General features: G+C 44.5%; 2 protein-coding genes, 3 long non-coding RNA genes and 1 pseudogene across 5 annotated transcripts; all 6 read left to right on the top strand.

Moving 5' to 3' along the window:
• The first annotated feature begins 6637 nt into the window (after window positions 1–6637).
• Window positions 6638–10105, top strand: LOC121559844 (SLAM family member 8-like). Its single transcript, XM_045216770.1, has 5 exons — window positions 6638–6710; window positions 8222–8527; window positions 8781–9050; window positions 9224–9331; window positions 9554–10105. The coding sequence occupies exons 1-5, from the start codon at window positions 6638–6640 to the stop codon at window positions 9610–9612; spliced, it is 816 nt and encodes a 271-aa protein (XP_045072705.1). The 3' UTR covers window positions 9613–10105.
• A 13149-nt stretch (window positions 10106–23254) lies between these two features.
• Window positions 23255–23659, top strand: LOC121559850. Its single transcript, XR_005998836.2, has 3 exons — window positions 23255–23317; window positions 23444–23503; window positions 23638–23659. It is a non-coding gene; the product is annotated as an uncharacterized LOC121559850 (long non-coding RNA).
• Window positions 23660–41927: 18268 nt separating this feature from the next.
• LOC123485671 (hemicentin-2-like) lies at window positions 41928–54078 on the top strand. Its single transcript, XM_045216767.1, has 6 exons — window positions 41928–42078; window positions 47493–47554; window positions 47943–48292; window positions 48386–48673; window positions 51088–51335; window positions 54050–54078. Exons 1-6 carry the CDS (start codon window positions 41928–41930, stop codon window positions 54076–54078), a joined length of 1128 nt encoding a protein of 375 aa, XP_045072702.1.
• A 60-nt stretch (window positions 54079–54138) lies between these two features.
• Window positions 54139–55353, top strand: LOC121556321. Its single transcript, XR_006659101.1, has 3 exons — window positions 54139–54197; window positions 55065–55109; window positions 55270–55353. It is a non-coding gene; the product is annotated as an uncharacterized LOC121556321 (long non-coding RNA).
• A 3634-nt stretch (window positions 55354–58987) lies between these two features.
• Window positions 58988–61471, top strand: LOC121562512 (annotated as a pseudogene).
• Window positions 61472–61529: 58 nt separating this feature from the next.
• LOC123481144 lies at window positions 61530–61928 on the top strand. Its single transcript, XR_006659102.1, has 3 exons — window positions 61530–61557; window positions 61690–61770; window positions 61892–61928. It is a non-coding gene; the product is annotated as an uncharacterized LOC123481144 (long non-coding RNA).
• Window positions 61929–72089: the final 10161 nt, after the last annotated feature.

Here is a 72089-nt window from a genome sequence, read left to right as displayed (position 1 = left end):
TACATGGTACAAAGACAACACTAAGAAAGTAGTGCCCCAGTCTGACAGACACACTACAACAGGATGAACCTTCACCATCAGTAGAGCTGCTGAGTCTGACCAGGGTCTCTACTGGTGTCAGGGAGAGATCCAGTCCAGAACCATATCATCAATCATCAGTGATCCTGTCACTATCACTGTGAAAGGTGAGTTACTTTGTTTTGTGTTTTTTATCATACAAATGGATACTATTTATATTGAGTATATCATGTAGACATGATCCATGTACAGTTGAAGTTGAAACTTTACGTACACCTTCGCCAAATACATTTAAACTCAGTTTTTCACAATTCCTGACATTTAATCCTAGTAAAAATTCCCTGTCTTAGGTCAGTTAGGATCACCACTTTATTTTAAGAATGTGAAATGTCAGAATAATAGTAGAGAGAAGGATTTATTTCAGCTTTTATTTCTTTCATCACATTCCCAGTGGGTCAGAAGTTTACATACACTCAATTAGTATTTGGTAGCATTGTTCTGTCCACAAATGTTCTATAGGATTGAGGTCAGGGCTTTGTGATGGCCACTCCAATACCTTGACTTTGTTGTCCTTAAGCCATTTTGCCACAACTTTGGAAGTATGCTTGGATTCATTGTCCATTTGGAAGACCCATTTGCGACCAAGCTTTAACTTCCTGACTGATGTCTTGAGATGTTGCTTCAATATATCCACATACTTTTCCTTCCTCATGATGCCATCTATTTTCAGAAGTGCACCAGTCCCTCCTGCAGCAAAGCACCCCCACAGCATGATGCTGCCACCCCCGTGCTTCACGGTTGGGATGGTGTTCTTCGGCTTGCAAGTGCCCCCATTTTCCTTGCAAACATAACAATGGTCATTATGGCCAAACAGTTCTATTTTTGTTTCATCAGACCTGAGGACATTTCTCCAAAAAGTATGATCTTTGTCCCCATGTGCAGTTGCAAACCGTAGTCTGGCTTTTTAATGGCGGTTTTGGAGCAGTGGCTTCTTCCTTGCTGAGCGGCCTTTCAGGTTATGTCGATATAGGACTCGTTTCACTGTGGATATAGATACTTTTGTACCTGTTTCCTCCAGCATCTTCACAAGGTACTTTGCTGTTGTTCTGGGATTGATTTGCACTTTTTGCACCAAAGTACATTAATCTCTAGGAGACAGAACGCGTCTCCTTCCTGAGCGGTATGACGGCTGCGTGGTCCCATGGTGTTTATACTTTGTACAGATGAACGTGGTACCTTCAGGCGTTTGCAAATTGCTCCCATGGATGAACCAGACTTGTGGAGGTCTACCATTTTTTTCTGACGTCTTGGCTCATTTCTTTTCATTTTCCCATGATGTCAAGCAAAGAGGCATTGAGTTTGAAGGTAGGCCTTGAAATACATCCACAGGTACACCTCCAATGTACTCAAATGATGTAAATTAACCAACATACATCCATAATGAACTTTTGTAGTATGAAAACGTTCCAACAACAGCTAAATCTTTGGATATTGCTAAGCATGTATCCAGATCTTTAAATTATGCTCTTTTCTCACAGCCCTGCCCAAAGCTACACTGACCATAAATCCAAACCCTGTGTACACCGGAGAGACAGTAACTCTGACGTGTTCAGTGGGGTTTGACAATGCCTGGAGCTATACATGGTACAAAGACAACACTAAGAAAGTAGTGCCCCAGTCTGACAGACTTTTACAGTTTTATTTATATATTATGTTACACAGCTGGTGCTGTGATCCTGGAGAGCCCCTGCCTATCCCATGACTGAGGGGAGACTCTGTGACTCTGCGCTGTACAAATAGAAATCAGGAAACAAACCCAAACCCCAAGGTTGATTTCTACAAAGATGGAGTACTCATCAGGAATGAGACCACAGGAGAGATGACCATTCCTGCAGTATCCAAGTCAGATGAAGGCTTCTATAAGTGTAAATCTACTGAAGGAGAATCACCAGAGAGCTGGGTGACAGTGAGAGGTGAGAAAATAATTATGATCACCTTACATTTGTATAATATCTGTGGTCATCTGTGATTTGTATTGTTAAAAAGCATACTGTAGGTTTGGAGTTGCAAGCTCAGGCTGGTCATCTGATCTCAAGTTAGATGTCAAATATATAATGTATCTACAGAATTGTTTCACTTTGTCCACTACTTTATTTATTTTCTATAACTACCTCAGAGTCTGATGGTGATTTGCTGTTCTCTCTCCAGGCATAACTCCTGGACCCTCTACATCAGTCCTAGTAGTAGTGGTTGTGGGCCTGGTTGTTGCTGGTGTTCTACTGGCCATTCTCCTGGTACTGGTACCAGGTGAGACTTTTATCCATTCTCATTTAACTTTTTAGTTCATGTTTAGGAGAAAAATGTCTGAACAACCTGGACCCCCAACAGGACCAAGGATCTACCCAGGGCCAGGCTCCTGATGCTGGGTACACACGTCTGCAGCATGGTCAGTCTCTCAGCCCGGACCACTATCACTCACCTCTCTCTGTAACTTCATCCACTGACCTTTCACCATCCACTTTGTGTGCAACATGTTACTGTGCTCTATGTCCCTAGGAAATCTGAGGGATAACCAACCAATTAATATTTATCTCTCTTCTTTGACCAACAGGTGGCGCTAACATCTATGATACAATCACTCCCTCAGACAATTATGACAATGGTACTGTATACTGTATGTTAAATTTAGCATGAACACAGTATAGAGTTGTTGTTGCAGTTGTTCTTCATATGTTTAATATGACTAGCATACTAAGACTAAGTAGAGATATTAGTGTATTACCTGTATGTTTCAGATGCTGCTGCTGCTACTGCTGGACCAAGTGATGTGATGTACGCCCAGATTCAACTCAAAAAGTTGGACAAGAAAAAGAAAAGTAATTCTCAACTGTCACATGAATTTATACAAAATGCAGCAGTGTTTTTTACTCATAAAAAAAGTCCTCCATGGGCCTCCCGAGTGGCTCAGCGGTCTAAGATACTGCATCGCAGTGCTTGAGGCGTTACTACAGATCCGGGTTCGATCCCGGGCTATTTCGCAGTCGGCCGCAACCGGAGACCCATGAGGCGGCACACAATTGGCCCAGAGTCGTCCGGGTTAAGGGAGGGTTTGGCCGGCAGCGATGTCCTTGTCCCATCGCGCTCTGACACAGTCGCCAGTTGTACAGTGTTTCCTCCAACACATTGGTGCAGCTGGCTTCTGGGTTAAGCGAGCATGTGTCAGGAAGCTGTGCGGCTTGGCATGGTCATGTTTCGGAGGACGCGTGGCTCTCATCCTTCGCCTCTCCCTAGTCCGTACGGGAGTTGCAGCGATGGGACAAGACTGTAACTACCAATTGGGGAGAAAAAGGGGTAAAAAAAATAAAACAAAAAAAGTCCTCCTCAGAAATGCCAAGACAGGGAAGGCTACAGGTAAGACCCATTCTACAGGTTGGCAATCAGTGAAATCTAAATGTGGGATTTTGGAGTTTCGATGAAAATGCAGAATAAGGAATAAGCTATTTCCATCATTTGTTGACTGGAAATTTCAATTTTCAGCATCAACTGGACCTGTTGATGTGACCTATGCTGAGGTTGACCTTAAACAGAAGGCCAAAGCCAAGAAGAAGAAAGGTCAGACTAGACATCCCTCCTTCCATATTCCCCCTATCATAACCTCACACCTCTTTGAACCCATATTGACTAGCTGTATATTATTATGTATGTAACTGTTCTATTATTCTGATGTTTATCCTCACCCCTTACAGAAACAGAAACCCCACCTGAGGCAGATTCGGTCTATTCTCAAGTGAAGCCAGTCACAGCCCCAGGTAAGACTAATAGCCATATGCTATTGATACTAATATGATACTAATATGGAACTAATGCTCTGATATCAAAGTATACTGTATCTATTTAAAGTATGTATCTTTGTTTGATTCTTAAGAGTTTGTTTGACTGCATGTCCTAAACAACTTTGTGTGTTGATATGTTGCAGGTCCTTGAGGGGGGCAGGGATGGACGGATGGAGGGATGGAGGGATGGAAGGATGGAGAGATGGAGGGACACACTATCAGAGGAGGAGCAGAAGGAACCCGGGAACATGGATTATGCACGCTCAACGAACGCACGCAAGCACACACACACACGCACAAACACACACAATAACAACTTTTACATTAAGGATTTTTTTCGTATTTTATTTACCAACAGATATATTGTATTTACGCATGGTTTAATTGTGTATTACTGTAACAGCTTTGTTTAATTATATGGTGTAATGATGATGGATCTTATCTGCAGCTACAGCAATTGTATCTGTTTTGTATTGTGTATTTTTTTATTTTTTTTATTTTTTTATTTCACCTTTATTTAACCAGGTAAGCCAGTTGAGAACAGGTTCTCATTTACAACTGCGACCTGGTATTGAATTGTATTGTTTGGTTGTTGATATAACATCTTTTAATACAGTATTTGTTCATGTCTTTAAACACATGAGCTGTACGTAGGAGAGAGGGTAAGGACACGCCATGTGTTTTGGATGTCACTGGGGGGTGACAGAAGGTCGGCGTGCCAAGATAGATTGGGGGCCACTGGTGCTTATCTTAGAAGGAGTATGTGACGGAATGGCCTGGCTAGGGTGCCACACGATACCATGTAGGGGGATCCTAATGTAGGAGATGAGTGACACTCAATAATGGTTGGCAACTATTGGATGGAAGAAGCTTGGAAAGCATTATATAAACTGAGAGATTTTTATATGTAAGTCATTCGGATGACAAGAGGCTACACCCGTACCGCTTGTCATGTTAAATAACTATGAATCAACTCTCCATCTAAGTGTTTAAATATTGTCTTACATCCTGAAGTACGAGATACCAGAGAAACTCGTCATAACAGTTGTAAATGTATTAAAATGTATTATCTTTGATTTATTATGTCTGTCATTCAGATGATAGAATAACATATTTGAATATGAATTTCCAAAATAGTGTAAGTATATATTTTTCTTCTAATGGCCTGTACTTTTACAATATCTTTGTATTGAGCTTTTTTTAATGAACTATTTTTATCCACCAGATGGAATGAGTGCTTTCTTACAGTAAATGGATATTCTCATCATCGTCAACTTTTCACTATAACCTTCTTTGGTCAAACTTCCTTTCAGCCTAGTATAGATCTTAGGCTTTGAACACACCGACTGCATCATTGCGGTTTGGTACACCAGAAGTACATTCATTTCCAATGGAACGCTGCGTTTGCCTTGCAGCATTGCGTTGCAGAGGCAGTCGCAGTGCGTTCTGTGTGGTGCATACGTTGGATTTATCGAACGTATGTGTCAAACTGTATGTGTAAACGGGTTGACAGCAATGGTAGCAGAAAATGAATGTTGAACTTTTGTTGCACACATATCTAGATGATGCTGCATACTATTATGCGGAATGATGCAGTTGGTGTGTTCAAAGTGTTAGGCTTCACAATGTGTGAATTAAAGGGGCAATCTGCTATTGCTACATCCATTGTTGGACTTAATTATATATACCCGTTGAATCTTGAAGAATATAACATAAATGCCTCATGAGCAAAGTTCAAATGTCATACCCCATCAGCTGAAGACCCATTGAGATTTTCAGAATGACTTGTTGGGGAAGGGTGTGCCTGAAAGAACAGTTCTTCTCAGTTTTATGATGTCATATACTCACTGCAAGAGTTCTGAGGAGCTGGTCAGTACTGGTACTGTGTATCACTTCCTCTTAATATTGAAATGTTGACATGCACATCTACGATGGCAAAGCGGTCTTCCAAGTAAGCAAAGGTCAGACTCATGAGCCAGGGTGTGGGATTTACATGGAAACTATATTGAATATTTCCATTACTGTGTTGAATTCCAAGTAGAAGACGGGCCTGTGTCAGTAACCTGGGACCCACTACCTTCCGATAAAGGTGGCAGGTGTTTCATATCCCTCAGCCACACTAACCTATGAGCATGCAAAAGAAGTCATGCAAACACTTCTCCAGGCATATGAAGCATAGATGAAAATGCACACACACACTGTTATGATATTTTCTCTCTCTCTCTCGCTCTCTCTAACACCCCCACTCTCTTTCTCTTCCTATCTTTCTCACGCTCTGTCTCTCTCTCTATCTCTCTATCACTTTCTCTCTTTCTCTCTCTGTCTCTCTCTCGCTCTCTCTCTCCTCCCCCGAACCCTCTCTCTCCCTCTATCTTTCTCTGCAACTTTGAGTGGTCTGCTCCTAAAGTAGCAACGCTACCGGTATCTGTGAAACATCATGACCATTAACCACACAACCACCAGCAGCTAGGAAACACACGCTCCAAAACCACCACCACCAGACTGATCAACACAGTGCCAGTCCCCAAACACACCCACACCTCATTGTCTAACTCTCAAGCTGAGCGAAGTGTTATTTTCAGAGAACAACTATAGAATGTGACTTCCTTTTCAACTAACATACAGGAATAATTTTACAGAACAGCAGCCCTCATCAAAAGGAAGTATCTGCTTTTTCTCTACTCTTTCTTCTCTGTGTGTTTTGATTAGTCAACTGCTAGCTACCAGTGACAGTGATAGATAAGGACATACAGCTAGAGGAAACAGTCATACAACGCCTTAAAGAGATGTCTGGTGGTCCCTTCTCCTGCTTCTCCAAACAGGGAATACTCCTTCTCCTACTCTCCAACCTCCACTTTGGTAGGATTTGTAAAAATAATAATATTTCTCCTGTTCATGCTTTGTATCTATTGCATGTGCTTTCTTGCATTATAAAGTTAGTAAAACCGTAAGCTTTCTCTAACTTCCTTGTTGGTCTTTGCATGGTGTGTGTTGACTGTAGAATGCCTAGTCATCAGTGATTGATTGGATATTTCAAATATTTTGCTTCATTACTGTGTGATAACACCTACATAATACCTATATTTAGCAAAATGTCATGATGTATTGATTCTGCAGTTTTGAATGAGTGCCAATGGTGTGGTTGAGTCAGCAGCTGTTGCAGTGCTTCTGGAACACAAAAGATCTTACGACCCTGTGCTAGATGCACGTCATTCATAGAATTTAAGGCCATATGAGACTGTATCGAATTATTGTTTCTATTACATAATAAGATACACCGTAGGACTAGGATAACTGCAGTTATGCCCTAAATACCACACTTCATTGAGCTGTAACTTTATTTTGTCTTAATTCATGACAGAGCTGTCTTTGTGTAAAGGTTTATCATACCTTGTTTCAGACTGACATGTATTTATAATGTCGCCCATGCAGTATATGATGCATTTCTGGTGAATAATTAAACAGTAAACACAGTGTGATTTGTACTTGTGAGCTGAGGAGGGGTTATCAGATCCACCCCCACTTCTCTTTTCCTGTCATCTCATACTGTTCTGCTGAATGTGGGGGAGGAGTGGACTTTAATGAAGTGAAATAAAACGCACACACTCAGATACGTAAAGATATAAAGTGCAAATATGTAAAGTGCCATTTACAGTATAAATGAAACCTGGAAAAGTGCTATATAAATCCAATCCATTATTATCTATGAATTGATTGGATAACAAATCAAATCAAATTTTATTGGCCACATGCGCCGAATACAACAGGTGCAGACATTACAGTGAAATGCTTACTTACAGCCCTTAACCAACAGTGCATTTATTTTTAATAAAAAAGTAAAATAAAACAACAACAAAAAAGTGTTGAGAAAAATAAAATAACAGTAGGGAAGCTATAAATACAGGGGGGTACCGGTGCAGAGTCAATGTGCGGGGGCACCGGCTAGTTGAGGTAGTTGAAGTAATATGTACATGTGGGTAGAGTTAAAGTGACTATGCATAAATAATTAACAGAGTAGCAGCAGCGTAAAAAGATGGGGTGGGGGGGCAGTGCAAATAGTCCGGGTAGCCATGATTAGCTGTTCAGGAGTCTTATGGCTTGGGGGTAGAAGCTGTCTCTAACTTCCTTGTTGGTCTTTGCATGGTGTGTATGCTATATAAATCCAATCCATCTATGAATTGATTGGGTAACACTTTGCATTGCAGTGTATTATTGTGTAATTATTCATGTAGGCACACTGTAACAAGTATTACAGTGTAACAATGAGTAATTACAATACTTGCTACACCATACTTACATGCATAATTACACAGCAGTAAGTGTAACCATTGATTGATGTCAGAATGCCAGTGTCAATTTTTGTGTTTCAGGTGTGGGTGTTTCTTCATACCTGTCATTCCACAAGACAGTAGGGGACTCTGTGACGATGCCTGCAGGCTTAGAGGGGCAGAATGTCACCCTAATTAAGTGGAGGTATAGCGAAATGGATATTGCAGAATTCAACTCAGAAGTTTTATATTTCCATGGATCACATTTCAAGGGGAGACTAGAAATGAATGCCAATGACTTCAGTTTAACAATTAGGAAACTGACTCTGCAAGACTCAGGGGAATATGTAGTTATTGCTGAAACAGACAAGCAGATTCCCAGTAAGGCTGTCACTCTGGAGGTTCACGGTAGGCAGCTATCACCTTCTTTGCATAGTTTACTTTTCTATGACTATTGTGTTAATGACATATTCCATCCTTTGTCTTACACTCTGGTAACATCTTGTTGACGACTGATTACGACTCTCTCTCTCTCTCTCTCGCTCTCTCTCTCTCTCTCTCTCTCTCTCTCTCTCTCTCTCTCTCTCTCTCTCTCTCTCTCTCTCTCTCTCTCTCTCTCTCTCTCTCTCTCTCTCTCTCTCTCTCTCTCTCTCTCTCTCAGAGCCTATATCCAAGGTGATGATCCAGACAGACATCAAGCTATTGGCCAAACACTCCTGTTCAGTGTGGCAGGTGTGCAACGCATCCAGTTACTCCAACCTCACCTACACTTGGAAGAGAGACAATGAGATGTACATGGACGTCCAGCAGATTCACTTCTCTCTCTCACCAGCAGAGGGAGACATCAGTGTAACGTGCAACGCCTCCAACATAATCAGTTGGAAAATTGCCTTAGCGACAGTAAAGTGTAGTAATGACACAACCGACCTAGGTACCTAGATATCATAATAATCCCTTCCAAACACTTTTCAGTGTGATTATACGCTTATGTTGTCAAATATAATATATAATGCTTGTGATTACATTGGAAGTGTATGATATAGAGCCATTTAATCTTTATCATATTGTACAGTCTAATCATGTGTGTTGTACAATATGTGACAGGGATGGTATGGTATACCAACTACATCAGAGCATCAGTAGGAGGCGCTGTGGTGCTGATCCTCACTGTAGTTGTGGCAGTGTGCTACTGCAGGAGCCGCCGTGACACAGGTATGTACAGCTTAGGGCCCTTAACTATACTTAAAGTTACATTTCAGGTGGTTCTAGAAATATTCTTCAGATGATATTATTGATTTGTATTTGAATATTGAATTTGAATGTCTGTGATTGAATGGAAGACTATGTAGTCTACTTTGATAATTGTCTATACCTTTCTTGATGCTGAAACAGTATTTTTTGGATTATCTGTCACATGTCACTCTGTATGACAAGATCGTATTTGGACGCCCAGAGCCCCCCACCTCTCCCTACCAGAAAGTACTGTGAGCTGAACAGGATGTGGTCAAAGGCTGGGCCTTTCATAGATATAGAACACTCTGCATCCTCTGCATCTTGCATGTGTATATTCTGTAGTTAGGCCAAGATGTTACTGGTTAATTTCATCACGACCTACACTATTTGCTTACTTTTTCTTGATTGTAATCTTCTCCCTTTACAGTGTATCATAAGGCCTTATGTATTTCTTTGAGGGCCTAGTTACAATTAGGAGATTCTGAAATGTGTAACATGCAGTTGTAGGAGTGGTGATCAAACAAGCTCATATGTCGAATTTCTATTTTCTTGATTAAAGAGAAGAGTTGTAGATAATAGTATGACATTGATTTGTGAGAATGATTTATGCCTGTGAGTAGAAAGTATACTATTTTGCATTAGGATTAAGTGCTTGCCAGGCATCAATGAGGTTGTAATCACAGAGTATATGCTGGAGAGTGGATTGTTGTTGGTCTTATTTGATTTGTCCGCATGTCCAAAATGGCATTCATGTCTGTCCCAATATCCAGATGGAATTCAGTTAATAAAAAAAAAAAAAAAATGCTGTTCACAGAATAAACAAATTATTCTACCTTTTTGCATAGCTTGAGTGCCTTGTATTTAGAGTGAATTGTAGTTACCTCCCATGACTGTATTTGTTAGCCACAGAGACATGGTTGTTGTATTGAATGGTTTTCAGTACTGTAGCCTTCACCAAGTGAGTGTCTAAGTGAATATGTTATCTTTAAAATTAAACTCATTATGACAACACATTACATATATCATAAAGCCTTTGAGGACCTAGTTAGACCCTAACACACTGGTCTGAAACTCCTGGTTTACAGGCCACATCAAGCCTGCAAGTCACATTATGCTGGCTTGGAAAGCGATGTGTAATTCTTATTGGAATCCAGCCAGAGTTAGGATATCCAACAATTTGAACTTTTAATCACACGCAACCTGCATTCAGAATGACTGTTGGGGTAGGGAAGATTGATTACTGAGCCTGCCTAAATTATATAAACTGGAACAGCCATATCAGTAATGTGTGAAATAAATCGAACTACTAACAGATTGGATTAGTTTGATTGGTTGATTAAACTTATGCTACACAAACATAGATAACATACATTTTTCTAAAGTACATGCAAATACACATGTATTGAAACAAACCATTCTAAAAATCAACCTGCAAGAGAGCATGCTTGAATAATGTTAATGATAATGATAGGCGTGGTTTTGAGTTGTTTTCAGCAAACATGAATTTGTAATTTAACTCAACAAGCTTGTTTAAATACAACTGATTTCCAGCAGAGTCTGTTGATTGAAGACACTAACACATTGGCTCAAATTCTTGTCCTTTTTAAGTCCACTCAACTTGCATAATAACGCTAATTAAGCAATTGGTTAAGTTCAAATATTTCCAGTGCACAGTGTATGAAATTAAAAGGCTGAGGAACTTTACATTAGGGCACTTGTTTGTCATAGTTGAGTGGTCATGGTTTACTCTCTTACTCTTCAGCAGTGTGGGTTTGTGAAGGAAGGCGCTGTGTGAAGCTGTCTTTTCCCACTGTGGTCAGAGAGAGACAAATAGAGAATGGTTGTAGTCATTAGCAAAAACCTGTGAAAACCTAGTTGCTGGGCTGATGAGTACACATGAAAAGGTGTGCAGGGATTTACGTCCTTTTCAGAGAGAAGAATGACAATGTTCTTTCAGCATACATATTCTGTAGTTCACATATTAATTTCTCTTTTACATTCAATCTATCACTGTGATCACCACTTTCCTGAATTATTACTTTGAACAGTTGACAAACCTACCTTGTTTGTGCTGTAACTCAAGAACATCTACATGCAGTTGACCTCCAAATAGCTACAACAGAAACCAAATTATAAATATACCATGAAGTCAAACCTTTGACACCTCTCCTAGTGACATTAAAGATTGGACTGAAAATGTCAACATGACCAGGTATGGTATATGCAATATTGGCGTCACTTCATAAGCAAAAAAGACTGTATGAAACAAATAATACAAAGACTGAGCTACATTGTATGACTTTCTTTTCTTCTCATAATTATTGGCACCCCTGTTTTCAATACCTTTCAATACCTCACCATGCGAGGGGGGATTATGAAATTACAGCCTGATGCACTCACATCGGTAAATTCAACATAAATTCTGCTGATTTAATGTGACCCGTTAAACTCACACAGCAGAGGGAAAGTGTACAGAGACATGCCACAGTCCTAGCTAGGCTACTAAAATGTTGCGGTCTGGCTTCGGTTTTTAAAGCTTAACAATGAATAACCCAAAAACTAAACCAGCAACAAAACACCATGAAAAGGAAAAACATGTAGGCCTGTTAAAGCAACATTTGAGCAGTAGCCTCGGCTACTCAACTACAAGACATTTTGAGTGCACAATGCAGCAATGCTGCGTTCAACTGCACAGGTGATCCATGTAGTGCAATAAAATGAAAAACATGTTTTAAGTTTAAATGTTAAAACCACCTAGCTGCGTTTTTGTTATTTGGAGTTATTAAATACTTTTTGATCAGGGTATCAGCATATTGTGCACATCTGCAAGCATAGCAGCAAAGGCTGGACAAATATTATTGAACTCTGATTTAAAATGTTAAAATGCAATATACAGCATCCTATGTACATAACTGGACATTATAAAAGCCCATTTTTTTCTAATAAAACAATAGACAGTTGGGTTGCAGTTTTATGCACGTTGATTTGTAAAAACAAATATAATAGCCCATGAATTCTTGGTGTTTTTTCAATATGGCCCTTTTATTGATTGAGTTTGACACCCCTGATGTAAAGCAACACCTTCTAACAAAATCTCTATGCACCATAGTGCTGTCAGTCGTCTGTAAACCACATTCAGATTTGACTTCTACTGATATGAACCCATACAGAAGTGGTCCATGTCTGTACTAATGTGATGACATAGAGAGAGGAAGGAATAAGAGGGCAGACCCAGTAGACTGAGGGGTTATGTTGTTGCTATGTGACCAATGACCATATTTGTTTCTATATTGTGATCCACAAGGATGTGGAGTAGTTACAGGCTGTCCTGAAGGGGGCGATAAGAAACCCCAGATGTTTACCTTGTTTCTTCACGCAGAGTGTCTCACTCTACACTCTACAACAAACCACTTAGATATTTTTAAAGGTAAATCGTTTAAAACAAAAATATTCATGTATTCAAAATGTAATTATTTGAAGCTCTACACTTTAACCTGGAAATCCAGTTACCCAGTTACAGCTTTGAAACTCCTCCCATCTCTGGTCAGGTGTAATAAATTCTGCACAGCTCTGCCTCTGATGTACACACACAAACAAACCACACAACATACACACACAAAAACACGATACAGTACATGAACAATAACCCTCAGGCACATCACATAAACATACTAATTGAAATACAATCATAAACAACACAATAACAAACATATATATGTAGAAAGTATCTAAGTAAACTTATTCCTCATAATTGAGGGGGAGGCAGAAGATGTCCATTTCCATTGTGGAACAACTGAGGTTAGCTGGCTAGGCTTGCCACCTGACAGCTGAGCAAAGGTTTGAGGGGAGGCCTACACTATCTATCTATCTATCTATCTATCTAGACCCCTTTACTTTTTCACATTTTGTTACGTTAAAGCCTTATTCTAAAATGTATTATATTGTTGTTTTTTCCTCATCAATACCCCATAATGACAAAGAAAAAACAGGTTTAGACATTTTCACACATTTATAAAAAAAAAATATGGAAATATCACATTTACATAAGTATTCAGACCCTTTACTCAGTACTTTGTTGAATCACCTTTGACAGCGATTACAGCCTCGAGTCTTCTTGGGTAAGATGCTACAAGCTTGGCACACCTGTATTTGGGGAGTTTTCCCATTTTTCTCTGCAGATCCTCTCAAGCTCTGTCAGGTTGGATGGGGAGCGTCGCTGCACAGCTATTTTCAGGTCTCTACAGATAAGTTTGATCGGGTTCAAGTCCGGGCTCTGACTGGGCCACTCAAGGACATTCAGAGACTTGTCCTAAAGCCTCTCCTGTGTTGTCTTGGTTGTGTGCTTAAGGTCGTTGTCCTGTTGGAAGGTGAACCTCCGATCTGGAGCGGGTTTTCATCAAGGATCTCTCAGTACTTTTCTCCAATCGTCTTTCACTCAATCCTGACTAGTCTCCCAGTCCCTGCCGCTGAAAAACATCCCCACAGCATGATGCTGCCACCACCATGCTTCACCGTAGGGATGGTGCCACATTTCCTCCAGACGTGACACTTGGCATTCAGGCCAAAAAGTTCAATCTTGGTTTCATCAGACCAGAGAATCTTGTTTCTCATGGTTTGAGAGTCTTTAGGTTCCTTTTGGCAAACTCTAAGCTGGCTGTCATGTGCCTTTTACTGAGGAGAGGCTTCTGTCTGGCCACTACCATAAAGGCCTGATTGGTGGAGTGCTGTCAGAGTGACCATTGGGTTCTTGGTCTCCTCCCTGACCAAGGCTTTTGTCTCCCGATTGCTCAGTTTGGCCGGGCGACCAGCGCTAGGAAGAGTCTTGGTGGCTCCAAACTTATTCCATTTAAGAATGATGGAGGCCACAGTGTTTTTGGGGACCTTCAATGCTGCAGAAATGTTTTGGTACCCTTCCACAGATCTGTGCCTCAACGCAATCCTGTCTTGGAGCTCTATGGACAATTCCTTCGACCTCATGGCTTGTTTTGCTCTGACATGCACTGTCAAATCTGGGACCTTATATAGACAGGTGTGTGCCTTTCCAAATCATGTCCAATCAATTGAATTACAACAGGTGGACTCCAATCAAGTTGTAGTAACATCTCAAGGATAATCAATGGAAACAGGATGCACCTGAGCTCAATTTCGAGTCTCATAGCAAAGGGTCTGAATACTTATGTAAATGAAGTATTCATGTTTTTTTGTTTTTTTTGTTTTTTTATATACATTTGCAAAAATGTATAAACCTGTTTTCTCTTTGTCATTATGGGGTATTGTGTGTAGATTGATGAGGAATTATTATTTTTTCATCAATTATAGAATAAATAAACTGAGTTAGTGTGTTTGTTTATGAACACTAATTACCTGATTTACTAAGCCTTTAAGAGAAAAAGGAATAAGACATTGTTTTCTGTCCCTTGTTGAGAAAACAGTGTAAAAGGAAGTTGCCGCAAGTATGGTTTAGATATGAAGTAAGAATGTGACCATCCTACATTGATGTTGTATCTCTGTGAGAACCTGAGCTTGTTTAGCCGATGCCATGCAGACATGGTTAGTGTGGTGGTGTGTATTTAACCAGGTTATCACTCAGTAACTAAAGACTGACGCTAACTCAGTGCTTGCAAAATGTGCTGTCAATGACAATGAATACAAAATGCAATATTTGTTGGCTATGTTGTAGTATCAAGTTGTGGTTATTGTAAATGGTTGAGGGTTCCTTTGCTACAGTTATAGTAAACTATGTTAAGAGATTAATTAGTGGTGTATTGATGTTTTTGGTCTCTGTACTCTCTCTGTGTGCAGAACATGGGAAGTCAGTGGCCATTTAAAGCTGCAGTCCTTAATTCAAACTACCACAAAAGCTCACAATGCCACTTGTTGTAGTATACGGCTGAGGGATGGTTCTAAGGAAATTCATTCATCTACATTGGGTTATAATGGAATAAGACTTGAATTTCTGTAATTTATTTAGTAGTGTAGAAATCTATGTAGAAAACGCAGATTGCACCTTTAAAATAAAGTACAGGATGGATTTGGTCATCAGTAACATTAATATGGCATGTTGTTATTTATTTCAAGCTAATATTGGAGAAATTTGACTTTTTTTGTTGTAGTGCTGAGTACACACATCTACTCTGGACACTCTGAAGATGATGATGGTAGATATTTGTACACTTGATCAAGCCTTCATTACATTTACATTTTAGTCATTTAGCAGACGCTCTTATCCAGAGCGACTTACAGTTAGTGAATACATTTTTTATTTATTTTTTATACTGGCCCCCCATGGGAAACAAACCCACAACCCTGGCGTTGCAAATGCCATGCTCTATCAACTGAGCTACATCCCTGCCGGCCATTCCCTCCCCTACCCTGGACGACGCTGGGCCAATTGTGCGCCGCCCATGAGTCTCCCGGTCGCGGCCGGCTGCGACAGAGCCTGGATTCGAACCAGGATCTCTAGTAGCACAGTTAGCACTGCGATGCAGTGCCTTAGACCACTGCGCCACTCAGGAGCTACTTCATCTCTTAATGCTTCATCATATTTCTTTGTTTGTGATTTTTAAAGCTGCTTTTGGATAGACATATTTTGTGTTTTGAGTGTCTCAAAATAACATGTGTAAAGCAATTGTATCATGCCAGTTTTTATTTTGTGCAGGACAGGCAAAGGCTGTTCTGACCATACACCCCAAATACTCCCAGATCTTCAGTAGAGTGTCACTCTCAGATGTAACATACAGAGAGGAGAAGTAACTGACTGGGAATACACATGGCGCAAGGATGGTGTAGACTCCCTCAGTAGGAAGCATGAATATGAGATCAGTGAGATTAAGATGTCAGACAGTGGTGACTACAGGTGTCTCGGTTTACATATTGATCAGAAGAAGCATTCTGAGTGGAGTGATGCAGTCAGACTGATGGTGACAGGTAAGTCATCTTATCTCTCGTTCAGAACAGTGCCTCCATGCCCATAAACACTTGACATTGGGCCCAATTTTAATGAGGCTATTTAGTCATTTTAAAAAGGTCTGTCTACCATTGTTGTTCAGATTCCTCCATTAATTAATTCTCATTTCATGTAATAAATCCCTGGTTGGCCCATCATGACCCCACTATTTTGTGGCAACAGAGGGCTCTGAAGGGATGGTCATGTTAGTGCTCAGGGGGGTGTGTAGGTGTTTCCATAGGTGCAACTACGGTGGAGAGTCCAAACCAGGTCTCCCCCATGCACATCCCCCCCGAATATGCCGATTTGGCTCTCGCCTTCTGTAAAAAGAAGGCGACTCAATTACCACCCCATCGACGGGGGGGATTGTACGATAAATCTCCAGGTAGACGCAGCACTTCCCAGGAGTCACGTGTATCCTCTGTCACAGGAGGAAACGGCTGCTATGGAAACATATGTCTCCGAATCTCTAGGACAGGGATACATTCGGCCTTCCACTTCACCTGCCTCCTCAAGTTTGTTTTATGTGAAGAAGAAGGATGGAGGTTTACGCCCGTGCATTGACTATCGGGGTATCAATCAGATCACGGTGAAGTACAGTTACCCGTTGCCTCTCATAGCCAGTGTGACCGAGTCATTGCACGGGGCGCGCTTCTTCACAAAATTGGATCTCAGGAGCGCGTACAACCTGGTGCGTATCCGGGAGGGGGATGAGTGGAAGACTGCATTTAGTACCACCTCTGGGCAGTATGAGTACCTCGTCATGCCGTACGGGTTGACGAATGCTCCATCAGTCTTCCAATCCTTTGTATACGAGACCTTCAGGGACCTGCACGGGCAGGGTGTAGTGGTGTATATAGATGACATTCTCATATACTCCGCAACACGTGCCGAGCATGTGTCCCTGGTGCGCAAGGTGCTTGGTCGACTGTTGGAGCATGACCTGTACGTCAAGGCTGAGAAATGTCTGTTCTTCCAACAGTCCGTCTCCTTCCTAGGGTACCGCCTGTCCGCGTCAGGGGTGGAGATGGAAAATGACCGCATTTCAGCCGTGCGTAATTGGCCGACTCCAACCACGGTAAAGGAAGTGCAGCGGTTCTTAGGGTTTGCATACTACTGCCGGAGGTTTATCCAGGGCTTTGGTCAGGTAGCGGCTCCCATTACCTCCTTGCTGAAGGGGGGACTGGTGCGACTGCAGTGGTCAGCTGGGGCGGACAGGGCTTTTGGTCACCTGAAGGCTTTGTTTACCTCGGCTCCCGTGCTGACTCATCCGGATCCCTCCTTAGCATTCATAGTAGAGGTGGACGCGTCCGAGGCTGGGATAGGAGCTGTGCTGTCTCAGCGCTCGGGTACGCCACCAAAGCTCCGTCCCTGTGCTTTCTTTTCGAAGAAGCTCAGCCCGGCGGAGCGAAACTATGATGTGGGGGACCGGGACCTGTTAGCTGTGGTCAAGGCTCTGAAGGCGTGGAGACATTGGCTTGAGGGGGCTAAACACCCTTTCCTCATTTGGACTGACCACCACAATCTGGAGTACATCCGGGCGGCGAGGAGACTGAACGCTCGTCAGGCAAGGTGGGCCATGTTTTTCACCAGTTTTGTTTTCACGCTGTCCTACAGACCAGGTTCCCAGAACGCTAAGGCAGATGCTCTGTCCCGGATGTATGACACAGAGGAGCGGTCCACGGATCCCACTCCCATACTTCCGGCTTCTTGCCTGGTGGCACCGGTGGTATGGGAGGTTGACGCGGACATCAGCCGGGCTTTATGTACGGAGCCCACTCCCACCCAGTGTCCAGTTGGGCATATATATACGTTCCGTCTGATATTCGCGATCGATTGATCTGTTGGGCTCACACGTCACCCTCCTCTGGTCATCCTGGCATCAGTCGGACAGTGCGCTGTCTTAGTGGGAAGTACTGGTGGCCCACTTTAGCTAAGGACGTGAGGGTTTATGTTTCCTCCTGCTCGGTGTGCGCTCAGTGCAAGGCACCTAGACACCTGCCCAGAGGGAAATTACAACCCCTACCCGTTCCACAACGGCCGCGGCAACACCTATCGGTGGATTTTGTGATGGATCTTCCTCCATCACAAGGTAACACCACGATCCTGGTCGTTGTGCATTGGTTTACTAAGTCCTGCCATCTCCTTCCTTTCCCTACAGACTGCGGAGGCTCTGTTTACACACGTCTTCCGGCCCTACGGGGTGCCTGAGGATATAGTGTCTGATCGGGGTCCCCAGTTCTCATCGAGGGTCTGGAGGGCGTTCAAGGAATATCTGGGTGTCTCGGTCAGCCTGACCTCAGGGTTTCACCCCGAGAGTAATGGGCAGGTGGAGAGAGTAAACCAGGATGTGGGTAGGTTTCTGCGGTCCTATTGCCAGGACGGGCTGGGGGAGTGGCCGGCTTTCATCCCCTGGGCAGAGATAGCCCAAAACTCCCTCCGCCACTCCTCCACTGACCTGTCTCCGTTTCAGTGTGTACTAGGTTATCAGCCGGTCCTGGCATCGTGGCATCAGAGCCAGATCGAGGCACCTGCGGTGGCGGAAAGGTTTTGGCGCTCGGAGGAGACATGGGACGCTGCCCACGTTTGCATGCAACGGGCCATCAGGCGACAGAAGGCGAGCACCAACCGCCACCGCAGTGAGGCCCCGGTGTATGCACCGGGGGACCGGGTCTGGCTCTCGACCCGAAACCTGCCCCTTCGCCTGCCCTGCCGGAAGCTGGGTCTGCGGTTTGTGGGGCCATTTAAAGTCCTGAGGAGACTGAACGAGGTATGTTATAGGTTACAACTCCCCCCTGATTACCGTATTAACCCCTCGTTCCATGTGTCTCTCCTCAGGCCGGTGGTGGCTGGTCCGCTCCAGCAGTCTGAGGTACGGGAGGTTCCTCCGCTCCCGCTGGACATCGAGTGGGCCCCGGCGTATACTGTGCGAGCCATCATGGACTCAAGACATCGGGCGAGGGGCCTTCAGTACCTCGTGGAGTGGGAGGGGTACGGTCCGGAGGAGAGATACTGGGTGCCGGTGGAGGACATCCTGGACCCTTCCTTACTGCAGGACTTTCACCGTCTCCACCCGGATCGTCCTGCGCCTCGTCCTCCGGGTCGTCCCCGAGGCAGTCAAGGGGGGGGGGGGTTACTGTCACGACTTCCGCCGAAGTTGGTGCCTCTCCTTGTGCAGGAGGCTATCAGCTGTTGTTGTCACCGGCTTTCTAGCTGCCACTGATCTACGTTTCTTTTTCTATGTTTTTGTCTTGATTGTACACACCTGGTTCCCATCACGTTATGGTTATTTCCCTATTTAAGCCTCTGCTTCCCTCATGGTTTTGTGCGTGATTGTTCTTTGTTTGGTGTTGTATAATGCTGTGAGCTTTTTTATTTCCCTGCGTGGAAATTAGATTTGTTGTTTTCCGAGTAAAGTTCATTATTTACTCAGTTCTGTGTCCTGCGCCTGACTGTCCTACCGCTGCACACTGACACCTGACACTTTTAACTGATTGGTACACTAATTTAATTAGTCTTCATTTAACTTAATAACTAAATTATATATATATATATATATATATAGATATATATATATATATATAAAGTTACCAAGCATGTATCCAGATGTTTTGATATTCTGCTTTCTGTTTTCTTAGCTGTTCCTGGAACTACACTGACCTTAATCCAAACCCTGTGTACACTGGAGAGACAGTAACTCTGAAGTGTTCATTCTGGCCTTACATTTACTGGAGCTATACGTGGTTCAAAGACAACACTGAAAAACTAGTGCCCCAGTCTGACAGACACACTACAACAGGAGCCACCTTCACCATCAGTAGAGCTGCTGAGTCTGACCAGGGTCTCTTCTGGTGTCAGGGAGAGATCCAGTCGAGATCCATATCATCAATCATCAGTGATCCTGTCACTATCACTGTGATTGGTGAATAATTGTGTGTGTGGACGTGTTTAACTATACTTGTGGGGACCAGAAGTTCATTTTGGTGGTCCACACATGGTCAAATGCTATTTCTAGGGGGTTTAGAGTTAAGGTTAGAATTAGTGTTATGGTTAGAATTAGGTTTAAGGTTAAGGTTAGGTTTTTTGGGTTAGGGTAATGGTACGGGTTAGGGTTAGGTTTAGGTTAGGGGTTAGGGAAAAAATGATTTTGAATGGGACTATATTGAATGTCGCCACAAAGTTAGCTGCGCAAGACTGTGTGTGTGTAGACATGACTGTATATGTCATTATTCTGATGACTATATCTTGGTAAGTCAGACAGTTCAGACTGCATACTGTATGTTCAGAAATGACAACTTATGATATGGTCATGTTGTGATAAATGCTGATCAACATTATTTTACATTCTAAGGTGTATGATTATATTTATTTACTGTGGTGTGTCTGTGCAGAGAGACCTGTGGATGTTCTGAACCTCCAACCCAACTGGCCCCAGGTATTCAGTGGAGAGACTGTCACTCTCAGATGTGACTTACAGGGAGGAGAAGAGATTGAGTTTTTAAAACAGTGTTCGGAAGTTGGTCTACGCGAATACAGAGCCTGAGTACAGAATCAGTCCTGCAAAGGTCTATATACCTGTGAAGGTCTTCAGAAAAACAATGGCTTAAAACACTCCGAGTCAACTAATGCTATACAATTGACCGTGTTAGGTAAGTCTGTTTTTATGGGATTGCAAGAGAAAGAGACAGAATAGTGAGGAAAAGACTAAATGGATGAGGTCAAATAGCAGACAGTGAGATCAATGATGGAACTAAACTTAGTTTGATTTTGGTGTAAGGTACAATACCATGATAACAAAATGGGTAAACATTTTATACTAAAATAATTTAATTAAAGAACAAACATTTTAATTGTGTCATTTCCTTTATAACAAATAAACCCCAAGCTGTCCTGAGGGTCTCTCCTCAGTGGCTGAACCCTGGAGACTCAGTTACTCTGAGCTGTGGGGTTAAAGAGTCATCTACAGGCTGGAGGTTCTTCTGGTACCGAACTGTTCCCTACAGAGCTGGGTTACCCTCCCTATTGGACAGATCCTACTCTGTAGAGCCTCTTTCTGGCAATGGGACTACTGAAGACACCTACACTCTGATCCCTGCTGGTCCTAATCACACAGGAGGATATGTGTGTAGAGCTGGGAGAGGAGATCCAGTCTATGACACACTCTACAGTGAACCTCAGTTTCTCTGGTCAGGAGGTAACTAACTGCATTGAAACTGCATTTAATCACATTTAAGTCATCCTCATGTGTATATATAACTATACGTTTGAGTCTTTCTCTTTGTGTCAGACCTGCATCCTTCAGTGTCTCTCAGAATAAGACCCAACAGAACTCAACACTTTACATCAAAGTCTTTCTCACTGAACTGTGAGGAGAAGGGGAACTCTACTGGATGGAGACTGAAGAGATACAGAGAGAGAGGAGTGGAGTCAGGGTGTGGCTCTAACTGGGGATCAATAGCAGGTTCCACATGTACCATCAGGTCCACACTTGAAAAGGACAGTGGAGTGTACTGGTGTGAGTCTGCATCAGGAGAGTACAGTAATGCTGTCAACATCACAGTGGATGGTACGTTGTCACGTTCGTTTAATGACGGGACAGACCAAGGTGCAGCGTGATATACGTACATGTTTATTAAACCAATAAACACTCGACAAAACAATAAACGAAACGAAACGTGAAGTCCAAGGTAGCACACACAACATACCTTACAAGGAACAAGATCCCACAACCCAGTGAGAGGTGAGAAATCGGTTTTGATCACATTACCTTTTCATAATATCTGTGGTCATCAGTGATTTGTATAGTTAAAAAGCATACTGTAGGTTTGGAGTTGCAAGCTCAGGCTGGTCATCTGATCTCAAGGAAGATGTCAAATATATAATGTATCTACAGAATTGTTTCACTTTGTCCACTACTTTATTTATTTTCTATAACTACCTCAGAGTCTGATGGTGATTTGCTGTTCTCTCTCCAGGCATAACTCCTGGACCCTCTACATCAGTCCTAGTAGTAGTGGTTGTGGGCCTGGTTGTTGCTGGTGTTCTACTGGCCATTCTGTTGGTACTGCTGTGTCGATATAAAAACGCCAAAGGTGAGACTTTTATCAATTCTCATTTAACTTGTTTAAGAGACAAATGTCTCATTTCAAAAGTTCAAAACAATAATGTCCTGATGTAATTATATGCATTTTTCATTACAGGTTCCTGTTGTAACAGGATATTCTTGTGAGTACACCTGTCTTTCAACTACGTTCCTTTTCATACAGTAAAATATCATCTGTGTGTTTCATGAGTATCTCTCTCCATGTAGGCCCCCCCAGCCACACAGCACCAACCTGGACCCCCAACAGGACCAAGGATCTACCCAGGGCCAGGCTCCTGATGCTGGGTATACACGTCTGCATAATGGTCAGTCTCTCAGCCCAGATCACTATCACTCTCCTCTCTCTGTAACTTCATCCACTGACTTTTCACCATCCACTTTGTGTTAAACATGTTAATGTACTCTGTCCCTAGGCAATCTGAGGGATAACTAACCAATTAATCTTTCTCTCTCTTCTTTGACCAATTGGTGGCGCTAACATCTACGGTACAATCACTCCCTCAGACAATAATGACAATGGTACTGTTAATGTATGTTACGTTTAGCATGAATACAGTATAGAGTTGTTGTTGCAGTTGTTCTTCATATGTTTAATATGACTAGCATACTAAGACTAAGTAGAGATATTAGTGTATTACCTGTATGTTTCAGATGCTGCTGCTGCTACTGCTGGACCAAGTGATGTGATGTACGCCCAAATTCAACTCAAAAAGTTGGACAAGAAAAAGAAAAGTAATTCTTAACTGTCACATAAATTAATACAAAATGTAGCAGTGTTTTTTACTCATCAAATTTGATACAAACTTACATATTCTCTCCTCCTCCTCCTCTTCCTCCTCCTCCTCCTCCTTAGAAAAGCCAGCTGATCCTAAAGAAAATCCAGTCTATTCTGAGGTCAAGACAGGGAAGGCCACAGGTAAGACCCATTCTACAGGTCGGCAGTCAGTGAAATCTAAATGTACAATTTTGGAATTTCAATGAAGATGCAGAATATGCAATAAGCTATTTCCTTAATTTGTTGACTGGATATTTCAATTTTCAGCAGCAACTGGACATGCTGAGGTTGACCTTAAACAGAAGGCCAAAGCCAAGAAGAAGAAAGGTAAGACTAGAAATCCCTCCTTCCATATTCCCCCTATCATAACCTCACACCTCTTTGACCCCTTATTGACTAGCTGTATATTATTATGTATATAACTGTTCTATTATTCTGATGTTTATCCTCACCCCTTACAGAAACAGAAACCCCACCTGAGGCAGATTCTGTCTATTCTCAAGTGAAGCCAGTCACAGCCCCAGGTAAGACTAATAGCCATATGCTATTGATACTTAATAAGATACTAATATGGAACTATTTCTCTGAAGTATAATGTATGTATTTAAAGTATGTATTTTTGTTTGATTCTTAAGAGTTTGTTTGACTGCATGTCATAAACAACTTTGTGTGGTGATATGTTGCAGGACCTTGAGTGGGGCAGGGATGGAGGAATGGAGGGATGGAGGGATTGAGGGATGGAGAGATTGAGGAATGGAGGGATGGAAGGATGGAAGGATGGAGGGATGGAAGGATGGAGGGATGGAAGGATGGAAGGATGGAAGGATGGAGTGATGGACGAATGGAGGGATGGATGGGTGGAAGGATGGAGGGATGGAAGAATGGAGGGACACACCATCAGAGGAGGAGCGGAAGGAAACGCGGGAACATGGATTATGCACGCTCAATGCACACAAGCAAACAGACACACACACAATAACACCTTGTACTTTAAGTTTTTTTTTTCGTATTTTATTTACCAATAGATATATTTTACTTAAGCATGGTTTAATTGTGTATTACTGTTACAGCTTTATATAAAATATAAGGTGTAATGATAACGGATCTTATCTGCAGCTACAGGAATTATCTGCCTTGTATTGTGTATTGAGTATTATTGTTTTGTTGTAAATGTGTTAAAATGTATTATCTTTAAAGTATTATATCTGTCATTCAGATGATACAATAACATATTTGTATATGAATTTCCAAAATATTATAGGTATTATTCAAATTTTCTAATATAGATCTTAGGCTCCTAAATGTGTGAGTTAAAGTAAAAATGCCGTACCCCATTGAGATTTTCAGAATGACTTTTTGGGGAAGTGTGCCTTCTCAGTTTTATGATGTCATATTCAAACAGACCACCATAGTCCCTGTGCCCAAGAAAGCGAAGGTAACCTTCCTAAATGATTAGTCCTCTCCTGTACTCCTTGTTCACCCACGACTGCGTGGCCAAGCACGACTCAACACCATCATTAAGTTTGCTGACGACACAACAGTGGTAGGCCTGATCACAGACAACGATGAGACAGCCTATAGGGAGGAGGTCAGAGACCTGGCAGTGTGGTGCCAGGACAACAACCTCTCCCTCAATGTGAGCAAGACAAAGGAGCTCATCGTGGACTGTAGGAAAAGGAGGGCCGAACAGGCCCCCATTAGCATCGACGGGGCTGTAGTGGAGTGGGTGAGTGTTTCAAATTCATTGGTGTCCACATCACCAACGAACTATCATGGTCCAAACACACTAAGACAGTCGTGAAGAGGGCACGACAACACCTTTTCCCCCTCAGGAGACTGAAAAGATTTGGCAGGGGTCCCCAGATCCTCAAAAGATTCTACAGCTGCACCATCGAGAGCATCCTGACCGGTTGCATCACCACCTGGTATGGCAACTGCTTGGCATCTAACCGTAAGGCGTTACAGAGGGTAGTGCGTACGTCCCAGTACATCACTGGGACCAACCTTCCTGCCATCCAGGACCTATATACTAGGCGGTGTCAGAGGAAGGCCCAAAGAATTTTCAAATACTCCAGTCATCCAAGTCATTGACTGTTCTCTCTGCTACTGCACGGCAAGCGGTACCAGAGCGCCAAGTCTAGGTCCTAAAGGCTCCTTAACAGCTTCTACCCCCAAGCCATAAGACCGCTGAACAATTAATCAAATGCCCACCTTGACTGTTTACATTGACCCCCCTTTTTTTTTTACACTGCTGCTACTCGCTGCTTATTATTTATGCATGTTCACAAAGTACAAATTATCTTGACTAACCTGTACCCCCGCACATTGACTCGGTACCAGTACCCCCTGTATATATCCTTGTTATTGTTATATAATTTTCTTGTGTTACTTTATTTTTTACTTTATTTTATTTAGTAAATATTTTCTTAACTCTATTTTTGAACTGCATTGTTGGTTAAGGGCTTGTAAGTAGGCATTTCACAGTAAGGTCTACACCTGTTGTATTTGCGCATGTGAAAATGTATGCACTCACTAACTGTAAGTTGCTCTGGATAAGAGCGCCTTCTAAATGACTAAAATGTAAAATTTAATGTGACAAATACAATTTGATTTGATATGATTTGATATCCTGTCTGCAGGAGTTCTGAGGAGCTGGTCAGTACTGGTACTGTGTATCACTTCCTTTTAATATTGAAATGTGGACATGCAAGTCTATGATGGCAAAGGGGTCTTCCAAGTAAGCAAAGCTCAGACTCATGGGCCAGGGTCTGGTATTTACATGGAAACAATATTGAATATTTATATTACTGTGTTGAATTCCAGGTAGTAACCTACATATGCATGATTACCAGTTCTCCCATATTGCCTCCTCATCCTAAAGATAGGTCATGCCGAATAATTACATTAGTGGTGTATGATTATTTTCAGTATCCCTGCATGGTCTGGAAGGTCACTGTTCCAGTTAGGGGGTTTCTGTGTCTGTGTTTATGTCTATGTGGTCAGACAGACAGCCAGTAGCCAGGTCATTGTCTCTGCTCCTGAGAAACAGAAACTGGAAATGACATCACCAAAATATGTTACCTGAAACGTAGAAGTGGGGCCTTTGTCAGAAACCTGGGACCCAACATCTTCTGAAAAAGTTGGCAGGTGTTTCATATCCCTCAGCCACACTGACCTATGAGCATGCAAAAGAGGTCATACAAACACTTCTCCAGACATATGAAGCCTAGATGAAAATGCACACACACATATTTTCTCTCTCTCTCGCTCTCTCTCTCTAACCCCCCTCTCTCGCTCGCTCTCTCTCCCCCTCTTTCTCTCGCTCTCTCTCTCTTTCTGTATCTTTCTTTCTCTTTCGAGAGAGAGCTTTTTCCAGCCATGCTCCTACAGTGCAGCAGTCTGATATTGGCAACATTAGCTCTGGTGTGATGGCTATGAGAGTCTACTGAAATTAAAATAACCAGACAGGTAACTGGGGGCAAGGTCATGTCTCACTTTAAAAACCATCAACAGTTTGATCTGCACAACCACCAGATCAACTGGAAGCCAGCTCAGTTCCCTGAAATGATTAGGACCAATGTGCGTCCCGGTGGCTGAGCTTCAGTATAATTCTCATTAGTTTGTTTTGGGTCGTTTTAAGTTTGTCCTTCAGATTTTGTGATACGCCACTGAACCATGAGATAGAAGCATAGCCATAGTGGCACCGTATCAGAGATGTTTCCAGGGTCCTCATACTCTCTGTATACAGGAACTTGGCTACCTTGCCAGGAACTTTGTCCTGGAGTGAACCTACCCAATGACCTTCAGTGCCATAAGTTCACATGTCATGTGTTGGTCCAGTTCACATCCCAGTGTATGTAACAGAGCATTTTTCCTTCACCGCTACACCATTAAACTTGACTGAGAAGTTGGAAGAGTTTCTCACTTTGTGTTTGGAACCAAAAAGGATACTTTCTGTCTTGCCTAAATGGATAACCACTTACTGACTTTAGTCAGTTGGCTGCTTAGGGTATTTTCAACGGTCTCCTTAGTCTAATGTGACACCAAAGGGTAGAATCATCCTCACACAGGATCTATTGCATGTGCTTTCTTACATGATAACTCTAGGAAAACCGTTAGCTTTCTCTAAATTCATTGTTGGTCTTTGCATGGTGTGTGTTGACTGTAGAATGCCTAGTCATCAGTGATTGGTTGGATATCTCGAAACATTTGCTTTATTACTGTGTGATAACACCTACATAATACCTATATTCAGCAACATATCATGATGTATTGATTCTGCAGTTTTGAATGTGCCAAAGGTGTGGTTGGTTCAGCAGCTGTTGTAGTGCTTCTAGAACGGAAAAGAAATTAAGACCCTGTGCTAGATGCATGTCACTCATTACATTTAAGGCAAAACGGGACTGTATGGAATGATTGTTTCTATTACATAATAAGATAAACTGCAGGACTAGGACAACTGCAGTTATGCCCTAAATACCACACTTCATTGAGCTGTAACTTTATTTTGTCTTAATTCATGACAGAGCTGTTTTTGTATAAGGGTATATAATACCTTATTTCAGACTGACATGTATTTATAATGTATTTATAATGTATTTATAATGTCGCCCATGCAGTATATGATGCATTGGTGGTGAGTAATTACACAGTAACCACAGTGTGATTTGTACTTGAGCTGAGGAGGAGTTATCAGATCCACCCCCCACTTCTCTTTTCCTGTCATCTCATCCTGTTCTGCTGAATGTGGGGGAGGAGCTGACTTTAATGAAGTAAAATAGGACCCACACACTCAGATACGTACAGATAGAAAGTGCAAATATGTGTAGTGCCATTTACAGTATAAATGACACCTGGAAAAGCACTATATAAATCCAATCCATTATTATCTATTAATTAATTAATTGTGTTACACTTTGCATTGCAGTGTATTATTGTGTAATTATTCATGTAGGCACACTGTAACAAATATTACAACTTAACAATGAGTAATTACAATACTTCCTACACAATACTTACATTAATAAATATACAGTGAAAAGATCATTGTAATATAGAATGCAACCATTGATTGATGTCAGAATAACATGTGTATTTGTTTGTTTCAGGTGTGGGTGTTCCTCTGTTCATCAACAAGACAGTGGGGGACTCCGTGGAGCTGCTGGCAGGCTTAGAGAGGGGACATTACAAATCATTGCAGTGGAAGTATAGAGGAAAGGATATTGTAGAAGTCAACTCAGAAGGTGTATATTCACCTGGATCCCAGTTTCTAGTTATAGGCGAAGGGGACAAAGGTCAGATTGGCGGTAGGACCATCACTCTGAAGGTCAACGGTAGGCTGTTATCACCTTTTTGCATCCTATTTTTATATCATTCTAATTTATATCCATGACCACGGCTGATGATCTTTAAACTATAATGAAGATTTGTTGGTTTTATACTGACCTTACTCACCATGCTTTGATACATTTCCATCACATTAACAAGTTTTATCCTCTGTCGTCTTTTTCCTGGTGGTATGGCTATGGTAGGGTTCATTTAGAAGACTGATTATGAGTCTCTATCTCTCTCCTGGTTGGTCAGAGCCTATATCCAAGGTGGTGATCCAGACAGACATCACGCTATTAGCCAACCACTCCTGTACGGTGCGGCTGGTGTGCAACGTGTCCTGCTACTCCAACCTTACATACACCTGGGAGAGAGACAACGAGATGTACGGGGACGCCCAGCAGATTCACCTCTCTCTCTCTCCTGCAGAGAGAGACATCATTGTAACATGCAACCTAGTCAGTTGGAAATCTGCCTTTGTGACAGTAAAGTGTAGTAATGACAAAAACCGCCCCAGGTACCTAGATATCATAATAATCCCTTCCATACACTTTTCAGTGTGCTTATATGCTTATGTTGTCAAATATAATATATAATGCTTGTGATTACATTGGAAGTGTATGATATAGAGCCATTTAGTCTTTATCATATTGTATCGTCTAATCATGTGTGTTGTACAATGTGCGACAGGGATGGCATGGTATACCAACTACATCAGAGTATCAGTAGGAGGCGCTGTGGTGCTTATCCTCACTGTAGGTGTGGCAGTGTGCTACTGCAGGGGCCGCAGTAACCCAGATATGTACTGCTTAGGGCCCTTAACTATACTTAAAGTTAAATTTCAGGTGGATCTAGAAATATTCTTCAGATGATATTATTGATTTTGTATTTGAATATTGAATTTGAATGTCTGTGATTTAATGGAAGACTATGTAGTCTATTTTGATAATAGTCTATACCTTTATTGATGCTGAAACAGACTCAAACAAGCCTATATGTCGAATTTCTATTTTCTTGATTAAACAGAAAAGTTGTAGATAATAGTATGAAATTGATTTGTGAGAATTATTTATGCCTGCGAGTAGAAAGTATACTCTTTTGCATTAGGATTAAGTGCTTGCCAGGCATCAATGAGGTTGTAATCACAGAGTATATGCTTGGTTGCCTGTGGATTGTTGTTGGTCTTATTTGATTTGTCCGCATGTCCAAAATGGTATGCATGTCTGTCCCAATATCCAGATGGAATTCAGTTAATTCTATAAAAAATATGCTGTTCACAGAATAAAACAATTATTCTACCTTTTTGCATCCCTTGATTGCCTTGTATTTAGAGTGAATTGTAGTTACCTCCCATGACTGTATTTGTTAGCCACAGAGACATGGTTGTTGTATTGAATCGTTTTCAGTACTGTAGCCTTCACGAAGTTAGTGTCTAAGTGAATATGTTATCTTTCAAATTAAACTCATTATGACAACACATTACATATATCATAAAGCCTTTGAGGACCTAGTTACACCCTGACACACTGGTCTGAAACTCCTGGTTTACAGGCCACATCAAGCCTAAAAGTCACATTATGCTGGCTTGGAATGTGATGTGTACTTCCTATTGGAATCCAGCCAGAGTTAGGATATCCAACAATTGGAACAGTTAATCACAAGCAACCTGCATTCATAATGACTGTTGGGGTAGGGAATATTGATTACTGAGCCTGCCTAAATTATATAAACTGGAACAGCCATATCAGTAATGGGTGCAATAAGTCCAACTACTAACAGATTGGATTAGTTTGATTGGTTGATTCATCTTATGCTACACAAACATAGATAACATACATTTTTCTAAAGTACATGCAAATACACAGGTATTGAAAAAAACATTCTGAAAATCAACCTGCAAGAGAGCATGCTGGAATAATGATCATGATAATGATTGGCGTGGTTTTGAGTTATTTTCAGCAAACAGGAATTTGTAATTTTACTCAACAAGCTTATTCAAATACAACTGACTTCAAGCAGTTTGTTGATTGAAGACACTAACACATTGGCTCAAATTCTTGTCCTTTTTAAGTCCACTCAACTTGCATAATAACGCTAATTAATCAGTTGGTTAAGTTAGATTTCATCTAGAGCGCAGTGAATGAAATGAAAAGGCTGAGGAACTTTACATTAGGTCACTTGTTTGTCATAGTTGAGTGGTCATGGTATGCTGTCTTCGTCTTTAGCAGTGTGGGTTTGTGAAGGAAGGCTCTGTGTGAAGCTGTCTTTTCCCTCTGTGATCAGAGAGAGACAAATAGAGAATGGTTGTAGTCATATGCAAAAACCGGTGAAAACCTAGTTGCTGGGATGATAAGTACACATGAAAAGGTGTGCAGGGATTTACGTCCTTTTCAGAGAGAAGAATGACAATATTCTTTCAGCATACATATTCTGTAGTTCACTTATTAATTTCTCTTTTACATTCAATCTATCACTGTGATCACTACTTTCCTGAGTTATTACTTTGAACAGTTGACAAACCTACCTTGTTTGTGCTGTAACTCAAGAACATCTACATGCAGTTGACCTCCAAATAGCTACAACATAAACCAAATGATAAATATGTCATGAAGTCAAACCTTTGACACCTCTCCTAGTGACATTAAAGATTGGACTGAAAATGTCAACATTACATTTACATTTACGTCATTTAGCAGACGCTCTTATCCAGAGCGACTTACAAATTGGTGCATTCACCCTATAGCCAGTGGGATAACCACTTTACAAATTATTATTATATATTTTTTTTTGGGGGGGGGGTAGAAGGATTACTTTATCCTATCCCAGGTATTCCTTAAAGAGGTGGGGTTTCAAATGTCTCCGGAAGGTGGTGAGTGACTCCGCTGTCCTGGCGTCGTGAGGGAGCTTGTTCCACCATTGGGGTGCCAGAGCAGCGAACAGTTTTGACTGGGCTGAGCGGGAACTATGCTTCTGCAGAGGAAGGGGTGCCAGCAGGCCAGAGGTGGATGAACGCAATGCCCTCGTTTGGGTGTAGGGACTGATCAGAGCCTGAAGGTACGGAGGTGCCGTTCCCCTCACTGCTCCATAGGCAAGCACCATGGTCTTGTAACGGATGCGAGCTTCAACTGGAAGCCAGTGGAGTGTGCGGAGGAGCGGGGGTGACGTGGAGAGAACTTGGGAAGGTTGAACACCAGACGGGCTGCGGCATTCTGGATGAGTTGTAGGGGTTTTAATGGCACAGGCAGGGAGCTCAGCCAACATCGAGTTGCAGTAATCCAGACGGGGAGATGACAAGTGCCTGGATTAGGACCTGTGCCGCTTCCTGTGTAAGGCAGGGTCGTACTCTCCGAATGTTGTAGAGCATGAACCTGCAGGATCGGGTCACCGCCTTGATGTTAGCGGAGAACGACAGGGTGTTGTCCAGGGTCACGCCAAGGCTCTTCGCACTCTGGGAGGAGGACACAACGGAATTGTCAACCGTGATGGCGAGATCATGGAACGGGCAGTCCTTCCCGGGAGGAAGAGCAGCTCCGTCTTGCCAGGGTTCAGCTTGAGGTGGTGATCCGTCATCCATACTGATATGTCTGCCAGACATGCAGAGATGCGATTCGCCACCTGGTTATCAGAAGGGGGAAAGGAGAAGATTAGGTGTGTATCGTCAGCGTAGCAATGATAGGAGAGGCCATGTGAGGATATGACAGAGCCAAGTGACTTGGTGTATAGGGAGAAAAGGAGAGGGCCTAGAACTGAGCCCTGGGGGACACCAGTGGTGAGAGCACGTGGTGCGGAGACAGCTTCTCGCCACGCCACTTGGTAGGAGCGACCGATCAGGTAGGACGCAATCCAGGAGTGAGCCGCGCCGGAGATGCCCAGCTCGGGGAGAGGGTGGAGAGGAGGATCTGATGGTTCACAGTATCAAAGGCAGCAGACAGGTCTAGAAGGACAAGAGCAGAGGAGAGAGAGTTAGCTTTAGCAGTGCGGAGAGCCTCCGTGACACAGAGAAGAGCAGTCTCAGTTGAATGACCAGTCCTGAAACCTGACTGGTTTGGATCAAGAAGGTCATTCTGAGAGAGATAGCAAGAGAGTTGGCTAAAGACGGCACACTCAATAGTTTTGTAAAGAAAAGAAAGAAGGGATACTGGTCTGTAGTTGTTGACATCAGTGGGATCGAGTGTTGGTTTTTTGAGAAGGGGTGCAACTCTCGCTCTCTTAAAGACGGAAGGGACATAGCCAGCGGTCAAGGATGAGTTGATCGGCGAGGTGAGGTAGGGGAGAAGGTCACCGGAGATGGTCTGGAGAAGAGAGGAGGGGATGGGGTCAAGCGGGCAGGTTGTTGGGCGGCCTGCAGTCACTAGTCGCAAGATTTTATCTGGAGAGAGAGGGGAGAAAGAAGTCAAAGCATAGGGTAGGGCAGTGTGAGCAGGACCAGCAGTGTCATTAGACTTAACAAACGAGGATCGGATGTCGTCAACCTTCTTTTCAAAGTGGTTGGACGAAGTCATCCACAGAGAGGGAGGAGGGGGGGGGGGGGGGAGGATTCAGCAGTGAGGAGAATGTGGCAAAGAGCTTCCTAGGGTTAGAGGCAGATGCTTGGAATTTAGAGTGGTAGAAAGTGGCCTTAGCAGCAGAAACAGATGAAGAAAATGTAGAGAGGAGGGAGTGAAAAGATGCCAGGTCGGCAGGGAGTTTAGTTTTCTTCCATTTCCGCTCAGCTGCCCGGAGCTCTGTTCTGTGAGCTCGCAATGAGTCATCAAGCCACAGAGCTGGAGGGGAGGACCGAGCCAGCCGGGAGGATAGGGGACACAGGGAGTCAAAGGATGCAGAAAGGGAGGAGAGGAGGGTTGAGGAGGCAGAATCAGGAGATAGGAGGGAGAAGGATTGAGCAGAGGGAAGAGATGATAGGATGGAAGAGGAGAGAGTAGTGGGAGAGAGAGAGCGAAGGTTGCGGCGGCGCGTTACCATCTGTGTAGGGGCAGAGTGAGTAGTGTTGGAGGAGAGCGAGAGAGAAAAGGATACAAAGTAGTGGTCGGAGACATGGAGGGGAGTTGCAGTGAGATTAGTAGAAGAGCAACATCTAGTAAAGATGAAGTCAAGCGTATTGCCTGCCTTGTGAGTAGGGGGGGACGGTGAGAGGGTGAGGTCAAAAGAGGAGAGGAGTGGAAAGAAGGAGGCAGAGAGAAATGAGTCAAATGTAGACGTAGGGAGGTTGAAATCCCCCAAAACTGTGAAGGGTGAGCCATCCTCAGGAAAGGAACTTATCAAGGCGTCAAGCTCAGTGATGAACTCTCCAAGGGAACCTGGATAGATGACAAGGATATTAAGCTTAAATGGGCTAGTGACTGTGACAGCGTGGAATTCAAATGAGGAGATAGACAGATGGGTTAGGGGAAAAATTGAGAATGACCACTTGGGAGGGATGAGGATTCCTGTGCCACCACCCCTCTGACCAGATGCTCTCGGGGTATGCGAGAACACATGGTCAGACGAGGAGAGAGCAGTAGGAGTAGCAGTGTTTTCAGTGGTAATCCATGTTTCCGTCAGCGCCAGGAAGTCGAGGGACTGGAGGGTAGCATAGGCTGGGATGAAGTCAGCCTTGTTGGCAGCAGAACGGCAGTTCCAGAGGCTGCCTGAGACCTGGAACTCCAGGTATGTGGTGCGTGCAGGGACCACCAGGTTAGAGAGGCAGCAGCCACGCGGTGTGAGGCGTTTGTGTAGCCTGTGCGGAGAGGAGAGAACAGGGATAGGCAGAGGCATAGTTGACAGGCTGTAGCAGATGGCTACAATAATGCAGAGGAGATCGGAATGAAATGAACTAAACATCTGGGAAAGGAGAGAGCAGGGCCTCCCTTACCAAAAAAATAAAACTCTCCCAACTTCCACCTCAGAAACTATAATTGTTTCACTGAACCACCCGAATAAAACTCTCCCAACTTCCACTTTAGAAATTAGAATTGTTGTAAACTACAGCGGTTCAATGTTTCAAGGAATAGACTCAACTTACTTTATTCAGCTAGCTAACTATGACGCCATAGCTAACTAGCATGCTAGCATCCAATAACACACAGTTTAGCACCAATACTTGGTTACAACAAACTACCAATAGTGTGTTAACACACTAAACAGATAATTTGTGTCCGTGTCTAGTTCTTTCATAACGCAGCAATAATTAAACGTTGGCTAGCTAGCACAAATATATTGTATTTAGCTACCACAGTACAGCTAGCTGGTAGTGTTGGCTAGCTAGCAATGGCTGCTGTGTTGACTTTGTTTGAAAAACGGCGTCGCTGCGAACGAATGTAGCTGGCTAAAAGGATATTGCATTTAGTTGCTACCGTTGCTAATAGCTACTCCAACTAGTCCAGGAGGTGAGTTAGCTAGCTAGCTTCGTGCTACACCCGGCACCGCCGCACCGCCGAATACAAAAGTAACCTACAATAACTACATACAACAACTACCCACAACAGCCCACGATGCCTACCTATAATACCTAGTAATATACAGCCCACGATGCCTACCTATAATACCTAACTACAATCTAAATACATAGTTTAAGCCTTACTCGACAAAGCCCAAGCTATGTATAAAGCCAAACTTACCCGACGCCAGCTGTCTGGGTGGCAGACTGCAATCAGTAGCTGTAATTAAGTACAGCAGCTACCAACCACCTAACGTTAATGCCTCGGATAATGAGGTTAGAAAAACAGCTGAATGGTAGGTAGCTAGCTGGCTCAATTACAGGTACTCTTAAGCGTGAAATAACATTGGAAACAACTAACCACAGTTGCTAAAAGTTACCAGTAGCTACCCGGAAGCTAGCTAGCTTTGTTGGTCCAAGTAGTGGGTTAGCTAGCCTCGTGCTTCGCGGGGGTCCGCCGAATACAATACTTACCTACAATAATTACCTACAATAACCTACAATAACTACCTAAGTAAACTACCTATAATACCTAACTACAATACCTACCTACAATCTAAATACATGGTTTAAGCTTTACTCAACACCATATAAGAAGCCAAGCTTACCTCCTGCTAGAGAAAACACAACCTCTCCCGACCACCGTCAGATCCGACATGACCAGGTATGGTATATGCAATATTGACTTCACTTTTTGCACAAATATGTTATTATCCACAAAATTCCTTCCTCAGATATATACTATAGTTCTCTCTTCCACTCACAGAAAGACCACAGTGTTGATGTGTCCATTTATTTTACAGTAAGAGGAAGTTGTGTAAAGATGAACATGACATCAGATTCTATTTTTTTCTGTTTCTCTTTAAGCATCTGTACCTTTCTAATTCGGTCAAAGCCCCATTAACAAAATATCTATGCACCATAGTGCTGTCAGTCTTCTGTAAAACACATACAGATTGGACTTCTACTGATATGAACCCATACAGAAGTGGTCCATGTCTGTACTAATATGATGACATAGAGAGAGGAAGGAATAAGAGGGCAGACCCAGTAGACTGAGGGGTTATGTTGTTGCTATGTGACACTTTAACCTGGAAATCCAGTTCCCCAGTTACAGCTTTGAAACTCCTCCCATCTCTGGTCAGTGGTAATAAATTCCGCTTAGCTCTGCCACTGATGTACACACACACAAACCACACAACACACACACACACAAAACACACACACACACACAAAAACACGATACAGTACATGAACAATAACCCTGAGGCACATCACATAAACAGACAAATTGAAATACAACCATAAACAACACAATAACAAACATATCTATGTAGACAGTATCTAACTAAACGTATTCCTCATAATTGAGGGGGTGGCAGAAGATGTCCATTTCCATTGTGGAACAACTGAGGTTAGCTGGCTAGGCTTGCCACCTGACAGCTGAGCAAAGGTTTGAGGGGAGGCCTACACTATCTATCTATCTATCTATCTATCCATCTATCTATCCATCTATCTATCTATCTATCTATCTATCTATCTATCTATCTATCTATCTATCTATCTATCTATCTATCTATCTATCTATCTATCTATCTATCTATCTATCTATCTATCTATCTATCTATCTATCTATCTATCTATCTATCTATCTATCTATCTATCTATCTATCTATCTATCTATCTATCTATCTATCTATCTATCTATCTATCTATCTATCTGTGCATGGTGCAGCATAAAACAAACATCTACACATTCTGATGTAAAACCATGTCACGATCGTCAGGGAGAGACCAATGCGCAGCGTGTTGAACGAACATGGTATTTATTATCTTCAGTGATAACATACACAACCAACAAAACAATAAACGACTCGTAACGTCCAACGGTAACAATGACCAACTGGAACAAGAACCCACAAACACAAAGGGAAAACAGACAGTTTAAATATGGCTCCCAATCAGAGACAACCAACGACAGCTGACACTCGTTGCCTCTGATTGGGAGTCACTCTGGCAAACCTAGAAATAAACACAACAGAACTACCAACATAGAAATAAACACATAGAATGAACACACCCTGGCTCAACATATAGAGTCCCAGAGCCAGGGTGTGACAGTACCCCCCCCTAAAGGCGCGGACTGCGACCGCGCCTCAACTTGAACAAAACAGGGGAGGGCTGGGTGGGCATACCTCCTCGGCGGTGGTTCTGGCTCCGGCCTTGACCACCACCCTCCAATAAACCCCCCATTGCGCCCCTGGTCCAGTCTGGCCCCGCTGGCTGGAGCTGAACTGGACGTAGCAGGAGCGGTTAGCTTCAGCTCCGTAGTGGAGCAGTTGACCTGTACCTTCCCAGGCACCGGTGGCCCAGGCACGGGTTGTGCTGGACTGACGACGCGCACCCCGGGCTTAGTGCGTGGAGGAGGAACAGGCCTTACCAGGCTGACGACGCGCACCCCTGGCCTGGTGCGTGGAGGAGGAACGGGCCTTACCAGGCTGACGACTCGCACCCCTGGCTTGGTGCGTGGAGGAGGAACGGGCCTTACCAGGCTGACGACTCGCACCCCTGGCTTGGTGCGTGGAGGAGGGACGGGCCTTACCAGGCTGACGACTCGCACCCCTGGCTTGGTGCGTGGAGGAGGAACGGGCCTTACCAGGCTGACGTCTCGCACCCCTGGCTTAGTGCGAGTGGCAGGAACAGGCCGGGCCGGGCTGGCGACGCGCACCGTAGACTTGGTGCGAGTGGCAGGAACAGGCCGGGCCGGGCTGGCGACGCGCACCGTATACTTGGTGCGAGTGGCAGGAACAGGCCGGGCCGGGCTGGCGACGCGCACCGTAGACTTGGTGCGAGTGGCAGGAACAGGCCGGGCCGGGCTGGCGACGCGCACCGTAGACTTGGTGCGAGTGGCAGGAACAGGCCGGGCCGGGCTGGCGACGCGCACCGTAGATTTGGTGCGTGGAGCAGGGACAGGCCGGGCCGGGCTGGCGACGCACACCGTAGGCTTGGTGCGTGGAGCAGGGACAGGCCGGGCCGGGCTGGCGACGCACACCGTAGGCTTGGTGCGTGGAGCAGGGACAGGCCGGGCCGGGCTGGCGACGCACACCGTAGGCTTGGTGCGTGGAGCAGGGACAGGCCGGACTGGGCTGGCGACGCACACCGTAGGCTTGGTGCGTGGAGCAGGGACAGGCCGGACTGGGCTGGCGACGCACACCGTAGGCTTGGTGCGTGGTGCAGGGACAGGCCGGACTGGGCTGACGACGCACACCGTAGGCTTGGTGCGAGGAGCAGGGACAGGCCGGACCGGGCTGGCAACGCACACCGTAGGCTTGGTGCGTAGAGCAGGGACAGGCCGGACTGGGCTGGCGACGCACACCGTAGGCTTGGTGCGTGGAGCAGGGACAGGCCGGACTGGGCTGGCGACGCACACCGTAGGCTTGGTGTGTGGAGCAGGGACAGGCCGGACTGGGCTGGCGACGCACACCGTAGGCTTGGTGCATGGAGCAGGGACAGGCCGGACTGGGCTGGCGACGCACACCGTAGGCTTGGTGCGAGGAGCAGGGACAGGCCGGACCGGGCTGGCGACGCACACCGTACACTTGGTGCGAGGGGCCGGAACAGGCCGGACCGTACTGGGGACACACACCACTGGCTCTACCTCGGGATCTGGAACGGGCCGGACCGGACTGGTAACACACCCCAGTACCTCTCGCCGTGCCTCTACACCTTCCTTCCCTGCTTTGACCAGTGGCCCCCGTAACCTGGTGGCCTTCTGAATCCGCCCCTTTTCTGCCTCCGTCAGCCCCGTCGTCCATGCCGTGTGCCCCCCCCTAAAAAAATTCTGGGGTTGCCTCTCGCCTGTCCGACGTTGACACTGCTGACGCCGCTGCTCCTCTTTCGCCAGGGCCTCTCCCGGCGCTTCCTCCCATGTCCAGTCCAAGTTCTGCCCCGGGACACGCTGCTTGGTCCTTACTTGGTGGGTTCTTCTGTCACGATCGTCAAGGAGAGACCAATGCGCAGCGTGTTGAACGAACATGGTATTTATTATCTTCAGTGATAACATACACAACCAACAAAACAATAAACGACTCGTAACGTCCAACGGTAACAATGACCAACTGGAACAAGAACCCACAAACACAAAGGGAAAACAGACAGTTTAAATATGGCTCCCAATCAGAGACAACCAACGACAGCTGACACTCGTTGCCTCTGATTGGGAGTCACTCTGGCAAACCTAGAAATAAACACAACAGAACTACCAACATAGAAATAAACACATAGAATGAACACACCCTGGCTCAACATATAGAGTCCCAGAGCCAGGGTGTGACAAACCACAAGCTCAGATCTCATCAATTCATGTCTCTAAGGAGCGAGTGTGAGACCATGTAGCCAACCATATGGAGAAGTTGGTCAGAATATAAACACGCTATCAACTGCTACTATTTTTTCTCACAATCTTTTGACATTTCTCTTGATTCTTTCTCTCTCTGTTTTTCTGTGTGACGGTGAAGAGGTGTGATCTAAGCAGACTGTCATCATATAGGAAGTAGAGTGGTTTGTCAGAAGGACTGTATTTGTATAGAAAGTAACTTGTCTGTGGGGACAGAATGGAGCACACCTTGCTCTGTTTGCTACTATGTACAGCGCATTCAGAAAGTATTCAGACCCCTTGACTTTTTCACATTTTGTTACGTTACAGCCTTATTCTAAAGTTGATTATATTGTTGTTTTTTCTTCATCAATACCCCTTAATGACAAAGTAAAAACAGGTTTAGACATTTTTACACATTTATTAAAAATAAAAAACTGAAATATCACATTAACATAAGTATTCAGACGCTTTACTCAGTACTTTGTTGAAGCACCTTTGGCAGCAATTACAGCCTCGAGTCTTCTTGGGTAAGACGCTACAAGCTTGGCACACCTGTATTGGGAGTTTCTCCCATTTTTTCTCACGGATCCTCTCAAGCTCTGTCAGGTTGGATGGGGAGCGTCGCTGCACAGCTATTTTCAGGTCTCTCCAGATATGTTAGATCGGGTTCAAGTCCGGGCTCTGGCTGGGCCACTCAAGGACATTCAGAGACTTGTCCTGAAGCCACTCCTGCGTAGTCTTGGTTGTGTGCTTAGGGTCATTGTCCTTTTGGAAGGTGAACCTTCGATCTGGAACAGGTTTTCATCAAGGATCTCTCGGTACTTTGCTCCGATCATCTTTCACTCGATCCTGACTAGTCTCCCAGTCCCTGCCGCTGAAAAACCAGGCCAGTACCATAAAGGCCTGATTGGTGGAGTGCTGCAGAGATGGTTGTCCTTCTGGAAGGTTCTCCCATCTCCACAGAGGAACTCTGGAGTGCTCTCAGAGTGACCATTGGGTTCTTGGTCACCTCCCTGACCAAGGCCTTTGTCCCCCGATTGCTCAGTTTGGCCGGGCGGCCAGAACTAGGAAGAGTCTTGGTGGCTCCAAAATTATTCCATTTAAGAATGATGGAGGCCACAGTGTTTTTGGGGACCTTCAATGCTGCAGAAATTTTTTGGTACCCTTCCACAGATCTGTGCCTCAACGCAATCCGGTCCTGGAGCTCTACGGACAATTCCTTCGACCTCATGGCTTGTTTTGCTCTGACATGCATTGTCAAATCTGGGACCTTATATAGACAGGTTTGTGCCTTTCCAAATCATGTCCAATCAATTGAATTTACAACAGGTGGACTCCAATCAAGTAGAAACATCTCAAGGATGATCAATGGAAACAGGATGCACCTGAGCTCAATTTCGAGTCTCATAGCAAAGGGTCTGAATACTTATGTAAATAAAGTTTTTTTATTTTTTTTATATACATTTGCAAAAATGTCTAAACATGTTTCCACTTTGTCATTATGAGGATTTTTATTTATTTAATCAATTTTAGAATAAATAAACTGAGTTAGTGTGTTTGATTATGAACACTAATTACCTGATTTACTAAGCCTTTAAGAGAAAAAGGAATAAGACATTGTTTTTTTGTCCCCCACAGTGTAATAGGAAGTTGCCGCAGGTATGGTTTAGATATGAAGTAAGAATGTGACCACCCTACATTGATGTTGTATCTCTGTGAGAACCTGAACTTGTTTAGCCGATGCCATGCAGACATGGTTAGTGTGGTGGTGTGCATTTAGCCAGGTCATCACTCAGGAACTAAAGATTGACGCTAACTCAGTGCTTGCAAAATGTGCTGTCAATGACAATGAATACAAAATGCAATATTTATTGGATGTTTTGTAGTATCAAGTTGTGTTTATTGTAAATGGTTGACGGTTCCTTTGCTACAGTTATAGTAAACTGTGTTAAGAGATGAATGAGTGGTGTTTTGGTGTTTTTGCTCTCTGTACTCTCTCTGTGTGCAGAACATGGGAAGTCAGTGGCCATTTAAAGCTGCAGTCCTTAATTCAAACTACCACAAAAAGCTCACAATGCCACTTGTTGTAGTATACGGCTGAGGGATGGGTCTAAGGAAATTCATTCATCTACATTGTCATAAAATAATTCATTTAATAGTGTAGAAATCTATGTAGAAAACGCAGATTGCACCATTAAAATAAAGTACAGGATGGATTTGGTAAACAGTAACATAAATATGGCATGTTGTTATTCATTTCAAGCTAATATTGGAGCATTGTGACTTTCTTTGTTGTAGTGCTGAGTACACACATCTACTCTGGACACTCTGAAGATGATGATGTTAGATATCTGTACACTTGACCAAGCCTTCATCTCTTAATGCTTCATCATATTTCTTTGTTTGTGATTTTTTAAACTGCTTTTGGATAGACATATTTTGTGTTTTGAGTGTCTCAAAATAACCTGTGTAAAGCAATTGTATCATGCCAGTTTTTATTTTGTGCAGGACAGGCAAAGGCTGTTCTGACCATACACCCCAAATACTCCCAGATATTCAGTAGAGAGTCTGTCACTCTCAGATGTAACATACAGAGAGGAGAAGTCACTGACTGGGAATACAAATGGCGCATGGATGTCATAGACTCCCTCAGTAGGAAGCATGAATATGAGATCAGTGAGGTTAAGATTTCAGACAGTGGTGACTACTGGTGTCTGGCTACACATATTGATCAGAAGAAGCATTCTGAGTGGAGTGATGCAGTCAGACTGACGGTGACAGGTAAGTCATCTTAGCTCTCGTTCACAACAGTGCCTCCATGCCCATAAACACTTGACATTGGGCCCCATTTTAAGGAGGCTATTTAGTCGTTTTAAAAAGGTCTGTCTACCATTGCTGTTCAGATTCCCCCATTAATTCATTCTAATTTCATGTAATAATTGTAAGAAATATGGGGTACGGTACTAAGATTATACTTTTAACTGATTGGTACACTAATTTCATTAGTTTTCATTTAACTTAATACATAAATAATATATATATATATAAAGTTACCAAGCATGTATCCAGATGTTTTGATATTCTGCTTTCTGTTTTCTTAGCTGTTCCTGGAACTACACTGACCTTAATCCAAATCCTGTGTACACTGGAGAGACAGTAACTCTGATGTGTTCATTCTGGCCTTACATTTACTGGAGCTATACGTGGTTCAAAGACAACAATGAAAAACTAGTGCCCCAGTCTGACAGACACACTACAACAGGAGCCACCTTCACCATCAGTAGAGCTGCTGAGTCTGACCAGGGCCTCTACTGGTGTCAGGGAGAGATCCAGTCCAGATCCATATAATCAGTGATCCTGTCACTATCAATGTGATTGGTGAATAATTGTGTGTGTGTGTGTGTGTGTGTGTGTGTGTGGACGTGTTTAACTATACTTGTGGGGACCAGAAGTCCCCACAAGAATAGTAAACCAAGAAAATGTTGATCACTGAGGACATTTTGGTGGTCCCCACATGGTCAAATGCTATTTCTAGGGAGTTTAGAGTTAAGGTTAGAATTAGTGTTAGGGTTAAGGTTTTTTGGGTTAAGGTTAGGGTTAGGGTTAGGGTAATGGTACGAATTAACGTTAGGTTTGGTTTGGGGTTAGTACCCCCCCTTGACGCGCGGCTCCAGCTGCGCGCCGACACCGGCCTCGGGGACGACCCGGAGGACGAGGCGCAGAACGATCCGGGTGGAGACGGTGAAATTCCTGCAGTACGGCAGGGTCCAGGATGTCCTCCACCGGCGACCAGCATCTCTCCTCCGGACCGTACCCCTCCCACTCCACGAGGTACTGAAGGCCCCTCACCCGACGTCTTGAGTCCATGATGGCTTGCACAGTATACGCCGGTGGAACCTACCGCACCTCAGTCTGCTGGAGCGGACCTGCCACCACCGGCCTGAGGAGAGACACATGGAACGAGGGGTTAACACGGTAATCACGGGGGAGCTGTAACCTATAGCATACCTCGTTCAGTCTCCTCAGGACTTTAAATGGCCCCACAAACCGCAGACCCAGCTTCCGGCAGAGCAGGCGAAGGGGCAGGTTTCGGGTCGAGAGCCAGACCCGGTCCCCCGGTGCATACACCGGGGCCTCACTGCAGTGGCGGTCGGCGCTCGCCTTCTGTCGCCTGATGGCCCGTTGCAGGCGCACATGGGCAGCGTCCCATGTCTCCTCCGAGCGCCGAAACCATTAATCCACCGCAGGTGCCTCGACCGGCTGATTGTCTACTACACACTGAAACGGAGACATGTTTGTGGAGGAGTGGCGGAGGGAGTTTTGGGCCATCTCTGCCCAGGGGATGAAAGCCGCCCACTCACCCGGCCGGTCCTGGCAATAGGACCGCAGAAACCTACCCACATCCTGGTTAACTCTCTCCACCTGCCCATTACTCTTGGGGTGAAAACCTGAGGTCAGGCGGACCGAGACCCCCAGACATTCCATGAACGCCCTCCAGACCCTCGATGTGAACTGGGGACCCCGATCAGACACTATATCCTCAGGCACCCCGTAGTGCCGGAAGACGTGGGTAAACAGGGCCTCCGCAGTCTGTAGGGCCGTAGGGAGACCCGGCAAAGGAAGGAGACAGCAGGACTTAGAAAACCGATCAACAACGACCAGGATCGTGGTGTTACCTTGTGACGGAGGAAGTCCACCGATAGGTGTGACCACTGCCGTTGTGGAACGGTTAGGGGGTGTAATTTCCCTCTGGGCAGGTGTCTAGGTGCCTTGCACTGGGCGCACACAGAGCAGGAGGAAACATAAACCCTCACGTCCTTAGCTAAAGTGGGCCACCAGTACTTCCCACTAAGACAGCGCACTGTCCGACCGATGCCAGCAAGACCAGAGGAGGGTGACGTGTGGGCCCAACAGATCAATCGATTGCGGACATCAGACGGAACATACAGACACCCAACTGGACACTGGGTGGGAGTGGGCTCCGTACATAACGCCCACTCGATGTCCGCGTCAACCACCCATACCACCGGTGCCACCAGGCAAGAAGCCGGAAGTATGGGAGTGGGATCCGTGGACCGCTCCTCTGTGTCATACATCCGGGATAGTGCGTCTGCCTTAGCGTTCAGGGAACCTGGTCTGTAGGATAGGGTGAAAACAAAACAGGTGAAAAACATTGCCCACCTTGCCTGGCGAGGGTTCAGTCTCCTCGCTGGCCGGATGTACTCCAGATTGCGGTGGTCAGTCCAAATGAGGAAAGGGTGTTTAGCCCCCTCAAGCCAATGCCTCCACGCCTTCAGAGCCTTGACAACAGCTAACAGCTCCCGGTCCCCCAGATCATAGTTTCGCTCCGCCGGGCTGAGCTTCTTCGAAAAGAAAGCACAGGGGCGGAGCTTTGGTGGCGTACCCGAGCGCTGAGAGAGCACAGCTCCTATCCCAGCCTCGGATGTGTCCACCTCTACTATGAATGCCAATGAGGGATCAGGATAAGCCAGCACGGGAGCTGAGGTAAACAGAGCCTTCAGGTGACCAAAAGCCCTGTCCGCCCCAGCTGACCACTGCAGTCGCACCGGTCCCCCTTTCAGCAAGGAGGTAATGGGAGCCGCTACCTGACCAAAGCCCTGGATAAACCTCCGGTAGTAGTTGGCAAACCCTAAGAAACCGCTGCACCTCCTTTACCGTACGGCTGAAATGCAGTCATTCTCCATCTCCACCCCTGACGTGGACAGGCGGTACCCTAGGAAGGAGATGGACTGTTGGAAGAACAGACATTTCTCAGCCTTGATGTACAGGTCATGCTCCAACAGTCGACCAAGCACCTTGTGCACCAGGGACACATGCTCGTCGCGTGTAGCGGAGTATATTAGAATGTCATCTAAATACACCACTACACCCTGCCCGTGCAGGTCCCTGAAAATCTCGTCTACAAAGGATTGGAAGACTGATGGAGCATTCATCAACCCGTAGGGCATGACAAGGTACTCATAGTGCCCAGAGGTGGTACTAAATGCCGTCTTCCACTCATCCCCCTCCCGGATACGCACCAGGTTGTAAGCGCTCCTGAGATCAAATTTGGTGAAGAAGCGCGCCCCGTGCAATGACTCTGTCACACTGGCTATGAGAGGCAGTGGGTAACTGTACTTCACAGTGATCAGATTTAGACCTCGATAGTCAATGCACGGGCGTAAACCTCCATCCTTCTTCTTCACAAAAAAGATACTCGAGGAGGCAGGTGAAGTGGAAGGCCAAATGTATCCCTGTCCCAGATATTCGGAGACATATGTTTCCATTGCCGCCGTCTCCTCCTGAGACAGAGGATACACGTGACTCCTGGGAAGTGCTGCGCCTACCTGGAGATTTATCGCACAGTCCCCCTGTCGATGGGGTGGTAGTTGAGCTCCTGAGACTTTTTACAGAAGGCGAGAGCCAAATCGGCATATTGGGGGGGAATGTGCATAGTGGAGACCTGGTTTGGACTCTCCACCGTAGTTGCACCTATGGAAACACCTACACACCTCCCTGAGCACTGACGTGACCATCCCTTGAGAGCCCTCTGTTACCACAAAATAGTGGGGTCATGAGAGGCCAACCAGGGAAGCCCCAACACCACAGGAAACGCAGGAGCATCGATCAGGAAGAGACTAATTCTCTCCTCATGACCCTCCTGCGTTTTCATACATAGTGGAGCTGTGACCTCCCTAATCAGGCCTGACCCTAAAGGACGGCTATCTAAGGCATGTACAGGGAAGAGCACATCAACAGGAACAATAGGGATCCCTAATCTACGTGCAAATGAACGGTCAATAAAGTTCCCAGCTGCGCCTGAATCTACTAGCGCCTTATGCTGGGAATGCGGGGAAAACTCAGGAAATTCTATGCATACCCACATGTGTACAACAGGGAGCTCTGGGTGAGTCGGGTGCCTACTCACCTGGGATGATCCACCAGTGCTGGGAACTTCCCCAGCACCGACCAGCAGTGTGCCCTCTGCGGCCTCAGTTGGTGCAGGAAACGGCCCCCCTCCAGTCACCCTTGAGCAGCACCTCCAAGCTCCATAGGGGTAGGGTCGGAGGTGCTGGGGATGGAATGGACGGACCCTGACCCGGACGTCCGCGGGTGGCCAACAGGTTATCCAGCCGTATAGATACATCCACCAGCTGGTCGAGGGTAAGTGCGGTGTCCCTGCATGCCAGCTCCAGACGAACGTCTCACGTAGACTACACCGGTAATGGTCGATCAGGGCCCTCTCATTCCATCCCGAGCTGGCAGCCAAGGTCCTGAAGTCCAGTGCGAAGTCCTGTGCGCTCCTCTTCCCCTGTCTGAGCTGGAACAAGCATTCCCCCGCCACTCTCCCCTCAGGTGGATGACCGAAGACCGCCCGGAAGCGGCGGGTGAAATCCTCATAGCGAACCAACGCTGTGTCTATTCCTCCACATTCGGCGTTGGCCCACTCAAGCGCTCTCCCCGACAGACAGGAGATGAGGGCGGACACGCTCTCGTATCCCGAGGGAGCCAGGTGGATGGTCGCCAGGTAGAGCTCCAGCTGGAGCAGGAACCCCTGGCACCCGGCAGCCGTCCCATCATATGCCCTCGGGAGCGAGATCCGAATCCCACTTGGTCCAGGTGACGGAGTGGTGGACATCGGTGTGGGTTGATCTGAAGTTGATGGTCAATGTGCAGCGGTAGGACGGAGTCAGGCGCAGGACACAGAACTGAGTAAACTACGTACTTACCTCGAAAATTAAACAACACTAATTTCCACGCAGGGAAAACACACCAGCTCACATAAGTCTTAGACACAAAACAAAGAACAAACACGCACAAAACCATGTGGGAACCAGAGGGTAAAATAGGGAAATAATATAATGTAATGGGAACCAGGTGTGTACAATCAAGACAAAACAAATGGAAAAATAAACGTAGATCGGTGGCAGCTAGAAAGCCAGTAACGACGAAGTTGTGACAATGTCCCAACAAAGTTAGCTGCGCAAGACTGTGTGTGTGTGTGTGTGTAGACATGACTGTATATGTCAGTATTCTGTTGACTATATCTTGGTAAGTCAGACAGCTCAGACTGCATACTGTATGTTCAGAAATGGCAACTTATGATATAGTCATATTGTGATAAATGCTGATCAACATTATTTTACATTCTAAGGTGTGTGATAATGTTAATTTTCTGTGGTGTGTCTGTGCAGAGAGACCTGTGGCTGTTCTGACCCTCCAACCCAACTGGCCCCACGTATTCAGCGGAGAGACTGTCACTCTCAGATGTGACTTGCAGGGAAGAGAAGAGATTGAGCTTTTATAACAGTTTTCGGAAGTTGGTCTACGCAAATATAGAACCTGAGTACAGAATCAGTCCTGCAAAAAATGGTATATATACCTGTGAAGATCTTCAAAAAAACAATTGCTTAAAACACTCAGAGTCAACTAATGCTATACAATTGACCGTGTTAGGTAAGTCTGTTTTTATGGGATTGCAAGAGAAAGAGACAGAATAGTGAGGAAAAGACAAAAGGGATGAGGTCAAATAGCAGACAGTGAGATCAATGATGGAACTAAATTATTGTTTGATTTTGGGGTAAGGTACAATATCATGATAACAAATGGGGTAAATATTTTATTCTAAAATAATTTAATTAAAGAACAAACATTTTAATTGTGTCATCTCCTTTATAACAAATAAACCCCAAGCTGTCCTGAGTGTCTCTCCTCAGTGGCTGAACCCTGGAGACTCAGTTACTCTGAGCTGTGGGGTTAAAGAGTCATCTACAGGCTGGAGGTTCTTCTGGTACCGAACTGTTCCCTACAGAGCTGGGTTACCCTCCCTATTGGACAGATCCTACTCTGTAGAGCCTCTATCTGGCAATGGGACTACTGAAGACTCCTACACTCTGATCCCTGCTGGTCCTAATCACACAGGAGGATATGTGTGTACAGCTGGGAGAGGACACCCAGTCTATTACACACTCTACAGTGAACCTCAGTTTCTCTGGTCAGGAGGTAACTAACTGCATTGAAACTGCATTTAATCACATTTAAGTCATCCTCATGTGTATATATAACTATACGTTTGAGTCTTTCTCTTTGTGTCAGACCTGCATCCTTCAGTGTCTCTCAGAATAAGACCCAACAGAACTCAATACTTTACATCAAAGTCTCTCTCACTGAGCTGTGAGGAGAAGGGGAACTCTACTGGATGGAGACTGAAGAGATACAGAGAGAGAGGAGTGGAGTCAGGGTGTGGCTTTAACTGGGGATCAATGGCAGGGTCCACATGTACCATCAGGTCCACACTTGAAAAGGACAGTGGAGTGTACTGGTGTGAGTCTGCATCAGGAGAGTACAGTAATGCTGTCAACATCACAGTGGATGGTACGTTGTCACGTTCATTTAATGACGGGACAGACCAAGGTGCAGCGTGATATACGTACATGTTTATTAAACCAATAAACACTCGACAAAACAATAAACGAAACGAAACGTGAAGTCCAAGGTAGCACACACAACATACCTTACAAGGAACAAGATCCCACAACCCACTAGTGCCAATAGGCTGCCTAAGTATGATCCCCAATCAGAGACAACGAGCTACAGCTGCCTCTGATTGGGAACCACACCGGCCAACATAGATCTACACATAATAGATCAAAACATAGAAAACAGCACAAAGAATATACACACCCTGACTCAACATATAAGAGTCCCCTGAGTCAGGGCGTGACAGTACCCCCCCCTCAAAGGTGCGGAATCCGACCGCACCAACCTGACATGACAGGGAAGGGTCCGGGTGGGCATGCCGCCTTGGAGACGGATCCGTCTCCTGGCGTGATGACCACAATCTCTCCTCCGCCCCTGGTCTGGTCTGGACCTCAGCACGCTGCTTCCCCTTTCCTTCCTCCCACGATACACCAGACCCTGTCTGGACCCTGGTGTGAGAGACCCCGAACCTGGAGAGGGGCTGACGTCAGGCTCCGGACTGGAGCCGCTGACCGGAGCTGGACTGGGCACCGGTGGAGCGGACTGCTCTGGCTCCGGAGTGGAGCCACTGACCGGAGCTGAATCAGGCACCGGTGGAGCGGACTGCTCTGGTTCCGGAGTGGAACAGCTGACCGGAACTGGATCAGGCACCGGTGGAGCGGACTGCTCTGGCTCCAGAGTGGAGCAGCTGACTGGTGCCGGACCAGGCACCGGAAGAACAGGCATGGGCCGTGCCGGACTGGACAAACGCACCACTGGTCTGGTGCGAGGCGCAGGCACAGGCCGGACCGGACTGGCGACGCGCACCACTGGCTTGGTGCGAGGAGCAGGAACAGGCCGGGCCGGACTGGCGATGCGCACCACTGGCTTGGTGTGAGGAGCAGGAACAGGCCGGGCCGGGCTGGCGACGCGCACCACTGGCTTGGTGCGAGGAGCAGGAACAAGCCGGAACGGGCTGGCGACGCGCACCACTGGCTTGGTGCGAGGAGCAGGAACAGGCCGAGCCGGACTGGCGACGCGCACCACTAGCTTGGTGCGAGGAGCAGGAACAGGCCGGGCCTTACTGGCGACGCGCACCACTGGCTTTGTGTGAGGAGCAGGAACAGGCCGGGCCGGACTGGCGACGCGCACCACTGGCTTGGTGCGAGGAGCAGGAACGGGCCGGACCGGACTGTGAAGGCGGACTGGAGGTCTGGAGCGGAGAGCTGGCACAACCCGTCCTGGCTGGCTGCCCACATTCGCACTACACGTGCGGGCGCTGGCACAGGACGCACTGGGCTGTGCACGTGCACTGGTGATACCGTTTGTAGAACTGGTTCAGGATATGCGGGACGAGGAGGCGTACTGGAGACCAGGAGCGTTGAGCCGGCACACCCCGTCCTGGCTGGATGCCCATCTTCGCACGGCACATGCGTTGTGCAAGCACAGGACGTACAGGACTGTGCCGGCGCACTGGCGACACAGTACGTAGCTCCGCATAACACGGAGCTTGCCCAGTCATACGCTTCCTTCAGTGAGTATGGGGAGTTGGCTCTGCTCTAACCCTAGGCTCCGCCAACCACCCGGTGTGCCCCCCACAAAAATTTTATTGGGGCTGCTTCTCTGGCTTCCTCCTTGACTGGCCTCCTCCGTGTTGCCGTTGCTCCTCTCCTGCCTGGGTATCTACCTTAGTCCATGGTCCTTTCCCAGCGAATATCTCCTCCCATGACCACAAATTGGCCACCTGTGACATGGCCATCCGCTCCGCCTGAACACGCTGCTTGGTCCTCGTTTGGTGGGATCTTCTGTCACGTTCGTTTAATGACAGGACAGACCAAGGCACAGCGTGATATACGTACATTTTTATTAAACCAATAAACACTCAACAAAATAATAAACAAAACGAAACGAAACGTGAAGTCCAAGGTAGCACACACAACATACCTTATAAGGAACAAGATCCCACAACCCACTAGTGCCAATAGGCTGCCTAAGTATGATCCCCAATCAGAGACAACAAGCTACAGCTGCCTCTGATTGGGAACCACACCGGCCAACATAGATCTACACATAATAGATCAAAACATTGAAAACAGCACAAAGAATATACACACCCTGACTCAACATATAAGAGTCCCCTGAGTCAGGGCGTGACATACGTCTATTGTACAATATTCACTAACCTTTTTTAGATTTCAATGTATGATAATGATGTTCAATTCTGAAACTGAATGAATGTATCTCATATAAAATGCAAGCTCATAAGACGTTAATATATTGTGTGTGATTACTCCTGATTTACAGTTTTATTTATATATTTTGTTACACGGCTGGTGCTGTGATCCTGGAGAGCCCTGCCTATCCCATGACTGAGGGAGACTCTGTGACTCTGCTCTGTACAAATAGATATCAGGAAACAAACCCAAACCCCAAGGTTGATTTCTACAAAGATGGAGAACTCATCAGGAATGAGACCACAGGAGGGATGACCATCCCTGCAGTATCCAAGTCAGATGAAGGCTTCTATAAGTATACATCTAATGAAGGAGAATCACCAGAGAGCTGGGTGACTGTGAGAGGTGAGAAGAGCAGTGTGTGTGTGTGTGTGTGTGTGTGTGTGTGTGTGTGTGTGTGTGTGTGTGTGTGTGTGTGTGTGTGTGTGTGTGTGTGTGTGTGTGTGTGTGTGTGTGTGTGTGTGTGTGTGTGTGTGTGTGTGTGTGTGTGTGTGTGTGTGTGTGTGTGTGTGTGTGTTTTGATGGTAAAACATATGTTTTGATAGTCCCTCCAGGTTCGGTTGTCTCCATCTGTCTGCTGTCCAGGCTGCTGTGTGGTCTACTGGTAGTGTCTCCCTTTCTACTGGTGTCTATCATGCTGATGGTGAAATGCTGCAGGGCTCAAGGTGACCACTTTATTTCAGTGTGTATCTACAAGAAGCTTATCCAGCTTGATATTCTCTTTCTTTATGTCATGCTCTTGTATTACTGTTATCAAGTAATGTTGACTCAAATTGTTCATTTCAAATGTAAATAGACAAAGTGCCCAGTGGCAGCTATTTCTGTTAAATGTCTTCTACGGAAATGTTCTTCCCCCAGAAAAGGCAAACTAACATTTTCATTACTTCTGAAGGATTACATTTTAGTGCTGTGCAGTTGAACGAGCAGTTGAATCAGTTTAACTCTAATGCTACTCTCCGTCCGTTATATTCCTATAGGCATGTGTTCAACAACCAAATATCCTCAAGATGAGTTACAATCTGATGATGTCATTGAACAGGCCGAATCATCCGTGTGATCATTACAGTATGAACTGTAAGCTGAATGACCATTTTTATGACCTTGCCATTGATTTATGATAGCGTTTACTGAGTCAAATATCATTGAATGAAATTTTACAAATACTAAATGCTATGATTTAGCAAGTTGACGTTTTCAGCTTTTGGGATCTTGTATGCTTTGTTATTGTTGATTGTTGTTAATATTCTTGAAATATTACACTTACCCCTCTTTGATTTCAGTTTGTTGATTGAAAAAGAGTGTAGTGCCTGTTTTGTTTAAAAGTAGAATTTGTTGTATTTTTTTAATATGTTGTATTTTAGATAATGTCATGCTTTTTACATGCAGGTGCATATATGCTATATGTGAATATTTTCTGGGACTAAAGGTGGGTTTATACTTGGTTGGCCGACCTACTATAACAACTTTAACAGTTATGTTGGAACATGTATAATTTGTTTTTAATTCAATGAATGCTTATTGTCATTTACATTTTCCATACTTTCTACTTCTATGTCTATATGTTTTTTATAAAATGTTATTTCTTCAGTAGTTGTTATAGGAGCCAGATGAGTGTTCCACTATTGAACTTGAATAAAGAGGGTGTGCATTGTCTTACATCAGATAGCACGACGATTCTGCCTGACGAGAGTCGCATAGGAGTGACGCCACCTGACGTAAGACAATGGAGGTTGTGTTGCATTTTGTATTTTGTATTAATTCTCATTTGTCAAATATAAAGTGATGATTCCCCACATCGTTGTATTGCTTTGAAATATAATTTAATTTAAGGACATATTCCTTTTACTCTCTGTATTGCTGAGTTGAAACAATGCATTTACATCTTGAACATTCCTATACATTTCTTATTATGTAAAGCAAAACTTTTTAACAAAATCTCTATACACCATATTGCTGTCAGTCTTCTGTAAACCACATTCAGATTTGACTTCTACTGATATGAACCCATACAGAAGTGGTCCATGTCTGTACTAATATGATGACATAGAGAGAGGAAGGAATAAGAGGGCAGACCCAGTAGACTGAGGGGTTATGTTGTTGCTATGTGACCAATGACCATATTAGTTTCTATATTGTGGTCCCCAAGGATGTGGAGTAGTTACAGGCCTGTCCTGAAGGGGGCGATAAGAAACACCAGATGTTTACATTAGTATACACACTAAAGGTAATAATAATAATAATAATAAAGGTGAAGTCTCTAACTGCTTTCACCTGTAACCTTTCTCTCCACATGTTTGTTTCTTCACACATGTTGTACGTGTCCCACACTCTACACTCTACAACATATTTTTAGAGGTAAATAGTTGACAAAAATGGATTCATGTATTCAACATGTAATGATGTGAAGCAAAATTAAACTATACACTTTAACCTGGAAACCCGGTTACCCAGTTCCAGCTTTGAAACTCCTCCAATCTCTGGTCAGTGGTAATACATTCCACACAGCTCTGCCTCTGATGTACAAATACACACAAACAAATGTGTGTGTGTGTGTGTGTGTGTCTGTATGAAGTTCTGTCTGTGTGAAGAAGTCCATTTCCATTGTGGCACAACTGAGGTTAGCTGGCTAGGCTTGCCACCTGACAGCTGAGCACAGGTTTGAGAGGAGGCCTACACTATCTATCTATCTATCTATCTATCTATCTATCTATCTATCTATCTATCTATCTATCTATCTATCTATCTATCTACTATCTATCTATCTATCTATCTATCTATCTATCTATCTATCTATCTATCTATCTATCTATCTATCTATCTATCTATCTATCTATCTATCTATCTATCTATCTATCTATCTATCTATCTATCTATCTATCTATCTATCTATCTATCTATCTATCTATCTATCTATCTATCTATCTATCTATCTATCTATCTATCTATCTATCTATCTATCTATCTATCTATCTATCTATCTAATATAAAATGAATAGACTATAAACCGCTACTCTTTTTTCTCAGACTTTTTACATTCCTCTTGAATCTTTCTCTCTCAGTTTTTCTGTGTTACTGTGAAGAGGCGTGATCTAAGCAGACTGTCATCATATAGGAAGTAGAGGGGTTTGTCAGAAGGACTATAGTTCTAGAGAAAGTCACTTGTCAGTGGGGACAGAATGGAGAGCACCTTGCTCTGTTTGCTACTAGGTAAGTACTGAGTTAGTGTGTGTTTGTGTGAACACTAATTACCTGATTTACTAAGCCCTTAAGGTAAAAAGGAATAAGAAGTTCATGGAAATGAAGACAGTTTCAAGCTTTAACTTTGTTTTTTTGTATCCCTTATTGAGAAAACATTAGTAAACGGCATTAAAAGGAAATTGCAGCAAAATATGGTGTAGATATTGTGACCATACTACATTGATGTTGCATCACGGTGAGAACCTGAGCTTATAGATATGATGCCATGCAGACATGGTTAGTGTGGTGGTGTGCGTTTAGCCAGGTCATCACTCAGGAATTAAAGATTGACGCTAACTCAGTGCTTGCAAAATGTGCTGTCAATGACAATGAATACAAAATGCAATATTTGTTGTATGTGTTGTAGTATCAAGTTGTGATTATTGTAAATGGTTGTGGGTTCCTTCGCTACAGTTATAGTAAACTGTGTTAAGAGATGAATGAGTGGTGTTTTGGTGTTTTTGGTCTCTGTACTCTCACTGTGTGCAGAACATGGGAAGTCAGTGGCCATTTATAGCTGCAGTCTGTAATTCAAACTACCTTAAAATGGCCACCCTGCCACTTGTTGTGGTATACGGCTGAAGGAAGGGGCTAAGGAAATTCATTAATCTACATTGTTCACAATAATTGTCATAAAATAAACATGCATTTTGGGTTATGATGGAATAAGACTTGAATTGCTGTGATTCATTTAGTAGTGTAGAAATCTATGTAGAAAACGCAGATTGCATCTTTAAAATAAAGCACAGGATGGATTTGGTAAACAGTAACATGAATATGGAATGTTGTTATTTATTTCAAACGAATATTGGAGTAATGTGACTTTCTTTGTTGTAGTGCTGAGTACACACATCTACTCTGGACACTCTGAAGATGATGATGGTAGATATTTGTACACTTGATCAAGCCTTCATCTCTTAATGCTTCATTTTATTTCTTTGTGATGTTTAAAGCTGCTTTTGGATAGACATATGTTGTGTTTTGAGTGTCTCAAAATAACATTTTTAAAGCAATTGTATCATGCTGGTTTTATTTTGAGCAGGACAGGCAAAGGCTGATCTGACCATACACCCCAAACCCTCACAGATATTCAGTGGAGAGTCTGTTACTCTCAGATGTAACATACAGAGGGGAGAAGTCACTGACTGGGAATACACATGGCACAAGGATGGTGTAGACACCCTCAGTAAGAAGCATAAATTTGAGATCAGTGAGGTTAAGATGTCAGACAGTGGTGTCTACAGGTGTCTCGGTATACATATTGAACATGAGAAGTATTCTAAGTGGAGTGATACAGTCAGACTGACGGTGACAGGTAAGTCATCTTATCTCTCATTCACATCAGTGCCTCCATGCCCATAACCACTTGACATTTGGGCCCATTTTAAGGATGCTATTTTGTCATTTAAAAAATGTCAGCCTACCATTGCTGTTCAGATTCCTCCATTAATTCTTCCTCATTTCATTTGATAATTGAAGAAATATGGGGTAAGAGCATACTTTTAACTGATTGGTGCACTAATTGCATTTGTCTTCATTTAACTGTTTCCTCAGCTCTGCCTACAGCCTCAGTGAAGATAGTCACTACCCAGGAACCACTGTACTCCGGAGACACAGTCAAGCTGCAGTGTGACATATCAGACCACACAGACTGGACGTACCACTGGTTAATAAATAAAGAACGGCTTTCCAGTCACACCAGTAAAACCACCACCATCTTTCTCTCTGACCAGGCTGGTCAGTACCAGTGTGAGGGGACAAGGACAAGACGGCCCCAGAAGTCATATCTCAGCTCATCTCTCCACATCAGCGTCACTGGTGAGCTAATTATTTATCTTCAATCACTATCTGGACATTCAAAAATCTGAGCCAATGAGGGTTCATCTAATTACATATTTACAGTATACACTGTTAATTGAAACTGAATAGAGTGAGCATACCCCTAAAATCAGCTTTTATCAAAACTTAACTGCAACAGCTAAATAATTAAAAATGGCCAAACATGTATCCAGATGTTTTGATATTCTGCTCTCTGTTTTCTTAGCTCTGCCTGAAACTACACTGACCGTAAATCCAAACCCTGCATAAACTGGAGAGACAGTAACTCTGACGTGTTCAGTGGGGTCTGACAGTGACTGGAGCTATACATGGTACAAAGACAACACTAAGAAAGTAGTGACCTTGTCTGGCAGACACACTACAACAGGAGCCACCTTCACCATCAGTAGAGCTGCTGAGTCTGACCAGGGTCTCTACTGGTGTCAGGGAGAGATCCAGTCCAGATCCATATCATCAATCATCAGTGATCCTGTCACTATCACTGTGAAAGGTGAGTTACTTTGTTTTGTTTTTTTTATCATACAAATGGACACTATTTATATTGAGTAAATCATGTAGACATGATCCATGTACAGTTGAAGTCGAAACTTTACGTACACCTTCGCCAAATACATTTAAACTCAGTTTTTCACAATTCCTGACATTTAATCCTAGTAAAAAGTCCCTGTCTTAGGTCAGTTAGGATCACCACTTTATTTTAAGAATGTGAAATGTCAGAATAATAGTAGAGAAAATTATTTATTTCAGATTTTACTACTTTCATCACATTCCCAGTGGGTCAGAAGTTTACATACACTCAATTAGTATTTGGTAGCATTGCCTTTAAATTCTTTAACTTGGGTCAAACTTTTTGGGTAGCCTTCCACAAGCTTCCCACTATAAGTTGGGTGGATTTTGGCCCATTCCTCCTGACAGAGTTGGTGTAACGGAGTCCGGTTTGCAGGCCTCCTTGCTCGCACACGCTTTTTCAGTTCTGCCCACAAATGTTCTATAGGATTGAGGTCAGGGCTTTGTGATGGCCACTCCAATACATTTACATTTACATTTTAGTCATTTAGCAGACGCTCTTATCCAGAGCGACTTACAGTTGGTGAGTGCATACATTTTCATACTGGCCCCCCGTGGGAAACTTGACTTCGTTATCCTTAAGCCATTTTGCTACAACTTTGGAAGTATGCTTGGGGTCATTGTCCATTTGGAAGACCCATTTGCGACCAAGCTTTAACTTCGTGACTGATGTCTTGAGATGTTGCTTCAATATATCCACATATTTTTCCTTCCTCATGATGCCATCTATTTTGTGAAGTGCACCAGTCCCTCCTGCAGCAAAGCACCCCCACAGCATGATGCTGCCACCCCCATGCTTCAAGGTTGGAATGGTGTTCTTCGGCTTGCAAGAGCCCCGTTTTTCCTCCAAACATAACAATGGTCATTATGGCCAAACAGTTCTATTTTTGTTTCATCAGACCTGAGGACATTTCTCCAAAAAGTATGATCTTTGTCCCTATGTGCAGATGCAAACCGTAGTCTGGCTTTTTTATGGCGGTTTAGGAGCAGTGGCTTCTTCCTTGCTGAGCGGCCTTTCAGGTTATGTCAAAATTGTACTTGTTTTACTGTAGATATAGATACTTTTGTACCTGTTTCTTCCAGCATCTTCACAAGGTCCTTTGCTGTTATTCTGGGATTGATTTGCACTTTTCGCACCAAAGTACGTTAATCTCTAGGAGACCGAACGCGTCTCCTTCCTGAGCGGTATGACGGCAGCATGGTCCTATGGTGTTTATACTATTGTTTGTACAGATGAACGTGGTACCTTCAGGCATTTGGAAACTGCTCCCAAGGATGAACCAGACTTGTGGAGGTCTACATTTTTTTTTCTGAGGGCTTGGCTGATTTCTTTTGATTTTCCCATGATGTCAAGCAACGAGGCACTGGGTTTGAAGGTAGGCCTTGAAATTCATCCACAGGTACACCTCAAATTGACTCAAATGATGTCAATTAGCCTACCTTGACATAATTTTCTCGAATTTTCCATGCTGTTTAAAGGCACAGTCAACTTAGTGTATGTAAACTTCTGACCCACTGGAATTGTGATACAGTGAATTATAAGTGAAATTATCTGTCTGTAAACAATTGTTGGAGAAACTACTTGTGTCATGCACAAAGTAGATGTCCTAACCGACTTGCCAAAACTATAGTTTGTTATCAAGAAATGTGTGTAGTGGTTGAAAAACGAGTTTTAATGACTCCAACCTAAGTGTATGTAAATTTCTGACTTCAACTGTATAAATGAATAGTTATTCTGTGAAAGTCTTTTTTTAAACAACATTTTTAGGACAAAAACAGAATCATATTTTCAATTCACACCAAATCAAGTCAACATACACCCATAGTGGACTTTTATAGTATGAAAACGTTCCAACAACAACTAAATCTTTGGATATTGCTAAGCATGTATCGAGATCTTTAAATTATGCTCTTTTCTCACAGCCCTGCCCAAAGCTACACTGACCATAAATCCAAACCCTGTGTACACTGGAGAGACAGTAACTCTGACGTGTTCAGTGGGGTATGACAATGCCTGGAGCTATACATGGTACAAAGACAACACTAAGAAAGTAGTGCCCCAGTCTGACAGACACACTACAACAGGAGCCACCTTCAACATCAATAGAGCTGCCGAGTCTGTCCAGGGTCTCTACTGGTGTCAGGGAGAGATCCTGTCCAGATCCATATCATCAAACATCAGTGATCCTGTCAATATCACTGTGATTGGTGAGGAATTGTGTGTGTGTGTGTGTGTGTGTGTGTGTGTGTGTGTGTGTATCTGTGTGTGTGTAGACATCACTGTATATGTCAGTATTCTGATGACTAGATCTTCGTAAGTCAGACAGCTCAGACTGCATACTGTATGTTCAGAAATGGCAACTTATGATATGGTCATATTGTGATAAATGCTGATCAACATTATTTTACATTCTAAGTTGTGTGATTGTATTTATTGTCTGTGGTGTGTCTGTACAGATATACCTGTGGCTGTTCTGACCCTCCAACCCAACTGGCCTCAGATATTCAGTGGAGAGACTGTCACACTCAGATGTGACATACAGGGAGGAGAAGAGATTGAGTATGCTTTTTATAACAGTGGGAAGTCGGTCTACACGAATACAGAGCCTGAGTACAGAATCAGTCCTGCAAAGAATGGTCTATATACCTGTGAAGGTCTTCAGAAAATCAATGGCTTAAAACACTCCGAGACAAGTAATGCTATAAAATTGACCGTGTTAGGTAAGTCTGTTTTTATGGGATTGCAAGAGAAAGAGAAAGGGATGAGGTCAAATAGCAGACAGTGAGAACAATGATGGAACTAAACTTATTTTGATTTTGGTGTAAGGTACAATACCATGATAACAATATGGGTAAACATTTTATACTAAAATGATTTAATTAAAGAACAAACATTTTAATTGTGTCATCTCCTTTATAACAGATAAACCCCAAGCTGTCCTGAGTGTCTCTCCTCAAAGGCTGAACCCTGGAGACTCAGTTACTCTGAGCTGTGGGGTTAAAGAGTCATCTACAGGCTGGAGGTTCTTCTGGTACCGAACTGTTCCCTACAGAGCTGGGTTACCCTCCCTATTGGACAGATCCTACTCTGTATAGCCTCTTTCTGGCAATGGGACTACTGAAGACTCCTACACTCTGATCCCTGCTGGTCCTAATCACACAGGAGGATATGTGTGTAGAGCTGGGAAAGGAGACCCAGTCTATGACACACTCTACAGTGAACCTCAGTTTCTCTGGTCAGGAGGTAACTAACTGCATTGAAACTGCTTTTAATCACATTTAAGTAATCCTCATGTGTATATATAACTATAAGTTTGACTTTTCCTCTTTGTTTCAGACCTGCATCCTTCAGTGTCTCTCAGAATAAGACCCAACAGAACTCAACACTTTACATCCAAGTCTCTCTCACTGAGCTGTGAGGAGAAGGGGAACTCTACTGGATGGAGACTGAAGAGATACACAGAGAGAGGAGTGGAGTCAGGGTGTGGCTCTAACTGGGGATCAATAGCAGGGTCCACATGTACCATCAGGTCCACACTTGAAAAGGACAGTGGAGTGTACTGGTGTGAGTCTGCATCAGGAGAGTACAGTAATGCTGTCAACATCACAGTGGCTGGTATGTCTATTGTACAACATTCACTAACCTTTTTTACATTTCAATGTATGATAATGATGTTCAATTCTGAAACTGAATGAATGTATCTCATATAAAATTCAAGCTCATAAGACATTAAAATATTGTGAGTGATTACTCCAGATTTACAGTTGTATTTATATATTTTGTTACACAGCTGGTGCTGTGATCCTGGAGAGCCCTGCCTATCCCATGACTGAGGGAGACTCTGTGACTCTGCTCTGTACAAATAGATATCAGGAAACAAACCCAAACCCCAAGGTTGATTTCTACAAAGATGAAGTACTCATCAGGAATGAGACCACAGGAGAGATGACCATCCCTGCAGTATCCAAGTCAGATGAAGGCTTCTATAAGTGTAAATCTACTGAAGGTGAATCACCAGAGAGCTGGGTGACAGTGAGAGGTGAGAAATCGGTTTTGATCACATTACCTTTTCATAATATCTGTGGTCATCAGTGATTTGTATTGTTAAAAAGCATACTGTAGGTTTGGAGTTGCAAGCTCAGGCTGGTCATCTGATCTCAAGTTAGATGTCAAATATATAATGTATCTACAGAATTGTTTCACTTTGTCCACTACTTTATATATTTTCTATAACTACCTCAGAGTCTGATGGTGATTTGCTGTTCTCTCTCCAGGCGTAACTCCTGGACCCTCTACATCAGTCCTAGTAGTAGTGGTTGTGGGCCTGGTTGTTGCTGGTGTTCTACTGGCCATTCTCCTGGTACTGCTGTGTCGATATAAAAACGCCAAATGTGAGACTTTTATCAATTCTCATTTAACTTGTTTAAGAGACAAATGTCTCATTTCAAAAGTTCAAAACAATAATGTACTGATATAATTATATGCATTTTTCATTACAGGTTCCTGTTGTAACAGGATATTCTCGTGAGTACACCTGTCTTTCAACTACGTTCCTTTTCATACAGTAAAATATCATCTGTGTGTTTCATGAGTATCTCTCTCCATGTAGGCCCCCCCAGCCACACAGCACCAACCTGGACCCCAAACAGGACCAAGGATCTACCCAGGGCCAGGCTCCTGATGCTGGGTATACACACCTGCAGCATGGTCAGTCTCTCAGCCCAGACCACTATAACTCTCCTCTCTCTGTAACTTCATCCACTGACTTTTCACCATCCACTTTGTGTACAACATGTTACTGTACTCTACGTCCCTAGTCAATCTGAGGGATAACTAACCAATTAATCTTTCTCTCTCTTCTTTGACCAATTGGTGGCGCTAACATCTACGGTACAATCACTCCCTCAGACAATAATGACAATGGTACTGTTAATGTATGTTAAGTTTAGCATGAATACAGTATAGAGTTGTTGTTGCAGTTGTTCTTCATATGTTTAATATGACTAGCATACTAAGACTAAGTAGAGATATTAGTGTATTACCTGTATGTTTCAGATGCTGCTGCTGCTACTGCTGGACAAAGTGATGTGATGTACGCCCAGATACAACTCAAAAAGTTGGACAAGAAAAAGAAAAGTAATTCTTAACTGTCACATAAATTAATACAAAATGTAGCAGTGTTTTTTACTCATCAGATTTGATACAAACTTACAAATTCTCTCCTCCTCCTCCTCTTCCTCCTCCTCCTCCTCCTTAGAAAAGCCAGCTGATCCAAAAGAAAATCCAGTCTATTCTGAGGTCAAGTTAGGGAAGGCCACAGGTAAGACCCATTCTACAGGTCGGCAGTCAGTGAAATCTAAATGTAACATTTTGGAATTTCAATGAAGATGCAGAATATGCAATAAGCTATTTCCTTAATTTGTTGACTGGATATTTCCATTTTCAGCAGGAACTGGACCTGTTGATGTGACCTATGCTGAGGTTGACCTTAAACAGAAGGCCAAAGCCAAGAAGAAGAAAGGTAAGACTAGAAATCTCTCCTTCCATATTCCCCCTATCATAACCTCCCACCTCTTTGACCCCATATTGACTAGCTGTATTATATTATGTATATAACTGTTCTATTATTCTGATGTTTATCCTCACCCCTTACAGAAACAGAAACCCCACCTGAGGCAGATTCGGTCTATTCTCAAGTGAAGCCAGTCACAGCCCCAGGTAAGACTAATAGCCATATGCTAATGATACTTAATATGATACTAATATGGAACTATTTCTCTGAAGTATAATGTATGTATTTAAAGTATGTATTTTTGTTTGATTCTTAAGAGTTTGTTTGACTGCATGTCCTCAACAACTTTGTGTGGTGATATGTTGCAGGACCTTGAGGGGGGCAGGGATGGACGGATGGAAGGATGGAGTGATGGAGGGATGGATGGGTGGAAGGATGGAGGGATGGAGGGATGGAGGGATGGAGGGATGGAGGGATGGAGGGATGGAGGGATGGAGTGATGGAGGGATGGAGTGATGGAGGGATGGATGGATGGAGGGATGGAGGGATGGAGGGATGGAGGGATGGAGGGATGGATGGATGGATGGAAGGATGGAAGGATGGAGTGATGGAGGGATGGAGGGATGGAGGGATGGAGGGATGGAAGGATGGAGGGATGGAGGGATGGAGGGATGGAGGGATGGAGGGATGGATGGATGGAGGGATGGAAGGATGGAGGGATGGAAGGATGGAGTGATGGAGGGATGGAGGGATGGAGGGATGGAGGGATGGAGGGACACACCATCAGAGGAGGAGCGGAAGGATATGCGGGAACATGGATTATGCACGCTCAAGGCACATAAGCAAACAGACACACACACAATAACACCTTGTACTTTAAATAATTTTTTTCATATTTTATTTACAAACAGATATATTTTACTTAAGCATGGTTTAATTGTGTATTACTGTTACAGCTTTATATAAAATATAAGGTGTAATGATAACGGATCTTATCTGCAGCTACAGGAATTATCTGCCTTGTATTGTGTATTGAGTATTATTGTTTTGTTGTAAATGTGTTAAAATGTATTATCTTTAATGTATTATATCTGTCATTCAGATGATACAATAACATATTTCTATATGAATTTCCAAAATATTATAGGTATTATTCACATTTTCTTCTAATGACCTGTACTTTTACAATATCTTTGCATTGTGCTTTTTTAATAAACAATTTTTATCCACCAGATGGCATGAGTGCTTTCTTACAGTAAATGGATATTGTCATCATCATCAACTTTTCCATATAACCTGCTTTGGTCAAACCTCCTTTCAGCCTAATATAGATCTTAGGCTCCTAAATGTGTGAGTTAAATTAAAAATGCCGTACCCCATCAGTGGAAGACCCATTGAGTTTTTCAGAATGACTTTTTGGGGAAGTGTGCCTTCTCAGTTTTATGATGTCATATTCAAACAGACCACCATAGTCCCTGTGCCCAAGAAAGCGAAGGTAACCTTCCTAAATGATTAGTCCTCTCCTGTACTCCTTGTTCACCCACGACTGCGTGGCCAAGCACGACTCAACACCATCATTAAGTTTGCTGACGACACAACTGTGGTAGGCCTGATCACAGACAACGATGAGACAGCCTATAGGGAGGAGGTCAGAGACCTGGCAGTGTGGTGCCAGGACAACAACCTCTCCCTCAATGTGAGCAAGACAAAGGAGCTCATCGTGGACTGTAGGAAAAGGAGGGCCGAACAGGCTCCCATTAGCAACGACGGGGCTGTAGTGGAGTGGGTTGAGAGTTTCAAAAGTTCATTGGTGTCCACATCACCAACGAACTATCATGGTCCAAACACACCAAGACAGTCGTGAAGAGGGCACGACAACACCTTTTCCCCTTCAGGAGACTGAAAAGATTTGGCAGGGGTCCCCAGATCCTCAAAAGGTTCTACAGCTGCACCATCGAGAGCATCCTGACCGGTTGCATCACCACCTGGTATGGCAACTGCTTGGCATCTAACCGTAAGGCGTAACAGAAGGTAGTGCATACGGCCCAGTACATCACTGGGGCCAACCTTCCTGCCATCCAGGACCTATATACTAGGCGGTGTCAGAGGAAGGCCCAAAGAATTTTCAAATACTCCAGTCATCCAAGTCATTGACTGTTCTCTCTGCTACTGCACGGCAAGCGGTACCAGAGCGCCAAGTCTAGGTCCAAAAGGCTCCTTAACAGCTTCTACCCCCAAGCCATAAGACTGCTGAACAATTAATCAAATGGCCTTTTGGATGGAGGCCCCCCCCACTGCTGCTACTCGCTGTTTATTATTTATGCATGTTCACTTTACCCCTACCTACATGTACAAATTATCTTGACTAACCTGTACCCCCGCACATTGTCTCGGTACCAGTACCCCCTGTATATAGCCTCGTTATTGTTATATAATTTTCTTGTGTTACTTTATTTTTTACTTTAGTTTATTTAGTAAATATTTTCTTAACTCTATTTTTTGAACTGCATTATTGGTTAAGGGCTTGTAAGTAAGCATTTCACAGTAAGGTCTACACCTGTTGTATTTGCGCATGTGAAAATGTATGCACTCACTAACTGTAAGTCGCTCTGGATAAGAGCGTCTTCTAAATGACTAAAATGTAAAATGTAATGTGACAAATACAATTTGATTTGATATGATTTGATATCCTGTCTGCAGGAGTTCTGAGGAGCTGGTCAGTACTGGTACTGTGTATCACTTCCTTTTAATATTGAAATGTGGACATGCAAGTCTATGATGGCAAAGGGATCTTCCAAGTAAGCAAAGGTCAGACTCATGGGCCAGGGTCTGGTATTTACATGGAAACAATATTGAATATTTGTATTACTGTGTTGAATTCCAGGTAGTAACCTACGGATGCATGATTACCAGTTCTCCCATATTGCCTCCTCATCCTAAAGATAGGTCATGCCGAATAATTATGTTAGTGGTTTATGACTATTTTCAGTATCCCTGCATGGTCTGGAAGGTCACTGTTCCAGTTAAGGGGTTTCTGTGTCTATGTGTTTATGTATATGTGGTCAGGCAGACAGCCAGCAGCCAGGTCATTGTCACTGCTCCTGAGAAACAGAAACTGGAAATGACATCACCAAAAGATGTTACCTGAAACGTAGAAGTGGGGCCTTTGTCAGAAACCTGGGACCCAATACCTTCCGATAGAGTTGGCAGGTGTTTCTTATCCCTCAGCCACACTGTCCTATGACCATGCAGAAGAAGTCATGCAAACACTTCTCCAGGCATATGAAGCCTAGATGAAAATGCACACACACTGTTATGATATTTTCTCTCTCGCTCTCTCTCTCTCTCTCTATAACCCCCCCTCTCGCTCGCTCTCTCTCTCTCTCTCTCTCTCTCTGTCTCTTTCTTTCTCTTTCGTTCTCTCTCTCCTCCCCCGAACCCTCCCTCTATCTTTCTCTGCAACTTTGAGTGGTCTGCTCATAAAGTGAAAAAGCTACCGGTATCTGTGAAACACCATGTCCATTAACCACACAACCAGCAGCAGCTAGGAAACACGCTCCAAAACCACCACCACCAGACTGAACAACACAGTGACAGACCCCAAACACACCCACACCTCATCGTCTAACTCTCAAACTGAGTGAAGGGTTATTTTCAGAGAACAACTATAGAATGTGACTTCCTTTTCAACTAACATACAGTAATTTTTTATAAAACAGCAGCCCTCATCAAAAGGAAGTGTCACGATCGTCAGGGAGAGACCAAAGCGCAGCGTTGAGGGTGAACATATTTATTTAACGAATGATCACACCATCAAAACAACAGACGATAACGTGATGTCTACGGTTTTACACAAACCAAATACGAACAAAAAACCACAACCACAAAGGGAAAGACACAGTTTAAATATGGCTCCCAATCAGACACCCAGCACCAGCTGACACTCGTTGCCTCTGATTGGGAGTCACTCAGGCCAACATAGAAATACAAACATAGAATGAACACACCCTGGCTCAACATAATGAGTCCCAGAGCCAGGGTGTGACAGTACCCTCCCCTAAAGGCGCGGACTGCGACCGCGCCTCAACTAAACAAAACAGGGGAGGGACCGGGTGGGCACTCCGCCTTGGCGGCGGATCCGGCTCCGGGCCTGATCCCCACTCCTTCTCTAAACCCCCAAAGTACCCCTGGTCCGGTCTGGCCCTGCTGACCGGAGCTGGACTGCACACTGGTGGAGCGGATAGCTTCAGCTCCGTAGTGGAGCAGTTGACCGGGACCTTACCAGGCACCGGTGACCCAGGCACGGGTTGTGTTGGACTGACGACGCGCACCCCTGGCTTGGTGCGTGGAGGAGGAACGGGCCTTACCAGGCTGACGACTCGCACCCCTGGCTTGGTGCGTGGAGGAGGAACGGGCCTTACCAGGCTGACGACGCACGCCGTAGGCTTGGTGCGTGGAGCAGGGACAGGCCGGGCTGGGCTGGCGACGCACCCCGTAGGCTTGGTGCGGGGAGCAGGAATGGGCCTTACCAGGCTGACGACGCACACCCCTGACTTGGTGCGGGGAGCAGGAACGGGCCGCGCCGGGCTGACGAAACGCACCACTGACTTGGTGCGGGGAGCAGGAACGGGCCGCGCCGGGCTGACGAAACGCACCACTGACTTGGTGCTAGTGGCAGGAACAGGCCGGACCGTACTGGGAACACACACCACTGGCCCTACGTGGGGATCAGGAACAGGCCGGACCGGACTGGCAACACACGCCAGTACCTCTCGCCGTGCCTCTACATCCTCCTTCCCCCTGGTGACCAGTGACTCCCGTAACCTGGCGGCCTCCTCTGCCAACCCGCTGGACCGCTCTATCGCGGCCTCCTGCTGCCCCGACGTCGTGAGCCCCCCCCTAAAAAATTTCTGGGGGTCTCTCCTCCCCGTGGGCCAGGCCTCTATAGTCCTCGCCCAACTCTCGCTCTTCTGCCTCCAACTCCCGCTATTCAGCTCCTCAATAGGCTTGACCCAGTCGAAGCTCTTCCTCCATTGCTCCCAAGTCCACCCTTTCTGCTCCTCACTAGGCTGCTTGGTCCAGTTCTGGTGGGTTTTTCTGTCACGATCGTCAGGGAGAGACCAAAGCGCAGCGTTGAGGGTGAACATATTTATTTAACGAATGATCACACGATCAAAACAACAGACGATAACGTGATGTCTACGGTTTTACACAAACCAAATACGAACAAAAACCCACAACCACAAAGGGAAAGACACAGTTTAAATATGGCTCCCAATCAGAGACACCCAGCACCAGCTGACACTCGTTGCCTCTGATTGGGAGTCACTCAGGCCAACATAGAAATACAAACATAGAATGAACACACCCTGGCTCAACATAATGAGTCCCAGAGCCAGGGTGTGACAGGAAGTCTCTGCTCTTTCTCTACTGTAGTATCTGAGGAATTATGACTTTGCTAATGTTTTCAAATGGAACCTGAGAGGAGGTTTATTCAGCTTAGAGGGAGCATCTGGGGAGTAGTTTTATGGGGACACCCCATAGAACAGAGGAAGTATGTTGTGTGGAGACAGGTGATTGGTCTGTAGGGAAAACACCCATATCAGATTACATAGGATATATACCACAGTTAAGACAAAAGAAGACAGAATAATCATATTTGAGATGGGGCGATTATTCTCCGGGTATCTGCAGGTATCTGTAAATCGACGCTGTAACCCTTTGTTATAAATAAACCTTTATGATGAAAATACAGCGTCAGCGGTTCTCCTTGATCACACAGCATAATTAGCAATGTTTTCTCGACACAACACTACTCTTTCTTCTCTGTGTGTTTTGGTTAGTCAACTGCTTGCTACCAGTGACAGTGATAGATAAGGACATACAGCCAGAGGAAACAGTCATACAACGCCTTAATGAGATGTCTGTTGGTCCCTTCTCCTGCTTCTCCAAACAGGGAATACTCCTTCTCCTACTCTCCAACCTCCACTATGGTAAGTTTTGTGACAATTTTTATTCATTTTTATTCATTTTTATCCACAAGTGAGTGTCTAAGTGAATATGTTATCTTTCAAATTAAACTCATTATGACAACACATTACATATATCATAAAACCTTTGAGGGCCTAGTTAGACCCTAACACACTGGTCTGAAACTCCTGGTTTACATACCACATCAAGCCTGCAAGTCACATTATGCTGGCTTGGAAAGCGATGTGTAATTCCTATTGGAATCCAGCCAGAGTTAGGATATCCAACTATTTGAACTTTTAATCACACGCAACCTGCATTCAGAATGACTGTTGGGGTAGGGAAGATTGATTACCTTGTGAAGACTTACAGAAAACGTTTGACCTGTGTCATTGCCAACAAAGGGTATATAACAAAGTATTGAGAAACTTTTGTTATTGACCAAATACTTATTTTCCACCATAATTTGCAAATAAATTCATAAAAAATCCTACAATGTGATTTTCTGGATTTTTTTTCTCATTTTGTCTGTCATAGTTGACGTGTACCTATGATGAAAATTACAGGCCTCTCTCATCTTTTTAAGTTGGAGAACTTGCACATTTGGTGGCTGACTAATTACTTTTTTCCCCCATTGTATATATATATACAGTGGGGAGAACAAGTATTTGATGCACTGCCGATTTTGCAGGTTTTCCTACTTACAAAGCATGTAGAGGTCTGTAATTTTTATCATAGGTACACTTCAACTGTGAGAGACGGAATCTAAAACAAAAATCCAGAAAATCACATTGTATGATTTTTAAGTAATTAATTTGCAATTTATTGCATGACATAAGTATTTGATCACCTACCAACCAGTAAGAATTCCGGCTCTCACAGACCTGTTAGTTTTTCTTTAAGAAGCCCTCCTGTTCTCCACTCATTACCTGTATTAACTGCACCTGGTTGAACTCGTTACCTGTATAAAAAGACACCTGTCCACACACTCAATCAAACAGACTCCAACCTCTTCACAATGGCCAAGACCAGAGAGCTGTGTAAGGACATCAGGGATAAAATTGTAGACCTGTACAAGGCTGGGATAGGCTATAGGACAATAGGCAAGCAGCTTGGTGAGAAGGCAACAACTGTTGGCGCAATTATTAGAAAATTGAAGAAGTTCAAGATGACGGTCAATCACACTCGTCTGGGGCTCCATGCAAGATCTCACCTCGTGGGGCATCAATGATCATGAGGAAGGTGAGGGATCAGTCCAGAACTACACAGCAGGACCTGGTCAATGACCTGAAGAGAGCTGGGACCACAATCTCAAAGAAAACCATTAGTAACACACTACGCCGTCATGGATTAAAATCCTGCAGCGCACGCAAGGTCCCCCTGCTCAAGCCAGCGCATGTCCAGGCCCGTCTGAAGTTTGCCAATGACCATCTGGATGATCCAGAGGAGGAATGGGAGAAGGTCATGTGGTCTGATGAGACAAAAATATAGCTTTTTGGTCTAAACTCCACTCGCCGTGTTTGGAGGAAGAAGAAGGATGAGTACAACCCCAAGAACACCATCCCAACCGTGAAGCATGGAGGTGGAAACATCATTCTTTGGGGATGCTTTTCGGCAAAGGGGACAGGACGACTGCACCATATTGAGGGGAGGATGGATGGGGCAATGTATTGCGAGATCTTGGCCAACAACCTCCTTCCCTCAGTAAGAGCGTTGAAGATGGGTCGTGGCTGGGTCTTCCAGCATGACATGACCCGAAACACACAGCCAGGGCAACTAAGGAGTGGCTCCGTAAGAAGCATCTCAAGGTCCTGGAGTGGCCTAGCCAGTCTCCATACCTGAACCCAATAGAAAATCTTTGGAGGGAGCTGAAAGTCCGTATTGCCCAGCGACAGCCCCGAAACCTGAAGGATCTGGAGAAGGTCTGTATGGAGGAGTGGGCCAAAATCCCTGCTGCAGTGTGTGCAAACCTGGTCAAGACCTACAGGAAACGTATGATCTCTGTAATTGCAAACAAAAGTTTCTGTACCAAATATGAAGTTCTACTTTTCTGATATATCAAATACTTATGTCATGAAATAAAATGCAAATTAATTACTTAAAAATCATACAATGTGATTTTCTGGATATTTGTTTTAGATTCCATCTCTCACAGTTGAAGTGTACCTATGATAAAAATGACAGACCTCTACATGCTTTGTAAGTAGGAAAACCTGCAAAATCGGCAGTGTATCAAATACTTGTTCTCCCCACTGTATATATATATATATAATTTAGTTATTAAGTTAAATTAAGACTAATGAAATTAGTGTACTAATCTGTTAAAAGTGTCAGGTGTCAGTGTGCAGCGGTAGGACGGAGTCAGGCGCAGGACAAAGAACTGAGTAAATAACGAACTTTACTCAGAAAACAACAAATCTAATTTCCACGCAGGGAAATAAAACAGCTCACAGCATTATACAACACCAAACAAAGAACGATCACTCACAAAACCATGAGGGAAGCAGAGGGTTAAATAGGGAAATAACCATAACGTGATGGGAACCAGGTGTGTACAATCAAGACAAAACATACACCGGGGCCTCACTGCGGTGGCGGTCGGCGCTCGCCTTCTGTCGCCTGATGGCCCGTTGCAGGCGCACGTGGGCAGCGTCCCATGTCTCCTCCCAGCGCCGAAACCTTTCCGCCACCGCAGGTGCCTCGATCTGGCTCTGATGCCACGGTGCCAGGACCGGCTGATAACCTAGTACACACTGAAACGGAGACAGGTTAGTGGAGGAGTGGCAGAGGGAGTTTTGGGCCATCTCTGCCCAAGGGATGAAAGCCGCCCACTCCCCCTGGCCCGTCCTGGCAATAGGACCGCAGAAACCTACCCACATCCTGGTTTACTCTCTCAACCTGCCCATTACTCTCGGGGTGAAACCCTGAGGTCAGGCTGACCGAGACCCCCAGAGGTTCCTTGAACGCCCTCCAGACCCTCGATGTGAACTGGGGACCCCGATCAGACACTATATCCTCAGGCACCCCGTAGTGCCGGAAGACGTGTGTAAACAGAGCCTCCGCAGTCTGTAAGGAAAGGAAGGAGATGGCAGGACTTAGAAAACCGATCCACAACGACCAGGATCATGGTGTTACCTTGTGATGGAGGAAAATCCATCACAAAATCCACCGATAGGTGTTACCGCGGCCGTTGTGGAACGGGTAGGGGTTGTAATTTCCCTCTGGGCAGGTGTCTAGGTGCCTTGCACTGAGCGCACACCGAGCAGGAGGAAACATAAACCCTCACGTCCTTAGCTAAAGTGGGCCACCAGTACTTCCCACTAAGACAGCGCACTGTCCGACCGATGCCAGGATGACCAGAGGAGGGTGACGTGTAAGCCCAACAGATCAATCGATCGCGGACATCAGACGGAACGTACATACGCCCAACTGGACACTGGGTGGCAGTGGGCTCCGTACATAAAGCCCGGCTGATGTCCGCGTCAACCTCCCATACCACCGGTGCCACCAGGCAAGAAGCTGGAAGTATGGGAGTGGGATCCGTGGACCGCTCCTCTGTGTCATACATCCGGGACAGAGCATCTGGCTTAGCGTTCTGGGAACCTGGTCTGTAGGACAGGGTGAAAACAAAACGTGTGAAAAACATGGTCCACCTTGCCGCCCGGATGTACTCCAGATTGTGGTGGTCAGTCCAAATGAGGAAAGGGTGTTTAGCCCCCTCAAGCCAATGTCTCCACGCCTTCAGAGCCTTGACCACAGCTAACAGGTCCTGGTCCCCCACATCATAGGCGGAGCTTTGGTGGCGTACCCGAGCGTTGAGACAGCACAGCTCCTATCCCAGCCTCGGACGCGTCCACCTCTACTATGAATGCTAAGGAGAGATCCGGATGAGTCAGCACGGGAGCCGAGGTAAACAAAGCCTTCAGGTGACCAAAAGCCCTGTCCGCCCCAGCTGACCACTGCAGTCGCACCG

Source organism: Coregonus clupeaformis, unplaced genomic scaffold (assembly GCF_020615455.1).
Source record: "Coregonus clupeaformis isolate EN_2021a unplaced genomic scaffold, ASM2061545v1 scaf0793, whole genome shotgun sequence".
In the NCBI taxonomy this organism is placed as follows: Eukaryota; Metazoa; Chordata; class Actinopteri; order Salmoniformes; family Salmonidae; genus Coregonus; species Coregonus clupeaformis.
This window is presented reverse-complemented; position numbering and strand designations above follow the sequence as displayed.

Bases quoted from the DNA above. Each gene is read 5' to 3' on its own strand.
- LOC121559844 (XM_045216770.1), top strand. From the start codon at position 6,638: ATGTCTGGTGGTCCCTTCTCCTGCTTCTCCAAACAGGGAATACTCCTT. The intron at 6,711-8,221 runs GTAGGATTTGTA...TTTGTGTTTCAG, and splicing joins ACTCTCCAACCTCCACTTTG to GTGTGGGTGTTTCTTCATAC. The intron at 8,528-8,780 runs GTAGGCAGCTAT...TCTCTCTCTCAG, and splicing joins TGTCACTCTGGAGGTTCACG to AGCCTATATCCAAGGTGATG.
- LOC123485671 (XM_045216767.1), top strand. From the start codon at position 41,928: ATGGATGTCATAGACTCCCTCAGTAGGAAGCATGAATATGAGATCAGT. The intron at 42,079-47,492 runs GTAAGTCATCTT...GTGTCTGTGCAG, and splicing joins AGTCAGACTGACGGTGACAG to AGAGACCTGTGGCTGTTCTG. The intron at 51,336-54,049 runs GTGAGAAGAGCA...TTTCTCTCTCAG, and splicing joins GAGCTGGGTGACTGTGAGAG to TTTTTCTGTGTTACTGTGAA.